Raw genomic sequence first — 70,760 nt, 5'->3', positions numbered from 1 at the left:
GAAAAGTTTATCTGATTTCAAAAAGCATACATAATCATCTTTAAAACAATCTAATATTTGGTCTTAGAACTGTATACTCGAGTGGAAGCTAGTGTCATAAATTTGCTGGAATGGAAACTGGAGTGTAATCTTTTTACCTCATGCCTTTTCTTGCTTTGACACTTCTTGTTCCTTCTGTAGTTTGCTGGTGCCGCACAGTCTTTAGGTGCTGGAGCAATTCTAGTGAACCCATGGAACATCACAGAAGTTGCCAATTCAATTGCTCAAGCATTGAATATGGACTCTGAAGAAAGAGAGAAGCGACATAAGCATAATTTTTCGCACGTGACAGCCCACACTGCACAGGAATGGGCCGAAACTTTTGTAAGGTACGCATGCTTGAGTGTCATGCGTTTAATTCTTGAAGCGCAAAACTATTTCTTTGCTATGTCTGACGATGGTAAACCAAAATAATTTAACATGGTTCCTACTGATTGGGAGTGGCATACATTGAGAGTGTTAAAATTTTTTTCCCTTTACACCCTATCAGTTTCGACCCCACTTAGTGGGAAAAGGTGATGTTGTTGTTGTACATCCTATCAGTTTAAGCATTTGAGGACAATGAAAAAACCGATAAAAATTTGGATATGTTTTTTTTACTGGAAGTTGGATACATTTCTGCATATGCAATTTCTGATACCTTGACCCTTTCGAAATGTAGTAGATGGATTGTATACTGAGACTTGACATGCATATTACTATTTTTCAGTGAATTGAACGATACTGTTGTAGCGGCGCAATTACGGACCAGACAGGTGCCACCGCCACTTCCAAACAAGGACGCAATTCAAAGTTATTTACAAGCAAATAATCGATTGATCATACTGGTATGTCATAGGAATGTCCCAGTTAAGAAGTAATGTCCATGTACCTCTATTGAATCTTTCTTTACATATCATATATCTGCATGGTATTCAAAATTTGATGGATTTTTTCATGGTATTCTTGGTCAATTATTGGAAGCTTGATGCACATAATAATTAGGCTTTGCAGAATAGTCTTCTTGGTAACCAAATCTCTATGTACACACCAAATCTCACTCCCCAAATAATAGGTTTCGGTCATTTAGTGGAAGTGTTTGACATTTATAGTAGATAATAGTACATCAAGACTCGCACCAATTTCGATACCATGAAACATGAAGTTGTCAGCTATCTCATTGAGGGTTATGGTTTTACATCTAGTTGGCATTGTAGTTAAAATGAGGTTTTATGGTTTTACATCTAGTTGGCATTTTCTTTCATCCTTCTGATCTTTTTGGTGATTGGAACTCAGGGATTCAATGCGACATTAACTGAATCAGTGGACACACCTGAGAGGCGAGGTGATCAAATAAAAGAAATGGAACTTAAACTGCATCCTGAATTGAAAGAAACCTTGTCAGCACTCTGCAATGATCCAACAACAACTATTGTGGTCCTCAGTGGGAGTGAGAGAAAAGTCTTAGATAATGTAATTCATCCATTTCCACTTCTAAGTTCTTTACTACCCTTACCTTATCCCTTTTCTAATTAGGGTGTTTTTACAGAACTTTGGGGAGCTTGACATGTGGTTGGCAGCTGAAAACGGGATGTTTTTACGCCTTACAAAGGGAGACTGGATGACAACAATGCCTGAACATGTGAATATGGAATGGGTCAACAGTGTGGAGGTGCTCTTGAGCCTTGAATTCAGTTATATTCCTTTTACTTGCATTGTCTTTCCTTCATACTTACAATGCTGATGTTATTGTTTCAGCATGTTTTTGAGTATTTCAAAGAGAGAACACCGCGATCACATTATGAACGTCGTCAAACTTCCCTCGTGTGGAATTATAAATATGCAGGTACTAGCTTTTTTTCCAATCATCTAACCAGAAAAAGAAATTGGGTTCATTGAACCCGATTTCACTTGGAGATGGTTTTTTGAAAGTATAACTTTTGGTTACTCTCATACCTACTTTTTGTTTCTGTTTCTTTTTCACCTTATCATAATTGTAGATGTTGATTTTGGAAGACTTCAAGCCAGAGATATGCTGCAGCATCTCTGGACTGGCCCAATTTCTAATGCCTCTGTTGATGTTGTTCAAGGTAGCCGGTCTGTTGAGGTTCGAGCAGTTGGTGTGACAAAGGTGAATCTAAGAACTCTTTTCTGCCTGTTGCATATATTTTTCATACAACAGATGATTTGTTTGTTATTCGTTTCTGAAAATTTTCTGTTTCGATTCAGGGTGCAGCAATTGATCGTATATTGGGAGAGATAGTTCATAGTAAATCCATGACATCCCCCATTGATTATGTGCTGTGTATTGGACATTTTCTTGGGAAGGTAACTTGTTCCGCAAGTCATGCGTTTTCTCGTCTCTCAACCCAGTTATTTGAGTCGCGTTCAACACTCGAAACCCTCTTTTTTTCATCGATTTATGACATTCTTGTGGTATTCAAGCGTCTGTTTCATTTTCATTACAGGATGAAGATGTGTACACCTTTTTCGAGCCAGATCTTCCGCCTGATCCAAGTAGTCTTTCAAGAACCAAGATACCTGATGGACTAAAGCCTAACGAGAGGCGATCTTCTTTGAAGGCTCCGGCCATCAAAAGCGGCTCAAAATCGTCTCAGAGCAAAGCGCAACGGGCGCCTTTACCAAACCATGAGAAGAAAAATGCAAATCACAACACCACGAATCCACGATGGCCATCTCCAGAAAAGGTTTCGTGGAACGTACTTGATCTAAAGAAGGAGAACTACTACTCTTGCTCTGTCGGGCGGACTCGCACAAATGCTCGGTATACACTTCAGTCCTCGGATGATGTTGTCTCGTTTCTGAAGGAATTGGCGGGTGCCTCTTCTGCAAGCGCTTCATCTTCCGGTTCAGAGATATAATGCTCTCGAATTTCTCGAAAGTGTAGCTTCACTTGGTAGCTGTTTGCACTGTAGATAGTTATAATGCTTCAGCTGAAGTATTAGATTATTGTTAGTTTACGTACTTAAACCGTCTAAACCACATTGACGATTAAAGACTTAGGGCTGTATCCCTGTTCGACAAGAGTCTGTATCCTAGTAAGCAAGCAACGCTTGCGACTTGTTGCTCTCGAGTGGGCTAAATTTAACCCTCCGACAAACTTTTTGTAGAGCCCACATGGGGCTATATCTTAGGAAAGTGATCCTCCGGATCTCTCTTCAAAGCTCAGGATCAAGTGATTCAGGTTTTTGAAATTTGATTTAACGGTAAAAAATTATTATAGCTTTTAAAAGTTTTTACTAAGTTCACTGTTTTTAGCCGTTGGATCAAATTTCAAATGTTCGGATCACTTGATGGCTTTGGAGGGAGAGATCCGGAGAGGATCTCTTCCCATATCTTAGTAAGAAAGGTTCCTATTATTCTCTGTACATCCAATAAACAATTAGAGCCATGATTAAGAAATTTTTTAGTGTGCCCAAAATACGTTCGGTACACCAAGTGTCATAATACAAGTGGTTGAAATTTTTTTTTTTTTCAAATATCCAATTACTTGTATAATGACATCTATTATACCGAGCAGTGTTTTGGGCATGCTAATAAAATCCCTCCAAGACAACGCACTAAAGATGTATTTTGGAGGGCTAAAACATAGCACACCACTCTTCAACCGTGCACGGCTGCAGACGGCTTTATGTACTTTTTACTTTGAAATCAAGGAAGAATCAACGTACAAATTAACGAGTGTATAAACTGAAGGCAGAAATCACTCCCTTGACAAAAATTGTTGAAGAGCTCGAGTGCACAACTTGCCTTGAAAAACGGCATGTAAGGGAAGTAGGCCCAACTCTACGGAGTCTATGCATAGTCGTGAAATTTTGCTCCGATACTAATTGTTAAGAACCCACGAGTGAAACTTGCCCTTTAAAACCGACTTGTATGAGGAGAGTGCCCAAGCTCTTAAACTACTCAATATATAATTTTTTTTTTCTGGTGTGACAATTGTAATCTAACGCTCTATTTGGATAAATAAATTTAAGTTTATTAAGGAATTTTTAAATGACAGAATTTTATTTTCTAAAATTTATGAATTTTTTTGTCTGGTTAATCTAAAAGAACAATTGGATTTGAATACAAAATTTGTTACTTTTAAACTCTCAATCATGGAAATTGAAATATAGCACCTATTTACATAGAGTATAAACTTGGGAATTAAAGGTCCCAAATTCCAAATTTTTTTTTCGTAACCCTAAACCCAAAATTCTAAATTTCTATGTTTATAAATCCAAATAAGGGAATTGGTGCATGTAATTTTATAAATTCTGATTTTTGTCAAAATTCCAAATTTATTTCTCACCTCCAAAATAGTGTAACAGAATAATTACCATTGTGTAACCGCGCAAATTTACACCATTTCTCTCAGGATTTCATTTCTTTTAGCTCTTGGATTCAAGCAATGAACGACTCAGTGGATATATAAGCTGGTAACAAGATAATTATAACACCTCATCTCCACATCTTCATTGAACAGAATGTCAAAAAAGCTTACAGAATTATATCCATAGGGAACCGAACCCGTCGAAAGTTTTTGTAAAATGGAACGCCAAGGAAAGTAAGATACACCGACGAAAACAGAGAAAGCACACTCGGTCCCTCTAGGCATAGAGGAAACAATGACAAGGTATGAATGAGTAATGAGTGATATTGATCAAACTAAATGGAGGTAATCTAAGCATATCGCCTACTAATGTGGATGTCGAAGGTTATACTGCGCTCTATGACTGAAATTTGCTTACACCTTCTTGTTTGGTTCAAAGACATACTTAATCAGCGACTCCTTGATTGGTAGCAACTCGGGGAACTCTTCCTTCAACTTGGACGCGTCCATTTCATTGTTGCTTCGAGCTGCAACTATAACCTTGGCTTGCTCTTCGAGCGTGAAGTTAGCCCATGTAAACTTTGGGTCAATGTACTTCTTGTACATCTCCAGGATCTCATTATGGCTCACGACGCCAGGGTTTGTGAAGTTCCATATGCCCCTCAAGTTCCGCTTCGCCATGTCAATGGAAATGGGTAGTAATTCATCCAAGATGGTCATGCTGTTAGGAATGTTTACCACTTTGTTATAACGAGAGATCTTGGTGATGAAGTTGCGAGGGTTGTTCAGGTCAGATGAGATGGGCATCCGAACTCTCAGAGTGCAGACATTGTCGAATTCTTTCAAGAGTTCCTCAACCTGATTAAAAATAAATAACAAACGTAAGACTTGAGGAAAATAAAGAATAGAGAACAAAACCAGGAAGTCTGAGTGAAATTTACCATGGCCTTGGTTTTTGAGTAGAAAGAACCGTGGAAATTGGGTGTGTCTTCTTCCTTGAACCCAATTCCCGAACCCTCTGGATGTTTAGCGTCGTATTCAAATATACACCCAGTAGCAAAGTTCATCATCAGGAGTCCATGCTGTCTGCAAACATCTGCCAAGGTCAAGGTTCCAGCAACATTGACTCGAATTGTTTCTGCTTTATGAGATTCGCACCAATCAACATTAGGTCTACCAGTGACACCAGCAGCATTGAACACATGGGTTGGCTTGACATTCTGAATATCTGCCAAGAGTGATGAGCGATCCTCCAGACGCCCTTTTCCATATTCATAAGGAATCCCTTGTTTTTCACATAGCTTCCCAAGTACACCCCCAATCCAGCCAGTCCTACCATAGATCAAGAACTTATAGGGAGGTTTAAGAGGAGTGCCACTAGCTTTGGAAGGTGGAACCAACATTCGGGGATTACTTGAGACAAAAGATTCAGATTTACCCTCTTCAGACTCTTCCGATTGTCTCTCAATCCCACCAGGCATCATCAGCATTCGAGGATGAGGTAGCAGAGCCCCAGATACATCACCCCACCAATCAGGATTCTGAGTGTACCATTCTATAGTCTTCTTCAACCCATCTTGCCACTGAGTTCGTTCTGACCACCCCAAAATCTTCAGCTTCTCATCATCTAGGAAATACCTCTGATCATTGAAAGGTCTGTTTTCAACAAACTTGATGTTTGTCTCTGGGTCAATTGAGAAAAGTCTGCATATATCTTCGGCCACATCAATAACTCTCCTTTCCCTCTTCGTTCCAATATTGTACACATGTCCAATCTCTCCTTTGTGAAGAATTAGCTCAAAAGCCTCAGCAACATCCTCGCAATATAGATAGCTTCTCACGTTAGAACCATCCCCGTGAATGGGCAGAGGCTTCCCTTGCATGGCCAACAGAATAAACTTCGGAATCAATTTTTCAGGAAATTGATTTGGTCCATAGACATTGTTTCCACGGGTCGTTATAACAGGCAATCCATAGGATCTGCCATATGCCATAACAAGCATTTCTGCTCCCGCTTTTGTTGCGGAGTATGGATTTGTTGGGAGAAGTTGAGATGCTTCATGGTTTCCCACAACAGCATCTTCATCAGTCTCACCATAGACCTCATCTGTGCTGACATGGATGAACCTCTTGATTTGTCCAGTGACTTTGCAAGCTTCTAGGAGAACATGGGTGCCATAGATGTTGTTCTTTGTGAACTCAAAGCTGTTACCAAAGGAGTTGTCGACATGGGTCTGGGCAGCAAAATGCATTATGGTATCAATCGACTCGGTGATGAGGAGATAGTTGACAAGGTCAGCACTGCCAATGTCCCCCTTAACAAACTTGAAATTGGGTGATGACTTCGAGGGAAGAAGGTTTTTCAGATTTGAACAATAGTCAAGCTTGTCAAGCACAACAATGTTGTAGTCAGGGTAACTGCGGATGAGCCGGTTGGCAACATGAGATGCAATAAAGCCAGCAGCCCCAGTTATGAGGATGTTCTTGGGGGTATATGAACCCATGTCGGCGAAACTTCTACAGATCAAACATTAGGAAACCACAATGAGAACCGAAGCTATCACGACACATACCAAAATATAACCACAATGAGAACCCATGTCGTGATAAAGCCCTAACCCTAGGTAAAACGACGCTATCACGACACTGCAAACAACAGGAAACAGATCGTTCAAATGGCGGATCCCCTTAGTTTAAAACAAAACAGAGCAACCAAAATCACATGAACTTTCTAATTTTTTTATTAAAAGCACAAAATCACCAAATCAAGTACATCCTATACAACCAATTTCTTAGAAATGACTCATCAGTATCATAAAAAGTTACCACCACCTCATTATATACTAAGCATTAACTTTTCTTTTATGTTTTTCCTTCCCCTACAAGCAAGTAAACATACCCGAATCGATATCAAACAGAAGCAAGATCACAACACATAACAAAAATATTCACTAAAGCCTATCACATCTTAACAGACCCAATACATCAACTTTGAGATCATGCATATTCAGAAACACATAATAACATCAAATCATCCAACCCATTTGGATTAAACACAAAAAGATCAGAATCTGATCCCCATTGATAAGAACCCATTTCACAGATCCCAGATCAAACCAAGTAATGCCATGTTAGTAAATCAAAGCTTAATAGCAAACCCAACACTCAAAACTCTACAAATTTATCACAGATCTAACGATGCAAAAGTACCCAAATCACAACTCCCACAACTAATGCAATGATTCAATACTTTTTTTTTATTTTTTATGATCCAATACTTTGGCCACATAAAATGTAACAAACAATTGCAGAAAACAGAGTGATATGCTTACTTACAAACTTGACTTCGATCAAGATCGACCAACCCAGATGGAGAAATTCAGAGACGAATCCTCAGGAGGCCAACGAAAAGAGAGAGAGAGAAATTCAGACAGAGAAATTAGAGGGCGAAAATGTCCACGGATTGACTTGTGAAAGAATGGAGGTGCAGAGTCTCTGTAAATCTTCGAAACAGTTAAGGGGAGCCGTAGAAGAGACCGAATGACCAAAATACCCTTTCTGGTTGAGGAAATTACAACCGGCGCACGTTTTGTGGGCCCGCCTCTTTTGTAGGGGTAGGTTGGGCGCAAATTTTGGTTTGCAAATCAAAATTGTGATCTTCTATGAGGTGAGGTCAAGATCAGTTGAAGTTGTAGCCTTGCCAGGTGAAATTCTTGATAAAGCCAATCAGATTTTGACACGTACATTATTAATAACAGTAGTTCAAATTTGTTCAACGGAAGTAAAAAAATGTTACTGACGTTAACGCGTCAATTGGTTGTGAAAAACCGAAAATGTTTCAATTATAACCTTTAACGCTAAGATCTTTTTGTTATTTGAACGCTTATTGTTGAATATTTTTTGTTTTCTTTCATTTTCAGTTATTTTAAATTTTTCAATATGCATCATTGGTTGTTTTTCTTTATTTTGTCCAAATTTTGAAACAATCTTGAATTCAAATATAGGTAAAAATGTTATCCGCAATTGCTCACGCATTAAACAGTTGTCCAAAACCGAAGGTTTTTCAATCGTTACATGATAAGTTTTATTTTTTTTTTTTTTTACCTCTTTTCCGTTTTCCATTCAATTTTGAGAGAAAAAAAATGATTGAAATTTCTGAATTATGTTTTCTCTCCTCATCGTTTTCTTTTTACCAGAAAACTTGCATGTAACATGAATATATAGCGTGAATCAAAGCACGTACCAAACAGGGATATATATGTACTTTGCTTGCAAGTCTTTTTCCAATATGCCTTTAACTGGTATGGGGTTTGCCCTAAATAGTGCAAGGAGACTTTATCATACAGAAGTTAAAGAAAAATGCTTGTTAAGTACATTAGCAATTACTCATTTTGCATCTATGTTTGAATTTTTTTTCCGTAAATTTGATAAATTTAAAGTAGAATATCTCGTGTATAAATAATAGTAAAAAACAAGGCCATTCCATTTTGTAAATCAACACATAATATAAAGCTTTGCTAACCACAATTTGTTTGCAGTTGATTTTGTGTTTTGTTCAACATTCTTACTCATCTTCCATATATATCTAAAGAACAATCTTTAAACCCTAATCATCAAAATACATTTGAAATAATTAATCAGATCATCACAAATCGCTCTCATCAAGATACAATGCAAATACTTGAAGAATGTCTTGGGTTCGATCTTGGCTCTAGTGAATCACATGATGGTGATCTGGAAGAGATTGAAATGCATTTGTGAATCTTCCTGACCTCCAAAAGAATATACTGCTGTGACGAAGCCACCAACGAGTCCTTTTTAAGGAAAAAAAAAATGCAATGCAAATCACCGAAGCACGCATTAATTATCTTAGGTTGCAACGTGCTCAAGTGAAAGGTTTGAAGGAGATGTTGAAGTGCTTTTTATACATATTATACTTGCAAAACCCTGGCATATCATTCTTTGTCCCTTACATTATTCATTGTTTTCGGCCTAAATTATGGACAATTCCAGGATCTGGCACATGTTTGCTGTCTTCTCTAAAACTATAATCTAATAGCTGGATGGAAGATGTGGAGAGGAGTGGGGAATTGTTTTTCATTCTTGATCAAGATCACCAACAAAATGAGAACAATTTGACCATATTGTTTAATATATGATGATGATCCGATCTCACCTGTCTATGTTGCAAAAGAGGGATCTTAAAATTTGGACTGGTAAATAATAATACTTAAGTAAAAGACTGACGATCTTGTGGTATTTATTTTCACTTGTAAAAAAATAAGGTTTTAAATTTAACTTTTATAAATGGTAAGTCTATACTAAATATAATTGACTCATTGTGTTGTTGAGTCCAACTTACTACAACCAATATCGTTTTATATAAAAAAATATATATATATAAAAAATAAAAATAAAAAGAGAAAATGATTTTGTAATTCACACCAATATATAATGACAAATTGTTGACATGTTGACTAAGGTAGGGCGGCTGCCTCATCCCTATAAATCAGAGCATTTTAGAATATTTTTGTCCAAAAGACAAAAGGTGTAAAACATTTATTTTAGCTTTGAAAGTGTTCTACCACAACAAGTAAGTTAGGATCTAACTTTGGGAAGTTTATGTTGTTATTGAATGGAATGATCGACTTGATCAAATGGATCTTGCAAAGCCACGTGATTGTATTCCGACAAACGGGGAAGAGAATCAGATCCATGTTGAGTTTCAAGGTTTCTACAACAATTTTGGTAGTGAATAGGTAGTACCTCATTACTTGAAATGCCGCTTTACTGAATGATTTTCAAGTGAAAAGAGCATTGTATATGCAAGCAAACCAAACTATACATACACCGTCAATAGAATCAAAATAAAATTATGGTTTTAGACCTTGGCTCTTGAAGTGGAATGCTTTGAATCCACAAGGAAAAGAACACCCTTAATGAGAGAAATTTAAATATATTGTCGATAGATAGATGAAATTCAAAAACTAAGGGTCCAAACCACTCTTGTATAGCTAGATGATACATGTATGTAGTATGTGCTACATAAATGCATAGATGATACGAAACATGAACCTAAGCCAAAACAATAATGAAATTTGCCTATAATTTTTTAGTACAACGAAATGTTTATATTAAGGAGATAGAGGACATCAATTAAGCTACAAAAAGGTACCATAATAATTTGATTTGAACTCACTTTCAACTTAAGAATGGGAAAAAACATTTAAGGATGAAAAATTCTTGTTCGTATCGTTAGTAAAGAAATCATTACAAATGGTTTAATGTGTCTCTATAAAAGTCATTTAGTTCCATAGTCTTATTATAGGAGGTTGTTAGTCCAATTCTCGTTAAAGACAAGTTCAAACGAAATGAAAATACCCAGTTTCTTATCCTACATCACACTCAAAAGTTCTAAAAAAAACATAAGTGTCAAATTGCAAAATAATTCATAAAGATTTCTATCAACAATGATAATTCCATGTGATGACAAATTCATGGAATTCCAAAACAATCAAATAAATCTGTATTGATATTAAACAAACAATTATCAGATATCCCATTTGCAAGCACTTGCATAATTTTAACTCGTGGTAATAAATATTCCAATAAGTCTTAATTAAGGAAGGAATTTGAAATCATAAGAGTATTCTAGCAGAGCTGAATCTCAAAAGAGAGACAATCTTCTGCAGGCATGCATGCATACACCAACTTTCAGAGAGTTCATTTTCTATCTTTATTGGCATTCGGTATCCACCAACTACGTACGCAAGCATGGTCTCGTTCAAATGGCTCAAGTGTCACCCTTTGTTTAGGCTTCAACTTGTTCTGCCCTCATTCTTTCCATTTCAAGTTCATAAACTTTCTCAGCAGGAAAAGTGGAGTCTATGCAATTTGCCTGGAAAACGCCGGAACAAAATATAAACCCAACTCTTTTACACTGACCATTTGGAAACAAATATATTAGATTTTCTTTCTGAACTAGTACCCCAATGCCAATTTGCTCCCTAAACTTTTATTTGGACCCCATTAAACTACTAGGAAATGCCTATTTCACCCAACCATCATATTTCCCCACATTGCATCTAATTTTCTATCTACTACGTGCATGCCAATAATTTATTAGTTTATTAAAATGTGAAGCTTGCCAATAATTTAGTAGTTTATTAAAATGTGACAATTTTAACAAAATTATTATACGACATTTGGTTAAAGTGACCATGTATAAAAGTTTTGGTCTAAAGTTTAGTTGAAACAATATATTAGCAGTTTTCAGAACAAAAATAAGGGCAACACAAACCTTGATTGAGATCAAACAACAACCTCCTACTTCGAGGAAATAATTTGCATTCAAACCTAAAATCCTTGCCTGCACAGAAAGGGTTTAATAGCAAAGCGGATTTTCGGGGGAATAAAAAACCAAAATGGACTGAAAAAACAAAGTGATTCATATCCTCACGCCATCTCTGTGAGCTTTAACAGATCAGGGGAAAAAAAATTAAGCATTATATATGGTCATCACTACCAAATTTAAGTTGACATCTCTACCTCTCATTTTGGAAGCATGCATGCACATGCAAGGCTAGAAATACACACGCGCAGGCTCACACGCACACACATCAAGTAGATCTTGAATGTATCCAGATCTTAAATTTTTCATGAAATTGTTGAAAATCAATGCATAAAATGAGGTAAAAATAATTCATAACCAAGATTAGCATCAACAACTCAATGTTGGAATCACCCTTAATTGATTGCTTAAATGGTGTCCCTGAGTACATCACATGCTTAATTGGTATATATTAAACAACTCAAACCCTATAATCAATCAACAAGTTAGTCATGTCACGTGACGTATGTGACATAACTGTCATCAGCAAAAGCAAAATAGGCAACATCCACAAATAGATATTGCTGAAAGCATGACAAAAAGTCAAAACGTGACGAGAAGTCAAAAAGTTGTCACACTCTAGATGAAATAAAAGAAAAAAGAAAAAAGAAAATTGATACGTTAAACTTAATCAATTTGTTCTTAAAGAAAATTTGATTTTCAATATGAAAAAAGAGAAACAAATACATGATCAACTCAAAGTAGCATCAGATACTCAGTATTGAATTCCTTTATTTTTGGATAAGGGAATTCCTGAGTACATCATATGCTAGATTCGAGAATAATTCAAGCTTTGAAAATCAACGTTTCGTGCCACAATCCACATGTAAACTTTGAAAAATGTTTCAAATTATTTGAAAGAGCATTAAAAAAATTAACTACTACTACTAAAATATTAGTAGAAACAATATATCTAGAAAAAAATTGATCTTGTAAAGGCTGTTTCATATCAATTTTTTGTTTTCATGTCTCTAAAAACTAAAAAATAATATTAAAAAAAAGTAGTTTTTCATTTTTTTTGTTTTTCAATTGAACATGGTTACCAGAAAAGCTTTTAGTTTTAAAAGAAAAGACAATAAAAGTAAACAAAATGATTTTCAAATGGTCCCTAAATAATTTTGAATGGTGATTTAACATGTTTATATATAATAAATGCAACATATATGGCTAATGCAAAACTCTTGTGCGAACTATGGCATATCAAGATTGTTACCATGAGAAAGCATTAAGTATGAAAATTAAAACAGTAATTCTGTATATAAATAAAATCTAACCCTGAATTGGTGATTCAGTGTATAGAAAAACCTGATCAGGCTGAGCAACATCTGCAAATATGACATCTACAAGGCTGACGAGCATCCAATATCTGGCTGGGTGTCTTGCGTCTACGATGATTGGAATGACATTAGTTCTCTTCTTTGCCATGTTTACCAAGTCCCTACCACTTCTTGGGGAAACTTCAACCGCATACACCACTTCTAAGACTATTAAGTATAATAAAATCTGCTCCACATGTCTATGTTCTTTTACATACTGCAGCATATATAAACTAAAAGGGCTCAGTTAGGCCATCAAACTTAATTAATTAAAATGTTCTGTATTCATCCTTTTAAATAAATAAAAAGAAGAAACTTGCATGGAAAGGCACACTGCACAGTTCCACAGATTAAGGGGGAGTTCCATACATTACTAAACAGGTAATCAAGAAGAAACTTGCATGTATAAAGGCTTACTCCACTGTTCACAGAGCGGGGTAACATAGCACTATATCGTATTGTCCATACAGTGAACATGTATTGACCACATAGTGATTGCTTATAGGTCAGCACTATTTTTTCCTCTTTTTTGGCTCTAGAGTATACATGGTACCACACAGGGAATGTGAGAGTACTATACATCAATCCTACTTCGTGCACAACCGAGTTGGGATGTGTAAGAAGGGGCTCATATACATATAATATTTGGAAGAATATTGAATATGCATATATAGTACAGACTTTTTTTTCGGTTACAAAACTGCATAAACTTCTCATGAAATTAAAAGATCTGAATCCTCAATTCTGCACATAATAAAAAAATAAACCAACTAACCTGAACGGAGATGCGTTTCTCATTGTAAACAGATTCAACAGGGACCATGTTTTTAGTGACGAGAGCATCGCCCTTAACAGACGTGTGTTTGAAAACCCCTTCATGCACACCATATGGGTGATAATTCACCAGGAGCTGGTCCTTTGCAGACACCACGAGGGCCAGCGGGACCTCTACGGACACCAGGAGCTTGGCCTCGGCGGACACCAGAAGTGCCTGCAGGGCCTCTGTGGACACCATGATTACCAGAACCACAGCGGGCAACACGAGCAGCACCAGTATTACCACTGTTATATTCAATCGAAAATCCATAAAACATATGGATAATCATTAATCTAGATTCATATAGATAGTTTTGCTAATACAATTAGACATTCATTCAATGTCAAGGAAGAAAAGTCGACCACATTAATTTTGAACATGAAATATTGTTGGATTTGACATTAAATCAACATGCCTAAACTAAAAAAGATTAGGATATCTTGGACGCAAGATATTTGGATTTGTGTTTCCTAGTTGGTTTGAGATTTGGTTTTAGTATAGGATTTGGTTTCACATATTCTAGGGACTTTGTCTAAAACTGTGACATCTATTAGTATAAATAGATGGATGTGGGATAGAGTTTTGTGTGTGAAAGTTGTGAGAGGCATAAGTTTGTATACTTGAGAACACTTTGTGTTTGTGAGTTCTCTTGTATTTGTTGGTAATCAATAAAGCTTCCATTGTTAGATAGGTACTCCTATATTAGAGGAACTCTAAGATCGTTGTGTTTTGTTTATTGCTTGATTGTTTTTTGGTTTAGTCTACAACAAGTGGTATCAAAAGCTTAAGTTCTTACATGGGTTGTGACTATCAAGCAATGACGAAGACTGGTGATTCTACCAGTGGTGATGATGTTGAAGAAAAGTGTGGCATTATGGAATCAAGATGATGGTTCAGAGTGCGAGGTTTGAAATTGAGAAATTTGATGGAACGAACAACTTTGCTATGTGGCAATGTGAGGTTCGAGATGTCTTGATACAATAAGGTTTGGTTGTTGTGTTAGGAGACATGCCGTTTGCGGTGAAAAAAGAAGAATGGGAAAGATTGAATGCTCATGCATGTTCTACAATTCGACTATGCTTGGGAAAGCAACAGAAGTATGGTGTGATGAACATAACTTCTGCGAAGATATTGTGGGCTACATTGGAGACAAAATATATGAAGAAAAGTGCAGAGAATCGATTGCATCTCAAGAGTTCCAGTACAAAGAGGGCACAAAGATAATTGACCATCTAGAAGAGTTTAACAAGCTTCTAGCTGAACTGGCATATCTTGAGGAGATAATCAAAGATGAAGATAAGGCCTTGATCATGATGAAATCATTGCCTGAATCTTATGAGCCTTTTGTGACTACTTGGATTTATGGCAGGAGACAATTAAGTATGATGAAATCTCAAGTTCTCTTATGAATCATGAGGTGAGACATCTTGACATGCAAGAAAGGAATAACTCTGAAGCTTTGATGGTGAGAGGCAGATTGAAAGAAAAGAAAGGTTCCTACAGGAAATATAGTAGGTCTTGTACTAGAAGAGTCTCAAAGAAAGAATAGGAAGTTCTTGGACAAAGATGAGTGTGCTTTTTGTCATGAAAAATGACATTGGAAGAAGAACTACCCTCAAATCAAAGAAAAGACTAAAAAGAAAAAGGATGACTCAGAAGCAAATATGGTTAAAGTCGAGGATAAGGATTTTGTATATGCCTTTACTGCTTCGAGCACTATGGGTTATATGAAACAGTGGATTATATGAAACATGACTTCTCAAAGGCATTGGTTTTCAAACTTCAAAGTTATGAATGAAACTGTGTATATGGAAGAGGATAACCCATGTACAACTCAAGGAATTGGAAACATCAGGATCAAGCATGATGATGGTGTGATTCGAGAATTGCATGGTGTAAGGTACGTCCTAAATCTGAAGAAAATTTTGATCCCATTAGGCACTATTGAGTCACAAGGCTACAAGTTTTACTCTGATAACAACGTGCTCAAAGTTGCTAAAGGAGCACTTGTTATAATGAAAGGGCCTCGGAATGGCTTACTTTATATGCTACAAGGAAAAACTTTGGAAAATGGAGTGGCTCTGGTAGCTGATGAAGTGATCAAAGTGACTTGTGTGCATTATGGCACATGAGGTTGGGACATGTAAAAGAAAAAGCATTGCAAGGATTGATCAACAAGGGTGTTTAAAATGAGCAAAAACTGGAAAGATAGATTTATGCGAGCACTATGTTCTTGGCAAACAAACAAAGATGAAATTTGGCTCAACTTTTAATCAAACGAAAGGGATTTTGGACTATGTTCACTCTGACATTTGGGGGCTTGCAAAGAATGCTTCTTTAGATGGAAAAAGATGGTTCGTATATTTTATTGATGACTACTCTCGGAGATCATGGATATATATGATGAAACAAAATGACGAGGTTTTTGACATTTTCTGGAATGGAAGAACATGGTGGAGAACAAGACTAGGAAGAAGATTAAGATAATGAGAAGTGATAATGGAAGGGAATATACATCTGATCCTTTCTTCAAAATGTGTACTAAGGAAGGGATTACTCGGCATTTCAGAGTCAGCATACTCCACAGCATAATGGGATTGCAGAGAAACTAAGTAGGACCTTACTTAAGAAAGTTCGCTGCATGCTATCTCAAGCTAAGTTGCTAAAGAGTTTTTGGGCAGAAGCTTTGAGCTGTGCATGTTATGTGTTTAATCGACTACCATCAACAACACTGGTGGGTAGAACACCCATTGAAGTGTGGTCTGGAAAACCAACTCAGGACTATGATAAGTTACGAGTGTTTGGATGCAATGCCTACTTTCATGCGAAGGAAAACAAACTAGATCCACAAGCCAAGAAAACTGTCTTTATGAGATTTAATAATGGTGTGAAAGGCTTCAAACTTTGGTGTCCTAAGTTGAATAAGATTATAGTAAGTAAAGATGTGACATTCGATGAAAGTCACATGAAATTGAAAGAAGATGTTCAGATAGTGGAGCTTGGGGAACAAGTAGTTATTGTTGGAAATGTGCCCTAAAACCAATCATATGATGATACTTTACGGACATTTCAAACTAATGTAGTTTAAAGGGCAAACATTATTGTTTGAACCGTCTCATATAAATGTTATATGCTTAAACGATAAGTCCAAGGAATATGTGATTGGAAGAATGCGATCTAAAGAAGTTAGATTCATGAGACCATTCTTTCGTTGACACATCCTAAACGTTCCTGATCATAGGATTGTCAATTGGGCATTGACAGTCCGTTAAGATCAGTACGTGCTATGTCTTCTCTCAGGGAGAGTGACTAGTCTCGAGTCATTGGTGTGTGTGACATCAAGACAAGTACGTAGGTGCTCAATAGAGAATGAGTTCACTGAACACGATCAACGAAGAGTTCTCATATTCATGTCACATGAGAACTCATGGTTGGGATAATGCAAATTAGTCTTTTGACCTGAGGCATCACAGTTGTCTTGTGGTTAGGTCCTTAATCTTTGATTATGTCAAAGTCACTCTATCAGGGTGTCCACGGCATCGTCGGGGTTAAGCCACTTAGCCATGGAGGCAAGTGAATGCGCAACAAGGGATCTCTAACCTTCAAACTGTTTGAGGGAGAATACTCTATGATATGATTTGGAATCTCTGGCCAGAGTATGAATGAGATGTTGGAATGCGTTCCAGATCACATTCAAGGTAATCATATAAGTACAAAGATTCACATTGGATAGTAGACATGAATAAACTATCAAACCAAACAATGTGGTCAAGAGTATTGTATTAGAGAAAGACCGTATTGCATTTGTAATCCTAAACTGAATAGGTTCTCCACCTCTTCTGATTAGCTTGGGTAACCATGATATGCTGCTAGGTGTCACTCATGGTTTGTGGAAGCCCTAAAAGTGTATTATCACTAACGGGAGAATTGAAAGTAAGTTTCAATTCACAATCGATTTGAAAGAGTTTGAATCGCCCACTGCCTCGCTAAAAGGAACCTAATGGATCGTACACCGTGTAAGGTAGAGTTTGAAGATTCAAAGGAGATGAGTAAGAATAATTAAATGGTTTAATTATTTATCTAAGGCTAGGATTAATTAATATGTTAATTAATCAAACGAATAAGTTCGTTAAAGACCTCGGGTTAGTTTTGGGCCGCAAGGCCCAATGGGATTTGAATGTCAAGCCCATTAACTCAAGTTGTATGACAACTTGAATAAAACAAAGGGCTTGAAAGCCCAATAAACCTATAGGCTAGCCATGTGTAAAAGAATAGGGCTTTTGGTCCATTAGGTCACTTATTTGAAGGGACTATATAAAGGACTTTATAGCCTAAAATTTACTAAGGGTTATTTTTGGGGGAAAGGATGAGAACACAAGCTCTCCTTTCTCTCTAAAATTTTGGCCAATCTAGAGGGGAAAATCTAGCAATCTTACTTCCTCTAGGTCACTCATTTCTTCTTCAATATACCTTGGTGTGGAGACTTAGAGGTTCTCAATTTTGGGAACTTGGAGAAACCTTTTCATCCATCCAAATCCATGGATCCAAGATGCAAGGAATGAAGGCCCTCTCTTTGGGTGATTAGCCTTTGCTTATGCAAAGAGGAATCTACAAAGGTATTGATTTCTCAACTCACTTTGTTTTGAGTTGAGTCTTGATTCACCTATCTACTAGGCTTTGAATTTCATGGGTAAATGTTTTGTTTTAAGTGCATACAAGCATGATTCCGCCTTTAATTGTTAATTGCATGCTATTGATGTTGCTTAAATGAACATGTTTTTCACAAATTTTCCTTCAAGTGGTATCAGAGCCTAAGTCTAGTAGTTGGTGAATCCTTTTGGGTTTTGTAGTTCATAGTTTGTGATTTGAATGTTGTAATTGTTACAAGCTTTATTCTTGCTTCTTTGAATGTAAATTTTGTTAGAAAATTTGCCATCTCAAATGTTGTAGATGTAGTTCATATGAGCATGAATAATGGAACTAAAAGTTGGTGCCAAGTGTTTTGGGAAATTCGGCCAAATCCAAAGGGTGATTTTTTGGGTTCATGTTAGGCTTGTTAAAATGGTTTTAAAGTGCTTTTTGGAACCCCTAAGTACCCTAGGATATTAACCCTCTTTTGAGTTGTGAAAATTTGAGTTTTTGATGAAAGAAAACATCCATGGAGCTATTATGAGTTTTCATGTATGTTCTTCATATTTCTTGAAGTTCTTATCAAGAACAAAAAGTTTTGAAGTTTTGATTCAAAAGTTTTATGTTTTACATATAATTTTGAATATTAGTTGATGGATGATGTTTGTTGGTAAGAAATAATTAAATGTTTTTAATTATATCAAAGGTATATTTTCTTTTCAAACCATCCCCACCATCTTTAATCTCACCCACCAAAATCCACTTACAAAATTCTTTTTATCAAAAAAAACTCTATGTTACTATCCTATGGCCGGCCACCCCTATAGTGGGGGTGCTTTTGTGCAATTAAATAAAGTTTTGATACTTTTGTGTATTTGTATTTTGACCCAAAAGTTTGTGTTTTTTGCAAAATGGCCCAAATAGAATGAGAACAAAAATTGTTTTGTCTCTTTAATGAGAATTGGATTTTCATTATATTTAGTTCCATTTAAATCAATTCTATGGATACAAAAACCAAATGAAAATGTTGCATTCAAGTTTAATTAGTTAAAGCGTTGATTAATTAAAGAAAGGGTGATTATGAACCTTAGCCTACGATAATTGAGCTATGTGAAAGGCCGTTTCAAATTTGTTTGAACCATGGGAATGTGTAGATTAAATTTTGGTTGTAATTTGATTTGATCAATTGTTGTAAAAGAGCATAAGCTCTTATTTACTTTGAAGTACTCCTTTCTTGTTTTATTCGATATGCATGAAATTGGAGTAGTTGGGTCCAACGCCCAATAAGACAACACGCCTTAATGTGATTAAACGCGTAACTAAAATCAATCACCATCCCTAGACCGAGATTCAACACTAGGCTCGTGTTTGAATCGAATCAAAGGTTCATAGTCATCCTAAGGCCCTAAGGCAACTATATAGTCCATCAATGAATGCAAACCTTATGTTAGTAGTATCATATACTCTTGCTTTAAAAACCGTTTTAAAAGCTTAGTGGGAGTATTATATACAACTAAATCAATCAAATGGACCAATAGTTGTAATAGGATCAAAATGTTTTAATTAGATTAAAATGTATGTTTATATGTGATGAGACCTAAAACCCTCAACAAATCAATATTAAGTTGATAAGCGAGAGATGCTTTGAATATCTCTTCGTGGCCTTCCACCGTGGTAGGCTTCAATCGTTTGTGACTTGTACACCGGCTTCACCCTATCATGGGGGAGTACAAAGTGCATGCTTACATTCAGGAGGAGTCTATACGCATATGATGAGGTGAGTGTAGGCAACGAGGATGGCCAACATCATATCATTGTGAGGCTATTCTTGAACCCCTTCATGAACTAAGCATGGTGGGAATAACTTAACTAAGTGCAATGGCGCCAACATCATATCATTGTGAGGCAACATTCTCTAGAGGCCAAATAAGATGGGTACTTGCATGAGATGCAAATGAGTAAGCGTACTCTCTCATTATTATTAATGCTAGCCGACATCGTATCATCGTGAGGTGGGCTTGGTAATGGTGAGCCTCCCATACCCTACTAAGAGTTTCCTCCAAAACTCTCGAATTCCGATGAGGGATATGGAATTTGCCAAAAATAGTGGGTGGTGCTATTTGATTTAAAGACCCAAATCAAATGGCTTAAAATCAATCAATTTATATTCGTTATGTATTTGTTTACCAATATATTTGCAAACGCTATCCAAAACTTGACAAAGAAAAACCAAACGCTTTAATTTCCGGACTTAGTTCTACAATCCCATAGATTGTCTTTAATGGCTTGTAGATGTAACTAAGTAGTCTCATCCTCACAATCTTCCTATTGATAATGTATCATTGGAAGAATATGTTAGATAAGTCTAACATGAGAAGGAGAACACTTTTAATGTCATAATTCTTCAAATACAAATTGTTGTATGAAGAAATAAGAGTTGCTTTGAACAAACCTTAATCAACACAAACTTTAGTGCTTGTCTCTTTGTTACACGAACAAGGAACTTGAGAAGTAAGCACAAGGGCATGGACACTTTATGTGCCATGATTCTTCACTTACAAATTGTTGTATGAAGAAATGAGAGTTGCCTTGAACAACTCTTGAGAGTTTGTTATTATGTTTAGAACATAATGGTTGGTTGACAAAAATAGTCCATTTATATGGACTTATGATGATTTTGAATCATTGAGTGTTGAAGTGTTAAACCACTTAACGAGACGGAAACTAGGCAAGGACTTCACCTTTGTGTCCCTATCCTAATGGTTCACTAAATTTATTGTAAACTATATAGTGAACAATAACCGCACGCTCTCCAAATCGTTTGATGTGTATAACACATTTGAAATGAGTTTCAAGAGAGATAGTGGGAGTTTAGGGACCATGACTATTGTAGTCAAAAGGGAAGTCAAATGAAGAAGGCAAAATAACTCCAAGGGAACAAACTTTCTTTATGAAATGATGGACATTGGAAGGGGTATTTGCAAGAAATATCTTGCAAGTGTCAAGAACACACCTTTCGAAGGTGTTGTAATATGTTCTTGAAATAGTTCAAAACAGTTGGTTCTTCTACTTGAATGCTTGATTCCGTATTAGTAACTATGTTTTACAATTGTTGTAAAAGTGTGCTAATAAGAAGTAGAAGATTAAATGAGAGAAGAGAAAGTACTTCACATTCGAAAAGTGAATAAAATATAGATCTCTGCAAAAGCGGATTGTACTTACTTCCTCATATGAACTACCAAAGAAATTGGAAAATACTAAAGATTGTCTTTACATTCCAATTTTAAGGAACTTAAATCCGTCACTATAGTAGAGATGGATGAATGTTTTGTTTGACAAAACATTGTTCTTTATTAATCAATAATTAGATTATTGTAATTTAATTGGTTATCTCTATAGTAGAGATGATGTGGTAGTTTAACTGTTTAGAATACGATGATGCTTAAAACCCAAAAGGTTGCAAGGTAGTGACTAATCCCAACTGAGTTGTGATACCTCTAAAACATAAGTTACGAGTTGGTCATAGATGGATGCTTTGGATCGTTAGATCCGGATCCAATACCTTCTTGTTAAAATTGTATAGAGGCGAAATGTTCGAATCTTTATTCTTTTGGAAAGAAGAAAGAATCACAAAGTTGTTGAGGTTAATTCACTTAGATGTTAGTGGCACTTGTCCACAACATAATACTACTCATGTTGTATGACATTCACCGAAGATCACTCTCGGTTGGACTATAGTTTATTTTGAATAAACACAAGTCCGAATACTTTGCAAAAGGTTTCAAAGAATTCAAGAAATGTAAGTAGATGAGTAAGACGTCTAAAGTATTTACCTCCTTAGATTTGATCCAAGGAAAAAGTAACACTTTAGATTAATTTCCTTGAAAAATATCAAGGAAAGTAGCATCGTAAGATAATGTATTTCTCCATTAGAAGAAGAATGAACATAAATAAGATTTAGTTCGTTGGACATTATCAATTACCCATATATATATATGATATATACTTCTAAGACATGTTAGTTGTAGAGATCCATCCATCATGGATCTTAGCAAGCTAGTGGGAGCCATAAGCGTCTTATGAGAAAAGATCAATTGTTTGATTTCTCATAAAGATGTAAATGAATCTTTTGTTTACTAGGTTTACAAAAGATTAGTGGGAGTTAATCATATTCCTAAATTTGAATATATATACATGATATATATTAATTTTGAAAATGAAAGGAATTCTTCATCGTTAAAGTTATGACTTTAAACATTCTATAATGATAGAATGTATATGGGAGACATAGTCTATATACATGGGATGGAAATCTATAATGATAGATTTCAAGATATAATTGGATTATATCAATCCCTAAAATAGACAATGAGAAGCTAGGAAGTTTCTCATATGATGATAAACTTCAATTAGAATGACAATTCTAGTGAGACTAGGAAGTTGTTCTTCTCAAAGGGAATGTACCCTTTGACTCCCAAAGAAATAATGCGTAAATAGAATCCTTTATGCATACGCAGAAAGGTGATTTATGTATTTCATATTGTATGAAAACATTGATATAAGTCGTACCTAGAACGGTACAAGATGATATCAATGCAAGCCCAGGATCAGAACCATGGCAACTGTCAAGTGAATCCTTAGGTATTTAAGAAATACTAAGGATGGATTCCTCAAGAATGAGGAAGAATTAGAGTAACGTAATGGAAGCGTAAATGTATTAGATTATGAATCTAATCCATCATAGAATATCCCTTCATTATGAATGAAATGATAAAAAGATATCTCTTTATTACGACTAAAGAGATATTTGGGTGGAAACGTTAAAAGTAAATGACTTTAATATGTTCCATCATGTATGCAAAATATATTGCCATATAGAAGCTTACAACATTGTTGTTTGGATGGGAAAGTTCATTCATGAACTCTTCATTCGGTTCCAACCAGAAAGTGTATGACACTAATGGGGCGATAGCTCAAGCCAGGGAATTAAGGTCTCATCAAGGTCCGAACTCAAATGAGAGACTGAACCACATGATTGAGAATCATGTATAATGGTGACGTCGTTATTCTCAAGGTTGCTTCTATGGATAACATATAGATATCCATTGTTTAGGCCTACTACTCAGCCATTTATGAAATGAATTACAGAAGAGGTATCATCAATGATGACTAAGCTGATTGGCTCTAGTGCAAGTGGGAGATTGTTGGAAATGTGCCCTAAAACCAATCATATGATGATACTTTACGGACATTTCAAACTAATGTAGTTTAAAGGGCAAACATTATTGTTTGAACCGTCTCATATAAATGTTATATGCTTAAACGATAAGTCCAAGGAATATGTGATTGGAAGAATGCGATCTAAAGAAGTTAGATTCATGAGACCATTCTTTCGTTGACACATCCTAAACGTTCCTGATCATAGGATTGTCAATTGGGCATTGACAGTCCGTTAAGATCAGTACGTGCTATGTCTTCTCTCAGGGAGAGTGACTAGTCTCGAGTCATTGGTGTGTGTGACATCAAGACAAGTACGTAGGTGCTCAATAGAGAATGAGTTCACTGAACACGATCAACGAAGAGTTCTCATATTCATGTCACATGAGAACTCATGGTTGGGATAATGCAAATTAGTCTTTTGACCTGAGGCATCACAGTTGTCTTGTGGTTAGGTCCTTAATCTTTGATTATGTCAAAGTCACTCTATCAGGGTGTCCACGGCATCGTCGGGGTTAAGCCACTTAGCCATGGAGGCAAGTGAATGCGCAACAAGGGATCTCTAACCTTCAAACTGTTTGAGGGAGAATACTCTATGATATGATTTGGAATCTCTGGCCAGAGTATGAATGAGATGTTGGAATGCGTTCCAGATCACATTCAAGGTAATCATATAAGTACAAAGATTCACATTGGATAGTAGACATGAATAAACTATCAAACCAAACAATGTGGTCAAGAGTATTGTATTAGAGAAAGACCGTATTGCATTTGTAATCCTAAACTGAATAGGTTCTCCACCTCTTCTGATTAGCTTGGGTAACCATGATATGCTGCTAGGTGTCACTCATGGTTTGTGGAAGCCCTAAAAGTGTATTATCACTAACGGGAGAATTGAAAGTAAGTTTCAATTCACAATCGATTTGAAAGAGTTTGAATCGCCCACTGCCTCGCTAAAAGGAACCTAATGGATCGTACACCGTGTAAGGTAGAGTTTGAAGATTCAAAGGAGATGAGTAAGAATAATTAAATGGTTTAATTATTTATCTAAGGCTAGGATTAATTAATATGTTAATTAATCAAACGAATAAGTTCGTTAAAGACCTCGGGTTAGTTTTGGGCCGCAAGGCCCAATGGGATTTGAATGTCAAGCCCATTAACTCAAGTTGTATGACAACTTGAATAAAACAAAGGGCTTGAAAGCCCAATAAACCTATAGGCTAGCCATGTGTAAAAGAATAGGGCTTTTGGTCCATTAGGTCACTTATTTGAAGGGACTATATAAAGGACTTTATAGCCTAAAATTTACTAAGGGTTATTTTTGGGGGAAAGGATGAGAACACAAGCTCTCCTTTCTCTCTAAAATTTTGGCCAATCTAGAGGGGAAAATCTAGCAATCTTACTTCCTCTAGGTCACTCATTTCTTCTTCAATATACCTTGGTGTGGAGACTTAGAGGTTCTCAATTTTGGGAACTTGGAGAAACCTTTTCATCCATCCAAATCCATGGATCCAAGATGCAAGGAATGAAGGCCCTCTCTTTGGGTGATTAGCCTTTGCTTATGCAAAGAGGAATCTACAAAGGTATTGATTTCTCAACTCACTTTGTTTTGAGTTGAGTCTTGATTCACCTATCTACTAGGCTTTGAATTTCATGGGTAAATGTTTTGTTTTAAGTGCATACAAGCATGATTCCGCCTTTAATTGTTAATTGCATGCTATTGATGTTGCTTAAATGAACATGTTTTTCACAAATTTTCCTTCAGTTATGAATTCATAAAGAAACACCATCAGAAGAACTAAAGATACAAGATGATAGCATAGCCAAAATGAAGGGAAAAAAAGACATATCCCTACCTGCAAGATATAAAGATTGCATGGTATATGCATTACCAGTAATTAAGGCTGAAATTCCCACTAATTTTGAAGAAGCAGTAAATAATGAAGAGGAGAGTAAATGGCATGATGCAATGGACGATGAAATGTTCTCCCTTCACAAGAATAAGACTTGGGAATTGGTGGAGCTGCTTAGAGGAAGGAAAGCAATTGGCTACAAATGGGTTTATGAAAAGAATGATGGAGTGGATGACAAAAGCTTGGTAAGATTTAAAGCCAAGCTAGTGGCTAAAGGATATGCTCAAAATGAGGGAATATATTACAATGAGATTTTTTTTCTCCTATAGTTAAGCACTCATCCATTTGAATATTGCTTTCTCTAGTTGCACAATTCAACCTTGAATTGGTACAACTAGACGTGAAGACTATATTCCTTCATGGTAATTTGGATGAAGAGATTTATATGAGATAACCTGAGGGGTATCAAGTGAAGGGCAAAGAAAGACTGGTTTGTAAGCTTAGAAAATCTCTTTATGGTTTGAAGGCAGTGGTATTTAAGATTTAACAAGTTTATGAAGGGTAAGACTATACAAGAAGTCATTAAGATCACTGTGTTTATCACAAGAAGTTGAAAGATGGTTCGTTCATGTACTTGTTAATCTATGTGGACGACATGCTCATAGCCTCAAGCAATATTTCAAAGATAGAAAAGTTGAAGGAGCAAATGAGAAGGGAGTTCAAGATGAAGGATCTCGATGAAGCCAAGAAAATATTGGGAATGGAGATCACAAGGGATAAACAAAAAGGTTTGGTGTGTTTGTCTCAAAAACGATATCTTGAGAAGTTGTTATAAAAGTTTGGAGTAACAAAATACACTAAGCTTGTAGAAACTCCATTAGGTGCTCACTTCAAGTTGAGCAGTCAACAATGTCCCAAAACTGATGAAGAAAATATGAAGATGGATGGTATTCCATATGCTAATTTGGTTGGAGGATTAATGTATGCTATGGTGTGTACTTGTCTTGATATAGCACGCAACTGGAATTGTTAGTAGATTCATGCATAATCTTGGAAGAGAGCATTGGAATGCTGCAAAGTGGATACCAAGGTATTTACATGGAACGAGGGACAAAGGTATTTGTTTTGAAAGATGTGATGAAGGAATTGATTGCATATGTGGACTCATACTTTGCTGGAGACTTAGACAAGAGAATATCGATGACTAGGTATGTATTTACTATGGCAAATGGTTCTATATGCTAGAGATCAATATTACAACCAACAGTGGCACTATCAACCACAAAAACAGAATACATGGCAATCGCTGAAGCTATCAAATAAGCAATGTGGACTCTGGGGTTGCTAGGAGATTTAAGTGTAGAACAACACAAGTTGGATGTATATTGTGACGGCCAAAGTGCCATTTATTTGGCCAGATATCAGGTACATCAGGCTAGGACTAAGCACATTGATGGACGATATCATTTTGTGAGAAAAATGGTAGTTGAAAGTGAGATTCGTCTAAAAAAGGTTGTTAAAGAAGATAATCCAGCTGATATGTTGACAAAAGTGGTTAATGCAACTAAGTTTGAGCAGTGTTTGGATTTGGTGCAGTTGAAACAAGTTTGATCTTGCGATATGGTGGAGCAACGGGAGTTGTTTGATGTCTCGTTATGGATTTCATGCTAAGGTGGAGATTGTTGGAATTGGCATTAAATCAAGATGCCTAAACTAAAAAGGATTAGGATATCTTAGACGCAAGATATTTGGATTTGTGTTTCGTAGTTGGTTTGGAATTTGGTTTTAGTATAGGATTTGGTTTCCTATATTCTAGGGACTTTGTCTAAACCTATGACATCTATTAGTATAAATAGATGGATGTGGGATAGAGTTTTATTTGTGAAAATTGTGAGAGGCATAAGTTTGTATACTTGAGAACACTTTGTGTTTGTGAGTTCTCTTATATTTATTGGTAATCAATAAAGCTTCCGTTTGTATATTTGTGTTTGTGAGTTCTCTTATATTTATTGGTAATCAATAAAGCTTCCGTTTTTAGAGAGCTACTCCTATATTAAAGGAACTCTGAAATAGATGTGTTTTGTTTATTGCTTGATTGGTTTTTGGTTTAGTTTACAATAAATATACATACCTACATAGCATTATAGTAACAATTAAACATACACAAGCACGAGCGCACACGTATATCTAAAAATCTTTATACAAATGAGGGTTTAGTCAGCTTTGGAGGTTTAAGTTTAAATCATCCTTGACCAAACAAAATGGTACAGATTTCATAATATACACAAACAATACTAACAGAAGTTTGCCAAAAAAGGGCAAAAAAAAAAAAAAAAAAAAAAAAGAAACAATACGAACAGCAAAACACGGGTGTGAGTACGCGCGACCGAATTCATGCAATAGACAAACTGAAACACGAATTTATATGTAGGTATATTTAAAGAGAGGCGATGAATATAACTACTTATATTATAATACCTCTTGGAGTTGTCATTGTTAAGCCAAACTAGGGTTAGGAAGAAAGCAAGGAGAATGCGATCAAATCGAGAGTGGAGGAGGATGTTGACACAGAGCCGCTGGGTTTAGGGTATCTCGGAAAGGGGTCTCGTCTTATATAGTTTCATGCTAATGGAAGTCCTGCTGGTCTAGATCCTCTCCGGAGCTTCTCTATGCGGATCCTGGGAACCACATAACTCTGGCTGTTGATGCAAATCATGCGGTCATGGATCAAAGTTTTTATTTATTTATTTTCAAATCAAAGTAATTTTTTTATCTTCTTTCTTCGTGTATTTCTTCTTCCCAGCTCTTCTCATTTCATTCTTTTTCTCTCTCTCTCTTGCTAACCTTCTCTCTCCCAAATGGAATGCTCCTCGATCCGGAGCTTCAGCACCGTGTTCGAGCCGCCCAAGTGGTCCATAAGCCCCAAACCCCCCTGAACTCGTTGTTGAACGCGGACTACCACATCGGCTCCGACAACTAGCGGCGCGAAGCCACTGACCCACGCTTTCTAGAAAGATAGCAGAAAGACCAAGGGGAATTGAGTGAAATTGTTACTAGCCGAGGATATGCTTCTAAAGGCCACGGCCAAATTTGTCCGGAGACTCCGCAGTTACAGTTCCTTAGAAGATCTGAGTCCCTGCTACGTGAGTCGAAGGAATTTCCTTGTTACGGACAACTTGGGGTTTAAGTATGAATTCATAAAAAATTAAAATTAAAAAGGCCTAAAAAATCAAAAGCGGACAAAAATCACACAAACAATTATCGTACATCACCAAAATTATGATCTCATCAAGTCAAATAATCAGGATAACTGAATCCCTAATTAACTCATAAACTACGTTGGGATGAGGAACATCCAGATCCAAAGGATCAATTGAGTCTAAGTTAGTTAGGAACAAACCATATAAAAATATGTAGTTTTGAGTGTGTAGAACGTACTGCATGAGCAACAAAGACATGTAAAGCAAATTTGCAAATTCCTACTTGAAAGGTGTCATTTGCAAACCCCTCTCACATGTTTTTATAGTGCTCATAGAAAGGGCATTATCTAGTCGTCCGACATAAAGCAAAGCGTGTATTACTAATTATAATGATATTTAAGTCGGTAATGTATTGCTTAGTTAGCTAGGTTACAATGTGGTGAAGTGAATGGTGTAGCAATATTAGAAAATATGAAAATAACACAAGAATTTAAATAATTAACAATCATAAAGAAATTCAAAACATCAATTATATATGATATTAGTATTAACAACTAGAGAGAAAATAAGAAATACCGACAAACTTGGAGATTGAGGCTTGCATAAATGCAATGTCCTAAAGACAGAATTTTGCCCCTACTCTTGTGTTTGTAGTTCAGTAGACGTCCGTCTCCCAGGATTTAACAATTTATAATCCGAAGTCAAAACACTTCAATCTTCGGACTCTAACGAACTTTATATATTTCGTACTCTTAAGACACAACTCGAAGTTTGACAAACAAAGAACAAGAGAAACAAAGTGGGGAAACCCTCTTTCTCAAGAATAAGAATTAACTTTAATTTTTCTATCCTTGATGATAATGGTTTCATGAGTTTATATAGAACCCAAGTACTTCTTATTAAAGAGATGTAACTTTTCATTTATAAGTATATATCATTTGATAAGGAAATGCACTTACATAACATAACATTTTCTAAGAAATTAACACTATTTTTCATTCAATTATTAAAATTATATATTACAATATTTTATACTATAATATATAATTTACAACAGTGAAAGGTGAAAATGATCGTGACTCTCCACGCAATCTTGACAACTGCATGGATTACATATGCATGGTTCTCTGTCGGTGTACAAATTATACAAGAAAAAGTTAAGTACATGTCAAACAAAAGAAAATTTCCCTAAATTATGGGGAACTCTATATACCACATGATTGCCCTAAATTATGGAGAATTCTATATACATGCTTCTCCCTTTTTTCTTTCAATCAATTTAATAGCTGCATGGAAGGCGTGCAACTTTCTTTATGTCCAAAACAGTTAAGTTAGGGGTGTTTTATTTTCTCACCAACACCTTCAAGTGGTAATGTTAACCATTTTATTTATTATCGTTGGATAAGTTAAATTTTGATATTATATCTATCTACAAATTCTGATATTGTGTCTATCTACTGCACACATCTCAAAATTTAAATTGATCATCTAACGATTTGAAAGTGGTGAATATATTCACTTTAAGTGAGTTATATACGATACCTAAATAAACAACATGTGGGCAGCCTATATGATTTCCTATTATCCGATTAATCTTATTTTTAGAGAAGTTAACATAATTAATAACAATTTGCTAATTTAACACATACTGATTATAGTTAATATTGTATTTAGTTTAGTAATATTTCTTATGTAATGGTTTCTCTTTGTAAGTTTAGGCGATGTAAGCCGTAAAGAAACTTTTTTTTTTTTTTTTGTAATATTTTTATTCTTGAAAAAATAATTAGGCTATATACTGTGCCAAGTTGGAGTACTTATTGGTTTTGTTTGGTGGCATATAATTAGATTAAAACATTGACCAAAAAAAAGAAAAAAAAAAGATTACAACAAGCTCTTGAAAAAGTAATCATGTGAGTCTACAAAACTATTTTGCCTTATGACTTTCGTCTCAAGCTTGTTGATCACCTCCTCTAATTTTTTTTTAATAGAGATGATATAAGCAAAAGCCAAAATAAATAAATTACCATAATTTATAATGAACAAAATAAATTTTTCATTTTGTTTTCTCAAGTTTTTTTAACTTTTTTTTACTCTCACCACCAGCGCCAGGGCATAGAATCTCGAGCCGAAAATGACTTACGCTGACAATAACTACCAACTACCATTGGTATAAATTCACATAGAAACTTATAGATTGTGCACTAAGTAGGATGACACATAAAAAAGATACCTAACCAAGTGAGCCGATCCTCGTAGACAAAATATTTACACTTTTTTCACTCAAGATGGATAGTTGCATCTCCTTAAAATAACCTAGTAGGGAACTTTTTAAATAACAAGAAATATCTACATCATTATATACACCCCCGACTCGAGATATAATATTACTTAACGCATTTTTACAGAGAAAATCCTCTAGAGTTCCTACTTGGATGTTCTTTTGGTAAACTACATTTTTCGTGTTTTGTCCAACATCACTCTTAGTTTCTATTATTAATTTTTAAGTTCATAATGTTTGAAGCGTTAGCAATTTAAGGACGATTATGAATATCTTTTCTTCAATTGACTTAAAATCGCAACCAAAAAATTAATTGAACTCATAAATACCACTCAAGAATACTTGAAAATCCAATGCGTCCGGGTAAAATAGATATTTGACAATCATATCTATAACCTTGATAATTAAAAATCTAAAGTCGGATCTGTGACATCAATTTTTTTTACACATATTTTAATGAGGTCTACTCCGTAATATATTTTAACAAACTAAACAATTTATCTTTTAGAACATCTCATAGATCATCCATGCAGAAAATTAAACAAATTCAAAACTATTAAGTTATTTATTTATAGTAAAGAAAATGAGTGAATTCCACAAAAAAACCATAAATCATTATTCCAACGGTCATATAGTTTCAGATTTTGATATTTTTTAGATACACAATCTTTGAGAGATGATATAAAATATAAACGATTTGAATCGTTAAAATATATTAAGAAGTGAGCCCCATAGAAACACGTGTCAAAAGTTATGTAAAAAACAATATCACGAATTTGTCCTCAAAACTTAAAATTCTCTAAGATTGAATACATTTTTAAACACCTTTTTAAATAACCCATAATGTGGTTTTTTTTTTTTTTTTTGTCAAACGATAGATTAGATATTAGATTAACCAACGACGATATTTGAATCCATACCATCATGCAAATACTCAACTTTTTCCCCACTGGTAAAATGCCACTTGCCATTAATGTCGTCTCTCAACCCCTCAAAGATTTATATTTGGAATCCAGATTTAATCTAAATATTAACCGCGGGTCCACGATTCGATCCATGTTTATAACGTGTCATGATGGAACTGTCAAATGAGGGGAGTTGTAGGACCTGTCGTACCTAATGTGCATAATGACATCAAGCTTGTGATTGTAGTGGTCCACTCATAACTTCGTTCATATCAGCCAGCTCAGCATTCCTTGCTCGAATTAACACCATCCATCCATTAATTATTACACGTGGGTTAATTACACAAAAGTATGAGAGATTTTTCGGACATGGCTTCCTGCCTTTATATTTCCTATATATTCTTATCCCCTCTTATTTGTACGATCACGGTTAAGTTATGTCAATATTTTATATTATTATTATTTTTTATCTTATTATCTTTATAAAAAAATAAATATAAAATATTTACGTGATTTAATCGTGACCGCACAAATAGTAAGAGATAGGAGTGTATGAAAAGGTGAGAGGGTAGAGAAGTCGGATCCAGATTTTTCTCCCATCCCAAACCTAATTCATCAAGCGTTGTAATAAAACTAGAAATAAGAAATTTGAGCCAAGCTACAGAATAAGCCTTCTATATTTATATTCGGTATGAGGATTTAATAGAGATGTGTTATCCACACATCATTTTTTTAACTTTTTATACATTTTTTGTTAATCTATATTATTTGATCTTCTTCAATTCATCCGATCTGACGGTCGAAAATTAAAAAATATGTGAGAAATAAAAATGAGTAATAAAATAAATTAAGTTAAGCTACACGATAAATTAATATAATAATTTGTTATTGAGCTTATCGTTTAATTTAAAACTTATTACTTATAGGCGTAGGATAATGGACCTGGCTTCTCTGTCCTCTCAGTTTTCATATACTCTTATCTTCTTCTATTTGTGCGATCACGGTTAAACTACGTCAATATTTTATATCACTATTATTTTTTGTCTTATTATCTTTATAAAAAATAATATAAAAAGTTAAGGTGATTTAACCATAATCGCACAAAATAGAAGAAGATGAGAATGTATGAGAACTAAGAGGGCAGAGAAGTAGAGAAGCCGGGTCCTACGATAATATCGAGGAACTGTAGGACTCAGCAGCAAGAAATGTCTAAGCCTTTGGTCTATCCCTTGAATATTCCCAAGTTGGAGTCTTGAAAGCCTTGGGGGAGTGTTCTACATTTGCAAATTGTCTAAATATAAAATATAATGAGAAGCAGATAACAATTATAAGGACATCTGCTTATTAAAGCAACAGCTCGTCTCTCCTTTTTCTGAGACCTGGGCGGCTCTGCCAAATTTCCAATATTTGAGAGAGAGAGAGAGAGAGAGAGAGAGAGAGAGAGAGGAGGGTTTACCTATAAGTCTCTTGGGGTTTTTTTTGAAAGGTGATTTGGGTTTGCTTTCTGGTTGTTTAGTGTCAAGTTGGAGTTGGAGTTGAAGGGACTGATGGTTTTTTCACCTTCAAATTCCGTGTTCTTAATCTGCAAAGATGCAGCTGGAATTGCAGGTATTATTGTTCTCTTGAATCTTTTTTGTTTTTGCGATCATTGTCTGAATTGTTACTGTTTTTTGCTTTTAATTTTTCTAATTAAGAACTGAAATTAGTGTTGCATTTATTGCAAAAGGAAAGGAAAACTTTTTTGGTGGAGGTATGATATTCCAGTAGGTTAATTTTGGTGGGAAACTGTTGGCTCTGTTGATTTCTAGGCAACTGGGCAAAAGTCTTGAAGTTAGTTCAGCAGCCCACATTGTTGTTTGATATCAGGATTGTTAGTTCACAATCGTTATCGACGAGAGTTTTTAAATTGGAAAACATATTGATGTTATTTTGCAGTGATGAGAGAAAATTTTAGAGCCTGTTAGTATTCTATTTGAAAATTTTTATCATTTCTAAAACATTTTTTAAGAAAATTTCTTGAAAATAATTTTTTTTAAACTAAAAAACTTGATTGGTTTGCGATTTAAAATTATTAATTCTTACGACTTAAACTAGACAAAGATATCAAAAAAGAGGGGGTCGCAGGAGATGGAGAAAGAGTATAGAGCTAAAAGAAAGTAAGAGACGATTGAAGGAAAAAGAAAGAAGAGAGAGGATCAGAGGAGATAGAGAGAAAGAGGAGTGAGAGAAAGAATCGAGAGAATGAAGACAGCGGATTGGAGGATAGACGAAAAAAGTAAAAAAAAGAAAAAAAGGAGAGAACAAGAAAAGAGAGATAGATTTGGAGCGAGAGGGGAGGAGGGAGAAAAGAAATGAATGAATTGTAAGTTTAAAAACTCACTTTTTATGTTTTTAGAGAATAGACTATATTTTTGAGTTAGTCTCAAGATATAGTTTTTTAAAATAGTCATACCATACAATGCATCAACTCTTCATTTACATGGTAGTTTGGCTGAAAGCTTTTGTGCGCTGCGTACTCTAAACTAAGCTGTTCAACTAATAAATGTGAGATTTGTCCATCTAAGTAGTTTCTGAGGCTACTACAAATTGTCACATGCATGTATATATGGTATATTACAACTGTAGTGTTTGTGAACGCTACTACAGATTGTTTAAATTGACCATATGGTCAATGTGATCAACAACCTGTGATGATCTCTGATTCTCGCAATTGAATCCAGGATTTTATTGATATATGTATATACGCATATTGGGGTTCCACTTATTTTTATTATCTGTTGCAGGGAACATCTTTGCTTTTGGGCTGTTTGTTTCACCAATGTAAGTTTTGATCAGTTTGGTAATAATTAAATGTGAGAAAACATGAGAACGAGAACGATTTGTATTCATTTCCTCACCGGTTTGTTTTTTAATTGGCTTTATTTTCTTACTTTCAGACACACATTTAGAAGAATAATGAGAAACCGTGCCACTGAAGAGTTCTCAGGGCTCCCATACATATATGCCCTTTTGAACTGCTTGATCAGCATGTGGTATGGATCGCCTATTATATCTCCTGATAACATAATGGTTATGACGGTCAATTCAGTTGGTGCGGTGTTTCAATTAGTGTACATAGCCCTCTTCATAATATACGCTGAGAAAACAAAAAAGGTTACCTATATTACTCACACCTGTTACCTTGGTGAAGTTTGTGAAAGCCTTACTATGTTCTAAGTGTCGTTAGTTCCCTCTATCTTTGCAGATGAAGATGCTGGGATTGCTGGCAGCAGTTTGTGGTCTAATTGCAATCATAGTATATGGGAGCTTGCAAATTGCTGATGCTGCTATACGTCAGATAGTTGTTGGAGTGCTTAGTTGTGCATCTCTAATATCAATGTTTGCTTCTCCTTTGTTTATAATTGTAAGTTAATCCAAGGCCTTTGCCGTACTTTCTTTATTTTGGTTTATGTTGGCATCAACTATGTATTTTGTTGTGTTACCTTATTTACTTTGTTGTGTTTTTGCAGAACTTGGTGATCCGGACAAAGAGCGTCGAATTTATGCCATTCTATCTCTCCCTTTCCACCTTCCTCATGAGCACCTCTTTCTTGCTTTATGGAATTTTTAATTGTGATCTCTTTGTTTATGTAAGATTCCCTTGCAGCACATTTTCTCTGTTTTTTAAGAAAAGATATATGGAGCCGTCAATTCAGATTAAAGTTCTTTGTTTCTCAGGTCTTACAGTATCATTCTTGATGCATTTCAGGTCCCAAATGGAGTAGGAACCATTTTGGGGATTGTACAATTAGCGTTGTACTTTCATTATAAGGATTCGTCTAAAGGAAACTCCAGAGAACCGTTGATAGTTTCATATGCATAAATCAGTTCCGGAAACAAGAGAGTGCATGTGTTTTGTCTTTGATGTAAGTGTTATCTTTTATCTGTTTTATTTATCGCAACGGGAAACCATAATCTTCTCATTTCTAGCATGTACAAGTCTGATCCTTCTGAGTGTCAAATTTATCACAAATAAATGCTATATATGCTCCATTTTCCCCACACAAAAGAAATTTGTGGCCTGGGTTTCCCTTCCCTGAATACATGTCTACATGTAAAATTAATGTCATGCTAATCTTATGAATTCATCCTTGACTGTTAATAGGTGAGAACAAATCTTATCAAGTAGGCAAAATGATTGAAGAGAAGAATGGTGCGGCTTACCTACTTGAAAACAAAATGTATGTCCTTTCGGCCTTTCAATCTCCTCTATGGCTTGGGTCATCCCCCTCCCCCGCCCTCTCTCCCTCTGTCTTTCTATGTGTGAAAGTGCATCTATGTGTATCATAGATATTTGGAAGAGTTTGTCACACTAGTAATCCCATTTTTTAATCGGTAGCATTCATGAATTGGTATGAGTTCTACGATGTAATTGTTTCAGATCATTGGATCAACTTCTTCTCATCTTTCCTGCATCAAGTTGAAACCTGTAAAGCCGTTTTTATATGGCTTTAGCAGCTTCACTATTGGTATATGTCAAGGAAAAGAACGGAAGAGGTCAATGTCCAGATGTGAAACACATCCTGCCTTATTTGTACAATCAATACAGTGTCACGGTTTCAATTCCACTTTCCTTTCTCAGCTTCTTTTTTGCTTATGTGATTTGTGATTGTACCTTCTGCTTCAGAATCAATCATGAAATACTTTTTGATTTGCTTGTGTTTCTATTTCGCATTCGTATTCTTTTTGGGAATTTAGGTAAATTCAATTCTCTTTCTGAATTCTTTACTTTCTTGTGTGATAGCATAAAATTGTCTAACATGTTAAATTGTTGACTCGTACCCGAAGCTTTAGAAGAAACATTCTAGCAAACCATCTGAACATATCAGAAATACCAACTGCCTTCATTAGAAACCTCTATTCCGAAGAAACACGGGAGGACTTAAAAGAAACGTGAGTTGCAAGCTTAGGTACTTGAGGCATTAGTTGGCTGTGATTGGAAAGTTTTAATTAGACTGAAAGGGACATTAAGATCTGCATAGATTAGCTGATAGCAATAATTCTGCATAAACAAGTTCTTCGATATCTTTACTGCCAAGCTTTCTAAGATATTTGTTGGTTAACTAATGGAGTTTATAGATTTTCTTGCACATGCATTGGGAAAGGGAGATTAATTTTGAACATGGGAATTTCTATGGATCATCAAATTAGCACTCGAAAGTAGTTATTCTGCACTCCTTCCTTCCTCGTCTTTTCTTTAGGGATGAGTTCAGAATGAGTATTTTGGAGTGCCAATAACATTTCTTGATTCAAATATGGCAGATGAAGCGAGAAGAGATCGTGCATTCCTTTATTTGCACATTGACTGTTTCTCTGTCATTGTATACAAAAACTTCATGATGCACATCACTGGTAGCTACCACTTTGTTTTGGTAAATCCCTTTAAAAGCATTTCTGTTAGAAAAACTACAGCAAGTCCCTCAAAGTTGTTCTGCCAACACCAGCAGTCTTATCCTGTACATCAAACCAAAAAAAATATGTTGATTGAGAAAGATGCAACATACGATAACAAGAAAGCATCTCTTGGGTCTAAATTTATACAAAGCTTTAGATAAATCTCCGTGTTTTGGCTGGATTTGCGTAATTTATAGGTCTTGGTTGTTATAGAGGATTAGATTGGGATGGATAACCTTGAAGTCAAGGCAACTTGAAGGTGGAGGAGAATGATTATTCATTTTTAGGCGATTAAAAGGGGATTAGATATGAAGGAAATTCTTTCTCTCCTAAACCTACAATTTTGGGGCCAATTGGAATTAAGTATTTTTTGTTAAGAAATCCATCTCCAACCTCTAAGTTGGTTATATTTTCTTCGTTTCTTCCTTTAACATACCTTCAAAATAGTTCCTTTCTATTCCAATCAAATCCTCTATACCAAATGGGCCATAGAATTGTGTTTTGTGCATATGCTATGTTATGGGTATCCCAAATTTGAGAGAGAATTTTTCCTATAAGCGCTTAAAAGATCTTCAGCCTCTACACTCATTGGCAATTGGTTTTGGGTTGTACAGTTATGCTCTAAATCTTGTATACAAGGCAAGATCCTTCCCACCAAAATTTTGATTATCCAAAAATGGTTTCATAAAGGATTAGAAATTTCATCTGTTTTCGTCTAGGCCATTTAGGTCGCATTAGTGCTTAAGATTGGATAACTCATTAGATTCAGCATATGTTAAAAGGAAGAAATAGATGCGAACTTGTGATGACTAATCCGTAAATTTAGACAAATTTTTGAAAATTAACATTTATTTCTATCTTAAACGTACTTTGAATCTAGTGAATTGTTAAGTTCAATCCGGTTACAAAAACCAAATGATGCCTAAACATGGTCTTCACCATGCCAATGATGTTTAAATTATCTTGTGGTTACCAATGTGCATAAAACAACTTATCGTAGTCTTTGACATGCAAAAGATTGTGAAATTCTTATCAACTATCAAATCTATGTTCCCAGCAAAAATAAGGGAAAAAAAAATTCCTTTCGGTCACTGTTTATACCTAAAGTCGATTTTGGTCACTGTGTTTTTAAGTGACCAAAATAAATTTTAGGTATAAACAGAGTGACAAAAAGGTTTGTAACCCCAAAAATTAAATTCAAAGGAAAATTACTAGATTGATGAATTATACCTGGTTTCTGGTTTCTTTGTGGGAGTCACACAGAGGCCGACCTCTTTCATCATAGAGAATAAGCCCACTGAACCTCGGAAGCTCACATTTCTCCCCCATAAGTATAGGCCTCTGCCACACAGGAGAATCCGAGTTATGGCTCCGCCACCCCACTTCAACCTCAACCCTTTTGTCCAGCAGCGGCCGTGGCGTCTCTCTCCAGCTCCCGCCCCTCCTCTCCTCCCACTTGCTCCTTCTGCTCCACCGCACCGAGCTCACCAACGCCCTCTTTATCGACCCCCATCCACAACTCGGCTCAGACCATTTCGGTTGACCTACTACCGCCTCTCGCTGGCTGCTCATCACAAGCTTCTGCTCCTCCGGCTTCTTCTGAGCCTTCTTTAGCAAAACCGTTGCCACCATGCAAAGACCGACGATGGCGAACGCAGCGGAAACTAATAGCAGAAATGCTTGTTGGGTAGAGAGCTTCCACTTGTCTTCTAAATTCCACAAAGCTTCCATGGGATTTTGTTACTTCCTTATATGGTGTATAGCGACTAACAAAGTTTAGATTTTGATGATTTTGTATGGGGAATATTTAGAAAGTTAGAAAAAGAGAGATGATTTCTTATACGTAGAAAGATGCATGCAATAATTCTGCACTGATAGTGTACGGCCTACACGTGATGGTCCACCGCCTGGCTGCAGGGCGTAGGCTGCTCTTTTTGGTTGAGTTTTTACGACCGTTGGGGAATAAAGGCAGTCATGGGGTATTCATGGTTGTTCTAAACCCTAATTAACCATCTCTCTCTACTATTACAACTACTAATGGGAGTACAGAATGACAAACTAAGAGTATGAATAGTATCTAACGAGAGTGTGGGATGACAAACGGGGAGTACGAATGGTATTGCCATGAGATAATGGAGGGCAAAAGTGATTACCTCTCAAGTTTTCGTCGTGTATGTGTTTGATCCGGTTGGATTGGTTGATATTTGTTGTTAAGAATTTGAGAGCTGCATGGCTAATTTCCTAAATAAACATAGCTTACATTATATGGAACTTTAAAATTCCTCGTCCAAACGCACCGTTGCATAAGAGTTGCACGACTAAATTGCCGTTTTCATTTCCTTGTGTCATAAACTGAGATTTGACATTTCTTGGTTGGATGCGACATGACGATCACGATCAATGTTATGTTGAGGACAACTGAGGATAAATATGAAGCAAAGCAAGAGCTCACGAGAGAGAGAGAGAGAGAGAGAGAGAGAGTCGAACCTCTATAGTTTGTTGCATGAGTTTACCCAACAAATTAATATGGTGGTTCCACTTCCATCAACCCTTGCCCATGCATACATTTAGATAGAAAGAGTGTTTTGTATTGTGTGAGGAATTTGGATCCTCTCTGGATCTTAATTTTGGAGTCTAAGGATTAGAAAATTCAAGTTCTTGGCTTGTGTGAAAGAGAAATCGAAACTCTTGGTTTGTGTGAAATATTGATCATTGGGCTCCGGACAGTGAGATCTAAAGTAGATCTCTATCTATGTGTGTTTTAACAAACATATAGCAGGGGTAGATTTATTTTATTTTATTTTGTCAATTAGTGATTTATTCATTCAGAAGAATTCAAGAGCACAGCCTAGAGATCCTGCAAAACTAGGCAAGCACAAGTCAAAAATTTATATTAATATACAGACAAGATGTCACTCATATAACCATAACATATGATATCAAAAATGTGTTAAAGAGATTTAAGGTACGTATTAACTTAACTAGGCTAGCTTGGCGGTAGATTCACGAAACACAATGCAGTTCTAACGATTATTGTTAAAGCCATGTTTGTGTCATAGTTCACACGCGATTAAGTTGAACACTTAAGCTCAATTTTGAATTTGATCGAGTTAGTTATGTCGTACTTGAACAACCATGTATCGTTTTTATTTTGTTCCCAATCATGACTTCTCCCATTCATTTTCTTCTATTACCCATCCATATGGATTCATATTTCAAGTTCAGAAGTTATTGAGTACTTCAGTTCAATGCTATTTCGCTTGTAAATGAAAAGTTCTTAAATTTGATTTACGTGAATGACAAATTTGACATGAAAATTGTGGCTGTTGGCCAAACAAATAGACATTATATTATAGCTGACTCATTGTGTTCGGTTGCATGTTTTATGCGGCTCCAAACTGAACACGACAGCAAATGATGTTGGGCTTCGGCCCAATAGCCAATAACTCGCACTGTTCTCTCCGGCCCTGCTTCTCTTCATTCAAAGTCCATTCTAATGAAAGAAGAATGGAAAAAAAACAGAGAAAAAGAAGGGGAAATTCTTTTGGTTTCCCTTCACCTTCCCCTCCTTCACAATCCCAGCGAGGAAAATCCTGCTGTGCTAGGGTTTCTGGACCACCCCGAGCTCGTACCGCGACAGGACTCCATGCCCAGAAGCTCCTCCTTGTGAGTTGTGACCCTCGCAGGCAACTCTACCTTCCAAAGGTTAATAATTTCTACATTTCATGCTTTTTTCTTACTGTTTCAATTACATTCGTCGAGTATCACTTACTTTTCTGTAGAAATATAACTCTATTTTTCTGCTTGGATGACGAGAAAATCGAAAATATAGTTCGAATTCTTTTAATGTAGTAATACCAGTTGGTTTTTAGTTCTGCTGGGTTGTAATAATTTTGGGAATTCTGATTTTATTTTATTTTATTTTCTTGCGTTTTCTTGGCAACCAAACATATATTTAGGTAGATGGATGTGGATTAAGTTGATGGATTATAATTTTTATTTATTTTTTATATAGTTGAGTGAGTTAGAAGTTAGAGACTTGGTTAGAAGTCAGAGACTCGGTGAGAATTATGCCTTCAAATGTTTAAGAATAGAGGTTTCTAGATGGGTTTTTTATTATTCTGCTAAATTTTTATGCTTGACAGTGGCCGATATAAGTTCGTCGTTGGTAGATAATTGAGATTAGAGTTGATGTCATTCAGGTTTAACTTCTCGAACGCGCTTGGTTGATCTTTCGAGAAGGAAATATTTTTGTGGTTGAGTCTTTGAGTAAAAGAAAATCATGTCCGGAAGAAATCGTGGACCACCTCATGCTGGATTGCCCCCTCCGGTTCACGAATCCCCATATGGAAGAGGTACTTGGTCCGATGCCCCATCCTGCATTGCTTGAGGAAATGAGAGAATCCCAGCTTGGCATGGGTCCCAGACAACTTCCTCCCCACCCTGCAATAATTGAGGAGCATCTTGCGGCTCAGCATCAAGATATACAAGGACTTCTAGGTAATAACCAAAGGCTGGCTGCAACCCATGTTGCTCTTAAGCAGGAATTGGAGGCTGCTCAATTTGAGTTGCAGCGAATGGCTTACCATGTTGATTCACTGCGGGCAGACAAGGATGTCAAAATGAGAGATTTGTATGACAAGTCTGTTTGTTTGGAAGTGGACCTTCGTGGAGTGGAGGCCATGCGGAATGAGCTGCTTCAGGTTCGTGCTGATATCAAGGAGCTCACTGCTGCGAGGCAGGAGCTCTCGGCTCAGGCACAAGCGATGACACAAGATCTGGCTAGAATGACTGCTGATTTGCAACAAGCACCAGCTTTGAGAGCAGAAATTGAAGCAATGAAACAGGAATTGCAACGTGCCAGGTAGATTTTGCATGATTTATTATTGTCCTTGAATTTACAGTTTATGTTTTGATTATTGTCTTTGGATTTTTTTTAACTTTATGAGTTATTTGTTTGCATTAAGAGCTGCCATTGAGTATGAAAAGAAAGGATATGCAGAGAATTATGAGCATGGTCAAATCATGGAGAAGAATTTGACATCAATGGCTAGGGAGCTGGAGAAACTTCGTGCAGAAATTGCTAACACTGAGAAGAGAGCAAGAGCTGCAGCTGCTATTGGAAATCCAGGTATACAATCTGTTTTTAGTTTATATTGTTAGTTAGTTGAATTAAGATTTCACTCTTGAAACTTTTGTTTAAATAAGGAACTGAAATCTCACAGAAAACAACATACCAATGGGTCGTGGAGGAGGAGAAAAGATTAATTCAAATAATACTAATATTAAAAAAGGTGGAAAAAAATATACAGCTTATGGGAGAAACACAATAACAAACTATCAAGGTGTACCACGTACTGAAAATTCCACTTTCCTTCAGCTTGCATCACACTGTACCAGTGGAACTATAACGTTTTATCATTATCTAAGTTTCACAAGTTTTTCTTTAATTCAAATATATACTTATGTTGTGAGTTTTAGCCTCAAAGAATGCTCTAATCTGGATATGTAATGGTTCTGATTGATTTTGTTGAGGCTCAACCATGCCCACACATGATGTAAAGTATAAAAAGCTAGTCATGGACAAGTTGCTGAGTCAACTAACTTGATCCCTATAAGCTTAAGTTGGACCTGACTGTTAGTCTTTTGTATACCCACATCATATGAGGGTTCAACTTCATCCGATTCATTTCTATGAATTAATTCATGGTTTAGGGCCTTTAGGCCTGTCTGATTATTCCATACCTTTTTAAATTGGTTGTCACAATCACATTGAAGCAGCACAGTTTGATGATAATTATATTTTATATGTTCTTTTATTTGGAGATTCATTTGGAATTACTGTTGATTTTGTCTTTTAATTGTCTCTAAAGCTGTAGGTTATAATGCCAATTATGGGAATCCTGAAGCAGGATATGCAGGAAACCCCTATCCTGCCACTTATGGCATGAATCCTGTAAGTTTTGTTCTCTTTCATGAATTCATAATAGGCGTGTTTGTGTGGATACCTGATTAAAGCATTGATGTTTTTGTTTTGTATGTGCCCACACTGATAATGCATATCTGTATAAACTGCTGTGGCTATTATGAATGCATTAGTTCCTCCCTCATTTTTCAGGTACAGAGTGGTGCACCTATGCCAGGTTCATGGGGTGCATATGACATGCAGCGAGCTCAGGGACACAGATAAGCTAGTTCATCCATGGTGCTGAGCCCTGTCCTGACTGGTATCTTCGCTGCGGTGTATTAGATGCTTAGGTCTGTGATTGAAGTGTTATCTGATAGTAACATTTTGAAATTTAATTGTTTATTTGGTGTTTAGTAACTGTACCTAAACACCTCAAAAACTATATTACCTTGATGGTGCAGTAAACTATTGATAATTTGGTGTTCTTTGATGCATATATTTGCATTATGTTCTCTAAAATGCATTTCATTATAATATCAATGCTTCATTTCCTTAATTATGTATACATTGCCAACTGTCGTATTTAGACAGTTGATAGTATTTTCTGAATTTTGTTTCTACCTTTTTTGTGCTCTTCATATATAAGATGCTTGGTTTGTTAGGTCAGTTTGTTGAATTCTCGGTTTTGAAGTAAGAACATTGCTAGTGCTTTACAAAACTCTTTAAGTTTATTGGTGGATTCTGTCCCTTGATTGTGAATTCTTGTCATTTACTTGTGAGCTCCCTTATGTTAGCAAATACGGTCTATTAATACTCTCCCATTTGTTGGTTAAGGTTAGTTTCTTTTTCTATCTTGTTTGCCAATATATTTTAAGGCTCAATTAGGTTTCTGCCCTAGAAGCTTTTGTGCTCTGCTCGTGCAATTGGATTACTGCGTAGTGTTAGGGTAGCACTCCTGCTAGAAGCACTTTCATTAGAAGCACAACTATTTCTTCTCAAAATCTAAGTGCTTTTAGAGTCCTAAAGGACTATTAAGTTTTCTGTCAAACGTTGTCAAAAGCGCTTTTGGTTATTTGGAAGCGTTCTTCACAAAGCAGTTGCAAACAGGCATAGAATGTTGATAAGTTGATCTTTGACAATTGATAATTCACATGAGGACTCAAATCCTTTATCATTGTAGCTTGTCATTTCTTCTTTCATTATTAAATGTAAGCACTTGGTGAATTTATTTTGTGCTAGCCTACCACCAATATATTATTTCTTTTCTATGCTTAGGGTTTCGTGTGCCCCTTTGTATTTTTTTTTTCCTATCGATTTCTTACATCTTGTAAGTAATTTCCATTCTATGATATAACTGTTGCTCCGTTTTCTCATCATAATGGTTGTGCTAGCTTAGCTAGCTTAAAACTCAGGAAAGTTACTTTTCTTGGAATCCTATAAAGGAAGAAAGTATCACACACAACCTCACACTTGAGAAGATAAACATTCTAAAACTACCTGCATTACTATGTATAGCTCACATATAAATCAACTGTTCATGTTTATTTGGTGACTTGGTTATTTTGATGTTCTGGAGATTCCTGGATTGATACAAGTTGTGGAGTTTTTGTTGTATTTGGCGAGACTGAGACTCTAATTACAAACATTTAGTCAGACATTTTGTTCATTTTAATGCATGCCAGATTATTTAAAAGAGGAAGTTGTGGGATTAGTATAATCTTTTTCGTCCCAAAAGAAGGAATAATGAAGTATTCGTATTGAATCTGTAAAAGGTATGGCAACCTCAATTAATATTAGAACTGCATGTAAAAACTTCTTGGGATAATGGACTGAATACTCAAGGACAGGCCATTAACTTATTGTATATCATATATCTAATAGAAAATTCCCGTATAAGATTTTATTCACCAATGTTTTACTGTTAGTGCTAATAACCAAATTTTTGCAGTAGTACTTAATGTTCTTTGTTTAAACTTGTTAGCCATGTGCTTTATTTTGGTTTTGTTATTTTAGATATTGTTGGGTGCTTATGAGTGGAAGTGCCCCTCAAATTTGGGGGTCTCGAGTGAGTATGTTGGTTTCCATTGAGTTGTGTTGCTCATGAGTGGAAGCGCTCCTCAAAATCACTTAAAATCTACCGGTGCAGGCTGGCTGCAGAGTCTGAATGAACTGTTACCCCTTGCTTGATTTGTTATGTCCAGGAAACCTTTGCACCCAGGAAACTTGGATCTGTTTGAAGTCAGCTTTTTAGAATTTGAGTTAGATTCCATGTGTCTGTTTTCTATTTAGGGGAAAAATCTTAGTATAGTGTTCCCTCTCTCTCTCCTCTCTCCCCCCAGTTCTCTTCTCTCATTGTGCATGGCATGGGTAAAGAGAGGTCTTCATTCTTCCCCTTCACTTTTTGACTGCGGTTTTTCAGTTTATGGATTATAGGTTCTATAGGTCATTCATTTCATTTCCTAGGACTATGTTGAGACAGATTTATGGGACAATGGGAGTCAACTGTTAAGGACATGGATTTTTTAATAGCAAGAAAGTGCTCGATTTTCATGAGTTTTTCATTGAGTTTGGTTCAAGAGATACTCTTTAAGGAAACTTTATTTCCGTATCTTGTTTCTTTAGAAGAACAACAGCACAAATGTAAGGGAAGTGTATTCATAGCATGAGGTATGCTGTTCATTGCGAAGACATTCAACAATGGAGCTGCAGAATAAGTTTCTGGTCAAGTAAGTGATTTGAATTTCTGACTTTTCCCAGTCTTTGTTTTGTTCTTCTGTACTTTTTTTTCTAAAATATTCTTCCCCTCTTAGTTGTTACTGCAAAATCAGGTTTCTTTAGAACCAGACTCGTTAGTTTTGTGTCCAAACCCCTTGTCAGTGGCGTTTTCTAGGAAATTCCTTGTGATCTGTGATTGAGGTAGTTTGGTACTTCACATCCTTGATCCTCTTTTTTACGTCTGTTGGGTCTTAGACGTCAAATCAATGGAATAATGTTTTAGACTTCTATGGTTGCACCTTGGTATCAAGTACGATTTTATTCTCCGAATATTTTGTTTTGCTTTGTTACTGTGATGACCAAGCTCTGACTGATTGGTATTTCATGTTTGCTATGTGTATACTGTGTAGTAATTTAAAGTCAATTAGAGCTTGCTTTCCTTCTTGATTGCAATATTTTATAGCAAAAATTAATAGAAGCAAGTAAAGCTGGATATGAAATTGGATGGTATTTCGGTAGAACAAAAGCCATTTTGGTAATTTTGGATATCAAGTTTAGAATGAAATGGCTTTACATCGAAGCATGAGGTACTCTTGTTACAAGATGGTTTAGGTATGCAAGGGTTGTAGTGAAGCATCTGAGTAACTGATATAACTGACTGTATGAAAATTTACAAAGTATTCATAATAGAGTTAATCTTGGAGGAGCTGATGTTTGAAGTCAACATCATTCTTTCTTTTCTAGGCAACATGAAATACATTGCCTGGGTTTGGACCATGAAATGGCGCTTGGTAGATTTACCACCAACTCTCACCACTGAAACTTCAGTGGGCAACATTTAGTTTGTTTAGTGCGTTTCATTATGGAATATGGATCACAACTTTATGATCTTAGAACTGTACATGATTTTTCTTTTGGCTTTTACTAGAGCATGGTACTGTTTGGAAGATTATATATGATTCAACTGCTTATTTGAGTGTTATTTTATACATAGGTCTAAGATAAATGCATAACTAACTTTCAAATGTAGACCTTTTTATTTAAGTTTTATTACTTATCTTATCTGATGGTTTAAGCCGTAAAACAGTGCTGCTTAGTTTTCCTCTCTTCCTGATACACTATTTCATGTAGGTTATCTTCATCATTTGAACAGAAGTTCATCAATTTGATTATACTGTTTTTTGGGAGGGGGACAGAGGCAGTGTTTAGCTAGTTTATGGGTATAATGATATTATACTCATTTTAGGGAAGCTGTAGGTTGGAACAGGGTTTAGCTGCAATTAGTACCCCATTGCATGATTTCTCTCGAGTGGAATGGAAATTGAATCTGGAACTAATGTTGTTTCCTACTGAGTTTGTGTTTAATCAAGTCTGTCTGTATGTCCTATTTTCTCTTGAGTTCTGTTCATGATCACTTGCATTTTTAGAATTAAAGCAATGAATACATGTTTATATCTTATCTGGTCTCTTATATTCTTCGTGTATGTCTTCATCCAGGTTCACAACCTTTTGACCATGCAAATCTGCTGCCTTCCATGTATGTCCAATGTTTCTCAAGTTCAGTTCATGATTTCTGCAAATCTGCTCATGAGGTATGTCTAGCCATTCAACTTTACACCTTTTGTTTTTTGTTTTATCATTTCGATAATGCTGCTGCTTTTGGTTTGTAATTAAACAAAGAATACCATTATAATTGAGGTTTAGTATTATCTTAGAAATTTTGCATAAGAAGACGGATACATGATGTAATAAACAAATTGGGAGGTTGCATTATAAGCTAAAGTTGAAAAGATTGAATGGGCTCATACGTGGTGATGCAAGATCGATGCTTTTACTAAAGTGACTTGGAAAGTTAGAGCCATGATTCTAGAAATAGTTGTCACATAGGTTAATGTAATGAATTTTCCAAAATAAGCTTAGAAGAAGAGCGGTAAATTGTAATGAAACTTTGATGAGAGAACAAGGGATTTAGGGTTTTAAAATCTGGATAAAGGTTTCCTAAAGGATGAAAGAGAATTTTTAATTATATGCCATGGCTAAAGGTGACGAGTGACAATTAAACCTTATGGATACCTGTGGTTCAGATTAGACATAGACGGATTTGTTTGGAGATTTAAATGTTGTTAAAACAGGTCAAGAAAGAATCAGCTTGACTCTGGTGGTGCAAGTGCTTCTTGAGAATTAGCAACAAAGTTACTTTTGGTGCAGGTTTAATGAGAGAACTCAGATTAAGGTTTTGTGGGTTAGTTAAAGTGTACATTTTCAGAAGGAATTAGAAAATATAACCCAGAGGATACTTCAATTCTTACGCACTTAGGATTTGAGTTTCGTCATACGGTTCTCAAAGAAAGCTCCTGCCAACTTCGTTAAAAGTAGGGCTCCTGCCAACTTCGTTTAATTTTGTCTAAAAATAGTGGGCCCGCAATCAAACAGAAGTTCTTGCAATGATCAATTAGTCTTCACACACACACACACACACACACAAAACAATGTTGAATTACTCATACAAGTCTCCATTGAAAAAATAAAGAGGAGACATTTCTGACAGTATACGTGTTCTAGGAGATATTTAACTGCCTAAAAGTTTAAGCTGATTCATTTTATTTTCCTTATTAAGTACTTAATATGTGGTCCAAACCGGTTGGCAATCTTTCCTCTCCTTCATCAAAGAACCATTGACAACTGAACCCTTACTATCCGGATTGGTCAGCTTACAATTTGTGGCAGAGGCTAAAAGCCTTCCTTTTAGAGTGCGTCAACCTAGTTCCTCTTATGGAAATGCCTTGTGAAAGCTTTACTGTGGATTTGATTGCTTTGTTTGTACTAACCTACTGAAATCCTTCTAGTGGTGTTTCAACCTAGTCTAGAAGTCCTGTAGATGTAGTTGATGGAGGTTAGTGTATGATTGCTTCGTAGTAACACATTGAAAATCAAATAAATGTCTGTTTATGGGTTAAAAAAAAAAAAAAAAAAACAGGATTCATAAGTGCTAACCAAGTTTGGCCTGACATTATTTGCATATATTCTAAGAGCTGTGTTGTATGCAATTTATTTGATACGTTGAATTATTTTCTCAGGTGGTGATTTCCCTGTTGCCGCACAAGCTAAAGCCAGACTGGTTTGATTCCTGTTATCTGAATGCAACAAACAAACAACCAGGTGGTTCGATCTTATGATCCCTAATTTGGCGGTCGTAGCAATGTTGGGTGACTATAAATTGCCTCCTCCTGCGTGCTACTATAATCAGAAGGCACCAGGTAAGGTGTGGGAGCTGGCACAATTGCAAACAAAAACTATTTTTGTTCAACCGTTTCTCCATATTTTGCAAAAGAGAGATGTTTGTGTTTTTTTCCAAGGGACTGTTTGATAACCATTTAGGTTTTAGTCTCTAGTTTCTAGTTTTTGGTTTTCACTTCTTGAAATTTGAAATCTTATTTGGTAACTACTTTCAGATGAAAACTGAAAACTTAAGGCAAAATTTTGAAAACTCAAGCGTATAGTTTTCAAGTTTTGGTTTTTAGTTTTCATATTTTTGAAAACTAAAACAGTTACCAAATAAGATTTCAGTTTTCAAAAAAGTGAAAACAAAAAGTAAAATGAAATGGTTATCAAAATGCCGATGTTGTGTTTGGATGAGGGATTGTAATGGTACGAAGGGATTTAGGAACGGGTGCACTGCAAAACATTAGATTGATTCATTTGAAATGACTGCAATGCACCAAGTAATTTGTAAATGACTGCTTGAAAGGAGCCATTTGAAAATCCGTCATTTAGTGGCCTTGTAATGCTCATGTAGGTGTACTTTGTAATCTATCAAAACTTTTTGTAGTGCACCTCTAAATAATTTTAACTAAATCTCGTCGTACTTGGAAATTTCTCATCCAAACAGATCATATTGGTTTTTAGTTTTATGATGGAGAACCCTTTTCCCCTAGTTGTGGAAATTCATGTTTTTTACATATTGGACGACGGATTTGCCTCATGGTTTAATTCACACAAGGAAGCGAATAATTAAAATGATTTCAATTCTTATCTCCGTAAGTGAAACTAATTTCTAATTTTTCAGGTATTCGATTATGAACTTGAATATGGAACTCGCATTTCTTTTCGGTGTATGTTAGTAAACAGAGAAAAAAATAATTAGAATATCCATATTTAAATGAATGTAGAAATTTTGAGAATTGAAATAATTCTAGTATCTTTCATTACAAACATGCTCTAAACTTGTGCACAAACTAAAATAAAAAATGTTTACCAAAAAAAAAAAAAATTGATTATAAACAAAACTAAAATAAGTAAATAAATATGGCTGAATAGGACTATTCATTATATTGTTGGACAAGTAGTTCTTTTGACAATGAAAAGTTTGATAAAGAGGATTGGCCTGGATAGGATTATTCACTATATTGAAAGTATTTTGAAGGAAGAAATAGACGACAACTTTCTTATTTATCTATGTTGAAGATTACTAATGAAGAAAATATATTTCACTAATCCTCACAAAAATGGTAGAATTAAAAGGGATAATTTTTCCTCATGAGTAACCTTCAACTTGGACAAAATAAGGAAGTTGTCATCCATTTCTTCCTCTAAATTCCTTAAATATAATAATTAGTTTTATTCAAGCTAATTCTCTATATCAAACGAGACTTTTAGGTATTGGATTACAGACTTAAATAAAACCTACATTCTTTATGTGTTAGTAAACACATGGATAGTTAGGAATTGAAATAATTCAAATATCCATATATTAGTAAATGCATAAATCCATGAACCAAAATAATTCTACTACCCCTTTCTTAGTTAACAAGCTTTAGACTTCTTCACAAACTTATTGTAGAGCGTCATTTCAAAATTAATAAATTCTTATTGATTGTTTAATGCCTTAGGGTGCGTTTGTTGCATCGGACTGTCCTGGACTGGGCTAGCTTCAGGGACTAAGCTGGATTGGTTTAGATTAGACTAAGCTGGACTAGCTTAGTGAAGAGTTTGGTGCAGTGTCGGACTAAGAAGCAGGATAATTAAAATAGTACTGTTACCAGTTTGATGTTTGCTTAGATTAGAACTACATTATTGTTCTATTTTAATTGCTTTTTATATTAAAGATATTATTAAAATTAATAATATTGGATTAGAGTGAGACTCAATAAAAATATAAAAACCAAATTTTCTTACCAATGAAAGAAACATACATGATTCAGGATACGTTTGTTGTACTGGACTATCTCGGATTGAACTAACTTTTGGGATTAAGTTAGACTGACTTAAATTAGATTAAGCTGGATAAGAATAGTGGAGTGTTTAGAGTTCAAATACTTCTTCTGGCATTCATTAATTCATTTTACTATTATTAATATACCTTTTTATCTTAAAAAAAAAAAAAACAAAATACAACCATTTTTATTTGACTCTCCCTCTCTCTCTCTCTCCCCCCCCCCCCGGGTCTCTCTCCCCTATCTCTTTTCTTCATTCATTTGCTTTGGTTCTTCACGCCCAGGTTCGTTCCCAGTAAAACTCAAATCAGAAAAAATAAAATCCACATTTTTTCTTCTTTGCGTTTGCTTTCTCTTGAATTCAAACCTATATTTTTCTTCTTTTAATTTACTTACTTTCTCTTCAAATCAAACCCAGAAAAATCCCCAATTTTTTTTTCAATTTGCAAAGGCTTCGTCGGATCGTCGGATCTACAAATTCATTTCAATCAACCTCTCCAAATCAACGTCAATCGATCTTGCAGAAGAAAGAGACAAACTTGCTGGCGCATCTTCCTGGCAAAGCTCTTGGCAAACTCGAGTAGGGCGCGACAGTTGGTGCAGGATCTGGAAGAAGAAGCAATTAGAATATCAATATGATTATACCCATCCTTAGTAGTTCGACGCTTTTGGGGTCTCTCCCTAAGACCCCATAGTGAGCTCTTTAGTCCATGCGAGTCCCACTTAATCTCATTAAAGTTAGTCCCTTCTGTTAACAAACACTGGACTACACTAACACTTAGTCTAGTCCAGTCCAATGAAACTTAGTGAGGGCAAACAAACACACCTTTAGGGGGCGTTTGTTGCGCTGGACTATCTCGGACTGGATTAGCTTCAAGGACAAAGTTGGACTGGCTCAGACTAGACTAAACTGGACTAACTTAGTGAAGCGTTTGGTGCAGTATTGGACTAAGAAGCTGGATAATAACAAATTCTAATATTATATTATTTAATATATAAATTATTAATATTTTATTATGATCTTATCTTTTTCTTCATCTTTTCCTACCATTTCCGTCCCGCTCTTTTCCTCTTCTCTCATCGTCCCACCCTCTCCCTCTTTTTTTCCTCTTAGACCTCTCAATTCATGTCTCTTTCTCATTCCTGGTCAAACTCCTTATTGATTCCAGTGTCTATTTCTCTGTCCTCCCTCCCTCTCTAGCTATGTGTTGTTCGAATGGAACCTCACGGCTCCAATTTCCGACGAGTTGTAGGTTTCCCGATGTGTTTTCCGGCCAACCCTCGTTAAATTGGATGAAGTTAGCACCGCCAAAAAATTCATCACCATCCCTAGACCGAGATTTTAGCTTTGAATGCTCGAATCGGTCATGGATTTGAAGAAGCCCAAACAGGCCGAGACTTCTAGGCCATTTTCCGGCCACATTCGACCACATTGTGGCCTCTATTCAGGTAAAATCGTAATCTTGTCACTCCCAGCTTCAATTTGGTATATTTTTATGAAAGTTGGTTGTGAAATGGATTTGAAAGGGAGTCGGAAAGTTAATGATTGATCTAGGTGACCGGAGATGACGAGGAGTCTGTCGGGAGTGGTCGTTGAGCATGACGAGGACGAGAAAGAGAGGATAGTCTTAGCTAGTTCCATGATTATTGGGGGGTCTCACTAAGACCTCTTAGTGAGCTCTTTAGTCCATGCGAGTCCCACCTAATCTCATTAAAGTTAGTCCTTTCTGTTAACAAACACTGGACTACACTAACTCTTAGTCTAGTCTAGTCTAATGAAACTTAGTGAAGGCAAACAAACATAGCCTTAGAGAATTAAAACTGTTTACCCATAGTTGGACCAACAAAACACTTAAGCAAAAGTTGGCCCAACAAAATTACCATAGTCCACTTTCAATAGGGTTGGTTGACTAACTAAAGATGCATGACAATTGACAAGGCATAAAAAGCCCTCTGGTTACAAGAGAAGCGAAGGTAGGGTTTTTTTGCCCTGGGAAGCTAGGGTTTTTTTTGCTCACCCCTTATTGATTGCAATGCCAAAAAAGAGAAAGAAAAGAGAGGATCGGCGGAGATAAAGAGGAAAAGGAATGAGAGAGAAGCGAGAGAATGAAAAGAGAGAGATAGATTGGAGTGAGAGAGGAGGAGGGAGAGAAAAAAAAAGAGTGAGTTTAAGTTTAAAAACTCTAAAAACTCACTTTTTGTTTTTTTAGAGAATAGACTATATTTTTGAATTAATTTTGAGTTCAGTTTTTGAAAATCGTCATTCCAAACAAGTTTTTAAGACTTAAAACTTAATTTTTTTTTTTTTAATTTAAAAAGTTAAATTCAACTAAATATCAAATAGTCCCCAAGTTAGAAACGCCTCCACACTACACAACACTGTCAACGCCTGGAAGTAAAAGCAAGTAACCAGACAGCTACAGATACAGATCGAGAGAAAATGCAGCCGTCACTCTCATATCACCATGGAATTACAGGCTTCAGATTCCAACCAAACCCCATTTCACTTCTATTCTCTCACCACACCAGCACATCTCCTTCCTCCTCTCCTTCTAGTCAACGCGCTCTAAGATCCCATTGCAACTCGCTACCGCAATTTCCCAGCAAACCCACATGGCATCTACCCTCGAATCCCTTTCCACCCATACCAACTGCCAAGAACGAACGTTTATCACTAGCTCCGCTCCACTGTGGCATTTCGTCGAACAGCTCCAATGCAAATGCTACCAGGAGTTTCAGGGATTGGGTTGAACTGGTTGGCGAGTATGTGTCGACTGCATTTCCGATATGGGTTGCTTTGGGGTGCCTGCTGGGGCTCGTCAAACCGAGTTCCTTCAATTGGGTCACACCCAACTGTACCATCTTAGGTATAACGCTGACCATGCTCGGCATGGGCATGACCCTCACTTTCGACGACCTTCGTGGCGCGTTGTCTATGCCCAAGGAGTTGCTTGCTGGCTTCCTTCTTCAGTACTCGGTTTGTAGCTCCACGTTTCATATGTATACTAATGCTTGTATTGAATTAGCACATAATTGAATCAAGTACTGAATGCCATTCCCTACATTTTGTTTGATGCATATGGATCATTGTGTTCATGTCACAAAAACTATTTGACCTATGTGCTAATTTCCCAGTTCAAGGAATTTCAGCTTTTTCGTGACTTTTCGAACATTTCTAACTCTGTTCTTTTGTACTGGGGTTAAAAATTATGTGTCCTTCAATCTGTTTAGGCACAAATATTTAACATTTATGATTTAACGGTGAGTACTTGTAGGTGATGCCGTTATCAGGATATTTTGTGAGCAAGCTTTTGAATTTGCCATCGTATTATGCAGCTGGTTTAATATTGGTTGGTTGCTGCCCTGGTGGTATGTATCTATGCCAGTCTTTTCATAATTATTCTTCTTTACTTAGCTTTTTCTGAATACACTTCTTCCCCGGTTAACTCTTGCAGGAACAGCGAGTAACATTGTAACTTATATTGCACGGTAAATGAATTACCCTATCATAGAATAATACCCTTTTTCCTATCTGTGTCCAAATCTTTTTTTTTTTATCCCGTCTAATTTGCTGAAAGTTCCATTTCAGTGCTTGAAGTTTAAAAGTTTCAACTGTGAGAGCAACATGTAGTAATTATCGTACACTTTTATGTTGCCAACCCCACACAGATTTTGGGTGAGTTGGATGGGTTTAATCATATTGAAAAATTGTAACATTGACATGTCTACATTCCACTTGCACCTTGCATACCACCTTGCTGCTCAGATGAATAGGACCAAACGGGATGAAACTAAAACTTACAAAAACTAGGGTGACGGAAATCTACTTCGTCTTTTTCCCCTCTTCCTGGCCAGAGGATCTGATGACCTTGTTGTTTTTGCAGTGGAAACGTGGCACTTTCAGTTTTAATGACAGCAGCAAGCACTTTATCAGCTGTGGTTGGTAAACTGATGTAAATTTCTTTTGATATGTTTTTCGTCTTGAAGTGGATGGTACTTGTATGGTGCAAGGTTTAGCACATATATTGAAAATGGTTGGAAAGATAGGTTTGAATCCCATTTTCTGCTAAAACTCCAGAAAATTTATATTTTGGTTAACATTCTGTTATATCTATTTCGTTTGCCTGTTAAAAGTTATGGGGTGCATTAAACTATCTCCTTTTGGAAAAGATTCGCTAAATACTAAGTATGAGTAAAGTTGTCCTCTGTTCGATTCTCAACTTAAAGTGATCTGCTGAAAGCTCAGACCTTAAAGTACTGGGCGCAGCCATACATATTACACTGATTAGCTTACAACGATGAGGAGAGTGTTAGATTTGTCTCATAATTAGGGAGATATTCTTTGAAGTAGTTACTACTTACTACTTACTAATGAGTTAAACTATAAGCTTATTTCAAGGAACCTTACGTCTTTTACTCTTTCATATTGTAGATCATGACCCCCTTTCTCACAGCTAAACTTGCCGGTCAATATGTTGCAGTGGATGCTGCTGGGCTTCTATTCTCAACACTGCAGGTAAGCTTTCAATTGTTTTGTGGACTTCTTAGTTATAACTGTTGCTGTTTTAAATTATATTAATGTACCATATGCGTTGAACACAGGTTGTGCTTCTCCCTGTTTTGGCCGGTGCATTTCTGAATCAGTATTTCCAAGGCCTGGTTAAATTTGTATCCCCTTTGATGCCACCCATTGCTGTGGCAACTGTAGCTGTTCTTTGTGGGAATGCAATTGCCCAGAGTTCTTCTGCAATCCTTACGTCTGGTAAACAAGTGGTGCTAGCTGCCGCTCTTCTTCATGCAAGTGGATTTTTCTTCGGTTACATCCTTTCAAGGATGCTTGGGATTGATGTCGCATCATCAAGGACTATCTCCATCGAGGTTGGCATGCAGGTAAGCATCATTGGGTTTTTCCCCCTGATATTTTAAAGAGAGTTGCTTCTCATTTTCATCCAGTGAGTGTTCACGTCTTTTCCATTGCCAATTACTTCGAGTGAAAAGATATTGTGGTATATTCAAGCGAAAATACATTACTGTCATTTGTTAATTTCATTCTACAGCCAATAAGCCAAAGACATATGATTGCTTACGATGTGTGTATGTATAATAGAAAGAATGCCTGTCAATTTGTCTCATGCATTATCAGTTGTCTGTGAGTGTTGTTATCGGCTCCTTTATGTTTCAGAATTCGGTGCTTGGAGTTGTTCTAGCCAGTCAGCACTTCGGAAACCCTCTAACTGCGGTACCATGTGCTGTTTCCAGCGTTTGTCATTCAATCTTGGGTAGTGTCTTGGCAGGATTCTGGAGACAGACTGTGCCAACCCAAAAACAAGATTGAAATGTCATGTAGAAGGTTTAGACAAGCAGCACAAACATAAATCCTTCTGTTATCATATCAGCTGCTAGTTGTCGGAATTTCTTTGCGTATTAGCTAATGGAACGGTTGGATTTGCAATTTCTGCTATGTTGTATTTACTTTGCCTTTCAATGTGAATCCTTTTGATTTTCTACTTGTGGATTTTAACTTCATGTTTCACATGTTTGTTCATGTATGAATGTCGTCCGGTTTCTATGTTTTCAATGATAACAGCAAGCCTAAATTCCAAAAATATCTTCACCTATTCTTGGAAACAATGAAGTGCAAGATTTTGTGATAATTTAAACCCTGTTTGAGAACCATTTTGTTTTTAGTTTTTATTATGAATAATGAATGCAGAGGGGAATACAAAGGGTAAAGGAAGGACGAGCGAAGGTGGAGGAATGGCGGCGGGAAGGAAGTTACGGAAGAGTATGCAAGATGAAAATTGAAAACTAAAATCAATTTGTAATAGAGTTTCGTTTCTTGTCTTGCGTTCACCATCTTCGTTCTTTAATTTTGCAAATACAACCCCTCTATCTCAACCAAGAAAAACTAAAAATAGTCCAATCCAAAAGGGGGATCAAACTCGGAGGCAACAGAGTACGCATATTATGTTAGTCAACTAATCTAACTCATATCTACAAAGTTTCGTGTTCGAATTCCTCTTCGTGTAATTTAAATAAATTTAATGTAGATTATCTCTTGTTTGTTAAAAAATATAAATGCTCCAAGACATTTTTAGTTTCACTCAAATTGTAGCCCAAGTCCAACAACAAAACCGGACATCACACCGAACTAGTTTTGGTGTCAAAATTCCCTTCGGGCGCTGATTTTTTCAAAGCAAAATTGAACCGAACCAAATGTTTCGAAACCCCGCCAAATTCAAATCTGGGTCGCGAAAAACTCAAAACGAAAAAAAATGAAAGCTCCTCAATTTCAAAGTTCCCACCACAAATCCAATTTTTTCATTTCTTAATTCACTTCAAATCCCAAATCCCAAATCCCAAATCAAAACCTCAAAAAGTCTCTCAAACTCTCTCAATGAATCCCCCCACCAAATCAATTTTCTCTGCCCAAAAACCAGACCCACAAATGGATCAGAGATTTCATGGCCTGCCTCCTCTCAAGAGATTCAGACTCATGCAGCAACAGCAGCAGAAGGATGCCCTTTTGTCCCCGTCGTGCCTTCCGGCAAAGAAGCGAAAGGCACCGAGAGACCAACTCGTTCTCCCTGACCCCACCGCCTCTGCTGCTGCCGGCTCCACCTATTCCCTGCCTGCCAAGAAAAGGGTTTGGGCGCTTCAGCCCGATTTGTTCACTGAAGAGCCACGTTTGACATTGGACCTTAATGTCGAGTACAAGCCGCCTTTGGGTCGGAGCTAGAAGAAGAGCCGAAATCGGAGGAAGAGAAGGGTAAAGCTGAAAATGGTTGCAATGAAGATATTGAAAATACCCAAGAGAAGAAAAGCCAAGAAATCGCAGGGGATGGAGAGTGCAGCGAAGAAGAAGAAGAAGATGATGATGATGATGGGATTGTTTGTGCTGTTTGTCAGAGCACAGATGGAGATCCATCAGATCCAATTGTCTTCTGTGATGGGTGTAATCTGACCGTTCATGCCTCCTGCTATGGCAATCCACTTGCAAAGGGTATTCCGGAAGGAGATTGGTTCTGCGCCCAATGCGCGTTTTCTGCTGTGCATTCCCAATCCAATGAGTCCTGTTCTTGCTGCTTATGTCCTGTCAAAGGAGGGGCAATGAAGCCCACCGGAGACGGCAGGTGGGCACACATTGTGTGTGCGCTTTATGTCCCAGAGGTGTTCTTCAAGGACCCTGAAGGCCGGGAGGGGATTGATTGCTCCAAGGTTCCGAAAAGGCGGTGGAAGGAGAGATGCTATGTTTGTGAGAGTTCAAGGGGGTGTGCTATTCAGTGCTCCGAGCTTAAGTGCCCTCTGGCATTTCATGTGAGTTGTGGCTTGAATGAGGATCTCTGTATTGAGTACAAGGAAGGAAGGAATAAGGGAGCTATTGTGGCTGGGTTTTGTAAAAAGCACTCAGATCTGTGGATAAAGGTAGGGCTTTTTGGCAAGTCACTTCTCCTTTGAGTTTTGACTCATTGAGTTTGATTATCGTATTTTGATGGGGATTTTGCTAATTGGGTTTCTTTCTATTTGCAGCAAGAACAAACTGGGAAGTACAAGATTGTCGCTAGAGAAGACTGAATAGTACAAGTAATTAAATTTTGATGGATTAGTGTTTGATTGCGTTGGTCAGTGTTTGATAATTGGCTTTTTCTTTGTGTCTGGAATTTACATGTTGCTGTCATTTTTTTAGATGTCTGTAGGTTTCTAGTGTCAGCTTATTTGATTCTTGCTGTGACTGATGATGCATTTTACTTAGACTCTAACATATTGTCGTTGCGTTCGAGCCTGAATTCAAGTAATGTTGAGCATCTGCTAGCCAAGGAAACCCAGGTTTAGGTTTGAACTAAATGATTTAGACGAAGAAATCCATTCTAACGACGTTTCAGCTTATGTGACAAAAGTTGATTTCAAGTTGTATTTACAGTGTTGTGAGTTTTAACAACTCATGGCAATTGATGTAGGACTGGGGTTTCATCTGAATAATAATATCGTTTACTTATGTGAGAGATGTCTGATTTATGAATCTTTCGTTCGAATCGCCAGGCCTTGCAGAGGAAATGCTCATGTCTGTCTTTTAAGGATGTCTTCCAAATATTTAGATACGTGGTCTGCACCTTGAGTCCTACTATACATCATTGCATTTTTAAGTGGCTTAGATATCTCACTTGCTAGATATTTGTGGATTTTTTAGCACACATTTAACCGTTAAATTTAATAATGTATGTCATTATTTGGCCCAATAGCTTGTGCAATTAAGGCCGTTGAGTAAGCATAGCTTTTAACTGTTAAATGAAAAAGTGAAGATAATTTGTTATTGTTAAAGGATAATATTATGGTTTTTATCATAATAATTATCTTTTAATTTGAATTATTTTGGTATCTTTTTAAACGGGATAGATTGGATGCGGATTATATTTCCAAGTAAGCGGTACAGTTCAAATTGATTTGGAATGTCTGGCGTGTGGTGGTGGTGACAGATAGACAAGTAGTTAGAAATGAATTTAAAATGAATTTGAAATTCATTAAATGGGGATCAGGAGGCCACGGGTTCATTGTCTCCAAAATAAAGGACCCAGCTTCTTTGCCCTTCCAGTTTCTATACACTTTCATCTTCTCTTATTTTGTGTGGTTACGGTTAAGATATGTTAACATTTTATATTCAATTATTTTATAAAGATAATAAGATAAAAAACAATAATGATATAAAATATTGACATGACTTAATTATGACTGCAAAAATAGAGGAGATGAGAACCTTAATCGTACAAATAGAAGAGTATAGGACTACATGGGAACTGGAAGGTAGAGAAGCCAGGTCCCAAAATAAATGTCTCCTTGGTGTTTCTTCAGTAATTTTGCGACACCTGTCCAACACTTAACAGAGAATTAACATTGTTAAGTCCCTTAACACACCTCCACCCCTGTTATTTCTTCGTTTGCAACCACCACTTTTTTAGTTTTCATTGTTGCCGTCTCTTTCAGAAATTGATATATATTGGAAACTCAAATTCTACAATTTCGGATTCAAATAGAATGTTTTCCAATCTTTCCAGTTGACCCAACCCATCCTGAGTTGCTTAACTTATTGCATTATGTTGTGTTGTGTTACTTGAAGAGATTAACAATAACTGAAAAATTGATTGATGGAGAGATAAAACGAGTTTGAAATTGAAATATTGAAAGATACAATGACTTGTTTTGACAAATTTGTTGAGATTAGCAGAGTGGACGTTCCTGGTGGCGTGTGCTCGCAGCTGGTGGCCAGGCCATCTGAATCAAAATCGTCGCTTTGAATTGTGGGCTCTCGTTGGCGGCGGTGAGGTGTGGAGGAGTCAGGAGTAGATGGGGTCACATTGGTATATAAACACAACACTGTTTTGTTGATGACATGAAGAACAAGGCGGCTGGAAGATATGGAGGATGAGTACATCGGAACGGTTCTGGTACCAATGGGTGTCTTCATAAGAGAGGACATAAACGTCCGAACCCCGAACCAAAAAAAAAAGATTTAACAGTGGTAATTACGTGTTGGACAAGTGTCGTAATATTAAATAAGAGACATGAAGGAGACATATTTTGGGGGAAGAGGATCCTTTCCTGAGCATAGAATGGGGATCCTCTTGATTACAAAATCCGGACCATTCAATTTTAATCCAATTTAGGGAACCCCTTGTTTAGAGCCGTTGGATTAAAATTAAACGATCTGGATTTCGTGGTCAGGAGGATTCTCATCCTAAGCTCAGGAGAGGATCCTCTTTAAATAGGAACATCAGACTTATGGCCGGATCAGGATGCATGGATGTGATGGAATTATGATGAGATAATAAAGCCTAGGTAGGCTAGGCTATTGGTCATGATGGGATAAGCCTGGATAGGCTCTTATTATCTTTGAAAAGTCAATCATCTCAAGATAGCCTTTAACTTATGTCACAGATCAGCCATTCTACGAGTTTAAGTTTTAGTCCGTTTCTACGAAATTATTAGGCCGTGCCAAGCAAAAGTATGGATGCTATAAATACAGAGTCGCATGTGACATTTGAAGCCCCTCCAATTCAACATACAAATTACCCTGAGTAAAGTTTCTCAACAACCTTTGAGATTTTATTAGACCTTGGCATTCGTGTTGTGTTTTCTGTGTTCATGTCGTTTTCGTGTCATACCCGATATCTTAAAGGGCCGTGTCGTGTAACACCCGTTAAAATGAACTGGTAAAATGACTCGATCTGAAATCGATCCGATAATATTAATAGGTAATATGACCCAACCCGTTACTAGTTAAGAAAAATATATTTTAAACCAATAAATAATCAAATGAAAAACATAATACTAAATAAGTATATACATACCATATTGTCACATCTAAAACATAAAAACACATTTTTCTTTTAAGTATATTTTTGCTTACCTAAATTGATCAAATGGTAAAATTGGAAAATATTGGAATAGAGAAGGGGTTTTTTCGTCCAAAAAAGTTCTAATAATATAAGTGAAATAGAATCCAACGATACAGATTTACTCTCATTTATCTTATTGCTGTTATTTAAGTAAAGTCTTTAATAGTTTTTTAATTAATATAGAAGTGTAAAAAAATATATAAACGCTTGTAATGACAAGCTTTACAACTTTCATGAAGAGCTTAACTTTGAAATTTGCCACTATAATCATATAAATCATAGATCAAAATTTAACCGTTGATTGTTATTTACATTTACACTTTCTTGTTCTCATCAAATTTTGTTTTTTCAGATTTTCTTTTTTGAAAACATGATCTATTAGATGATGCAGGAAGATGAATTGTTTGGATCATTGATATTATATTCAGAGCTTTACGGCTAGTGAAATTATTGCTTGATGTTTATGAAGTTTCTACAAACTATATGACATCAACTCATATGTCAGTTAACTATAAATATCGAAACGTGATATCAATGATTTGAATCGTTCATCTTCTTATATCCGCAGATGATCATGTTTTCAACAAAGAAAATTAAAAAAATGAAATTCAGTAAGAAGAATAAAGCGTAAATGACAATTGACAGTTAAATATAAATTTAAGATTTTGAGTCCTATTATACATCATTGCTTTTTTAAGTGGCTTAGATATCCCACTTGCTAGATATTCGTGGATTCTTAAGCACACATTCAACCGTTAAATTTAATAATGTATGTCATTATTTGAACCCAAAATTGCATCATCGACCCATACAATCAAAGCTGTTGAGTGAGCATAGCTCCCAACCTGTTGGATGAAAAAGTGAAAATAATTTCGTTATTGTTAAAGGATAATATTATGGTTTTTATCATAATAATTATCTTTTAGTATGAATTATCTTGGCATATTCTTAAACGGGATAGATAGGATGCAGATTATATCCACAAGCAAACGGTATAGTTCAAATTGATTTGGAATGTCTGGCGTGTGGTGGTGGTGATAGATTGATAAGTAGTCAGAAATGAATTTAAAATGTATTTGAAATTCATTAAATGGGGATCATGATGCATGGATGGGTGATGGAATTATGGTGAGATAAGAAAGCCCAGGTAGGCCAGACTTTTGGTCATGATGGGATAAGCCTAGATAGGCTTTTATTATCTTTGAAAAGTCAGCCATCTGAAGATAGGCTTTAGCCTATGCCACGGATCAGTCATTCTATGAGTTTGAGTTTCATTCGGTTGCTACGAAATTATCAGGCCGTGCCAAGCAAAAGTATGGATGCTATAAATAGAGAGTCACTGGCAACATTTGAAGCCCCCTCCAATTTAATACACAAATTGTCCTCCGTAAAGTTTTTCAACAACCTTTGAGATTTTATCCTTCTCCTCTTTCTTGTGCCGACACATCTTCAGTTTGGAAATTTGAGATTGAATTTGAACTTCGTCCAATTTCCATTTTTTTAATCAGATTATTCGAAATTGAAATTATCTCAGAATTTTCGAAATTAGAATCTTTTTGAAAATGTTCAGATTTGAAGCGGAATTCTAATGGCATAATTTGAAATTTCAATCCAACTTGCACCCTACACGTGAATGAGAGAGACACGCAAAGAAATATATACAAGCATTTAGAAGGCAACTTGTTCTTTAAGGAAAATTTTCTCGAGGCAAATCCTAAAATGACTTTGTTTACATGCTCTTGCGGGCGGAATTACACTTACAATGTCAATTTATTTTTTTTCTTGAAAAGTAAGAATCACAAGTTGGAAGGGTTTGGTTAGGGTAATTAATGTGATAAACCAGAGCTTTAATTATGAGAGATTTTTTTGTGTGTCAGAAATTCAGTTCAGTGCACCAAATGTTCTAATATAAGTGATATGATACTTGAAAAAAAAATTAACTACTTGTATTAGTTGACATTTGGTGTACCAGACCGTGTTAACACTTGGTGTACCAAACCGTGTTTTCCGTACATTGAAAATTATCTTTAATTATAATGATTTTTGTTTGATCTACATGACTAATAGCTGATGAAACTAACCAATAGGTCTGAACTAGAACCCTCATTATATTAGAAAGAATATTCAAATAAAGTGGCGTACCGCCCATGTGTGTTTGTACACACACACACACACACACTTCATAGCTAATATTCATCAAATTCCAAATGATAAAGTCTGCATGCAGACCTCAAGCCTTTGACACTTCCTTCTTGTTCATTAATTCAACGTCTCTATCCGATTTAGGGTTGTAAAGTCCATGACCAAATCGTTTACGTACCCTACAAGTAATGTTCTCTAATGTATAACACCAATACTATCACCTCACCACATCTCTATAAATACCTTGCATGGCATGGCCTAAAAGAAAACACAAACACTTTCTATAATATTACCAGATACTTGTTTGTATATTGTGAGATATTTTGAAAGGGATCGAAAGTACTCGAAACTATGTATACCATGTCTATGAAGTTGATTGGGAGCCTCTGCAGCTGCATATGGCTTGTCATGGCCGTATCAACCCTAGCCCAAACATCCGATGACTCGAATGCTGTGCTTGACACTGCCGGGCAGGCTCTTCAATCCGGTGTGGACTACTACATCAATCCCGCTATTACCGACAGTGGCGGGCGTTTCACTTTGATCAACAGAACTGGATGTCCACTAAATGTTGGTCAAGAAAATGTCTCAGGTCCTGAGGGCTTGCCTGTGACATTTTCTCCTTTTGTTGAGGGGGAAACTGTGGTCAGGGAAGGAAGGGACCAAAAGATCATATTCTCAGCATCCACAATCTGTGTGCAATCAACTGCATGGAAGGTGGGTGAGACTGATCAAGACACCCAAAGGAGATTAATTATCACGGGAGAAGACGAAAACCAAGGCCTTCCTGGCCCTGCCAGAAACTACTTCCGGATTACAAAGCAGGCAACACCAGATGGTGTGTACAATCTGGAATGGTGCCCTACTGAAGTGTGTCCAACTTGTAGGTTCATTTGTGGATCTGTTGGTGCTATTGTTGAGAATGACAAGAGGCTGCTGGCCTTGGATGGTTCAGCGCTTCCTGTTGTGTTTGAGAGGGCTTAAATTTATATATGTCCACATATTATATGGGAAACTAATTAAGCGGACCTTAATTATAGTGAGTTATTTCTGTAATAATGGTAGTGATCATGTCCTAGCTGACTATGATCATGATCTCTTCTCTCTTTGACTGTATCTGAATTATAAATAAACCGATGCAAACTAATGTTATATTGAAGTTAATTATTTCTTAATTATATATTGTCATCGTATGTTAATTAATCATGATAAAACAGGTGCTAATATATACAGTTCATCTTTTTTTTACTACCCTTATCTTGACTATAGCTTTCTATACGTTGATACGTGTCATCGTTAATGATATCGTTCTCATACATAAAAATAGACTACCGTACACGCCCTTTGCCGGCTAGCTACCCTGCCTACCTCATCTATAGGCATTTCTATCCACCCACGTGTCTTGTGACTGTGATGGTTGGGCTTGTTTTGTTTGTGAAGTCAAATATAACGAAATAATTAATGGATAGTTATGACTTAAGGGTGCATTTGTTTGATGTTATTAAGTGCGACTGGCTTAAGTGGGACTACAGTCCCATGTTTGGCGCGGGTTGGGATTAAGGTAAATGAGACTAGCCGAGACTCGCTCAGACTACGGCCCCCACTGATGCATCACTACGAATCCCGTGCTCCACCATGGGATTGCTAAGACCCCCTATAATCCTGTCTTCTACATCATTAGCTACTGCGCGCCCCGTCGCCCAAATCAACCTCGTCGCCAACTCCAAGACCTCGCCAACGCCTCGTGCTGGAAATTTTTTTGCCCGCCGATTTTCAATATGTTGAGGAAAAACCCAGAAACCCTAGACCTCCAAATCGAAATCTAAAATATGAACAAACAGAAATCGTAGTCAAACACGTCAAGGAGATGTTCATCTTGAAGAGATTAGGGCGTTTGCAATTGAATTGATCACTTCAAAATGATGTTTAGCTCTGCTCTGTCAACATCTATTCCTTGTCTTCTTTATATCCTTATTTGAACCTTGTCTCGAAATTGACCATAGTTATCCTGCAGAACATCTACAAACAAATTACTAACACATCTTGAAGAGATTGGGGCTTTTGCAACTGAATCGCACTAGATGATTGGATTCCATTGAAGAGATTGGAGGTGGTGGTTGGGATTTTTGGAAGCAAAGAAAAGAAGAGGTTAATATCAATGAAGAAGATTTGTGAATGCAATGAGATAAAAAAAATGAAATAAAAAATTATACAAGTGAAATAAAAAATTATAAAAGTAAATAAAAAATAGCAAAATATTTAATCTATCAATTTAGTCCGACACTGCACCAAACACTTCACTATTCTTACCCTACTTAATCCAAGCCAAGTCAGTCCAACTTAGTCCCTAAAGCTCAGTTCGAGATAGTCCATTGTAACAAACGCAATGTGTTCATAGGATAATGCTTACTTTCTCTTGGGAGACGAATAAGTCCATTTCACCACACTTAATAACACATCTTTTTCGTTGAAAATTCATAATCAGAATTGTCAATTTTTTAATCTTTGTTAGAAGATTTTTTTTATATAAAAAATCATTTAAATTAGAATTTATTTAGTTATTCGAATGTATGATATAACATTATTCTATATCATTATATTATACAAAAATTAGAAGGGATAGGTTGACTCATGATTAATGCATGTTTCCCACCTTTAGGTTGGAAAAAAATAAGAAGTATGAACATGTATACATTATAGATCTACTGAATTATCAATCCAATACTAATTAAGCACCAAGCATGGCCTAAAAGACTAACCATGATTAATATATTAACACACGTGCCGGGCCACATGTAGAATGGAATGAGTGGTTGGGAATCTGTGATTCTGCTACACCATGATTTCACTATCTATAATTATATTCCTCTTGATCATCCCTTTAATTAGGGAAAAGGATCCGGCGAAATTAGGGAGAAGGATCCTCGTCGGATCCTTTTCTTGGGAATCATGTGATCGTGATCGTTCATCGTATATCTTAGACCATCTCCAACAGAAGGGTCCAAAGGGCCAAAAAACGTCCGAAAATCATCTCCAACCGATGGCTAGGCCAAAGGGCTCGTGGGCTCCACTGGACAAAAAAGGGCCAACCGGCTGGGCCAGAATTTTAAGTATTCCTGTCGAATATAAGCAACAATGTTGTGCATTATTCCTGTCGGTTAGATCCAACAGGAATGGTAGGTCAAAAATTTAAATACAACGGCTAGCTAGCCGTTATTTTGAAATTTTTTTTTTACAGTTATTTTTTTTTTTTTTTTTTTTTTTTACAAATTTTTTTTCCTATAACTTCTAGTTTAAATTCTATTTTTTTTTTCTATAACTTCCCATAACTTCTATTTTACAAAATTTGTTTCATATTTTTTTTAAATTCTATTTTTTTCCTATAACTTCCTAAGCCATTATACAACATTAAATTAAATTAAGTAACATGAAACAACATTAAACAATACAAACAATACATTAAATAATATTAACCACCAGAAAATTATACAACATAAAAAAAAAACATTTAACAACATCAAACTTAAACAATATTTTTAAAAACATTTAACAACATAAAACTTAAACGCCTACTCCATGCTTCTTTTGGCCCAAAGATGTGCAACAAGATCCTGTTGTAGGTACTTTTTTGTGGCACTGGAACGTATCCTAATACAAGTGATATGATACTTATAAAAAAAAATTAACTACTTGTATTAGTTGATACTTGGTGTGCCAGACCGTGTTTCTAGTACATTGAAAATTATCTTTAATTATAATGATTTTTGTTTGATCTACATAACTAATAGCTGATGAAACTAACCAATAGGTCTGAACTAGAACCCTTATTATATTAGAAAGAATATTCAAATAAAGTGGCGTACCGCCCACGTGCGTTTGTATATACGTACCCTTCATAGCTACTATTCATCAAATTCCAAATGATAAAGTCTGCATGCAGACCTCAAGCCTTTGACACTTTCCTTCTTGTTCAGTAATTCAACGTCTCTATCCGATTAAGGGTTGTAAAGTCCATGACCAAATCGTTTACGTACCCTGCAAGTAATATTCTCTAATGGGTAACACCAATACTATCACCTCACCACCTCTCTATAAATACCTTGCATGGCATGGCCTAAAAGAAAACACACACACTTTCTATAATATTACCAGATACTTGCTTGTATATTGTGAGATATTTTGAAAGCGATCGAAAGTACTCGAAACTATGTATACCATGTCTATGAAGTTGATTGGGAGCCTCTGCAGCTGCATATGGCTTGTCATGGCCGTATCAACCCTAGCCCAAACATCCGATGACTCGAATGCTGTGCTTGACACTGCCGGGCAGGCTCTTCAATCCGGTGTGGACTACTACATCAATCCCGCTATTACCGACAGTGGCGGGCGTTTCACTTTGATCAACAGAACTGGATGTCCACTAAATGTTGGTCAAGAAAATGTCTCAGGTCCTGAGGGCTTGCCTGTGACGTTTTCTCCTTTTGTTGAGGGGGAAACTGTGGTCAGGGAAGGAAGGGACCAAAAGATCACATTCTCAGCATCCACAATCTGTGTGCAATCAACTGCATGGAAGGTGGGTGAGACTGATCAAGACACCCAAAGGAGATTAATTATCACGGGAGAAGACGAAAACCAAGGCCTTCCTGGCCCTGCCGGAAACTACTTCCGGATTACAAAGCAGGCAACACTAGATGGTGTGTACAATCTGGAATGGTGCCCTACTGAAGTGTGTCCAACTTGTAGGTTCATTTGTGGATCTGTTGGTGCTATTGTTGAGAATGACAAGAGGCTGCTGGCCTTGGATGGTTCAGCGCTTCCTGTTGTGTTTGAGAGGGCTTAAATTTAAATATGTCCACATATTATGGGAGACTAATTAAGCGGACCTTAATTATAGTGAGTTCTTTATGTAATAATGGTAGTGGTCATGTCCTAGCTGACTATGATCATGATCTCTTCTCTCTTTTATTATATCTAAATTATAAATTTAAATATGTCCACATATTATATGGGAAACTAATTAAGCGGACCTTAATTATAGTGAGTTATTTCTGTAATAATGGTAGTGATCATGTCCTAGCTGACTATGATCATGATCTCTTCTCTCTTTTACTGTATCTGAATTATAAATAAACCGATGCAAACTAATGTTATATTGAAGTTAATTATTTCTTAATTATATATTGTCATCGTATGTTAATTAATCATGATAAAACAGGTGCTATATCGTTCTCATGCATAAAAATAGACTACCGTACACGCCCTTTGCCGGCTAGCTACCCTGCCTAACTCATCTATAGGCATTTCTATCCACCCACGTGTCTTGTGACTGTGATGGTTGGGGTTGTTTTGTTTGTGAAGTCAAGTATAACGAGATAATTAATGGATAGTTATGACTTAAATGTGTTCATAGGATAATGCTTACTTTCCTCTTTGGGAGAGGAATAAGTCCATTTCACCACTCTTAATAACACATCTTTTTCGTTGAAAATATCAGAATCCTCAATTTTTTAATCTTCGTTAGAAGATTTTTTTTTTATTTTTTTATAAAAAATCATTTAAATTAGAATTTATTTAGTTATTCAAATGTATCATATAACATTATTCTATATCATTATATTATCTGAAAATATGACCTTAGTTCCTGAAACTTAATTTTCTTCACATAAAACCCGACATAAGTTTTTAACTGGAATAAAACCCATTGACTGGATTCCACATTAGCAAATTCCTTAATTATATTTGTCTTTACACATTGAAAAATTTCGATGCCCAAAACACCGCTATTTGAATGTTTGATTTACATAATTAATTCCATACAAATTGTAAGGGAGAATTAATGATTTTACAAAAATAAAAAATAATAATAAATTCATTGCATAATATATAATAACAATAAAACATGCCTAATAAATGTAGTAATACATGCTTAGTTAAGTCAATAAAATTATATTTTATGTATATATAAATGTAGGTAAAATATTTTACACACACATACATATATAACAACAAAAAAAAGCATGCTTGACATACATAAAATTCATGCAAAATAATTCACCTACATAATAAAGCAAACCCAAATATATGCAAAATAATATACCTACATAAAAAAAATGTTATTATTTTATTCAATACTAGTTTACCTATTATTTGTACATGTGCCCAATATATATGATGATACATACAAAATAAAATACCTACATAATGAAGAAATGTTATTTGATTCAAAATTAATTTACTTACAAAATAAAGCAATTATTTTTTATTCAAGATTAATTTACCTATTGTAACATCCCACATCGCCCAGGGATGAGGATCTTGTAAGCCTTATATGTATATTCCCATCTCTACCTAGCACGAGGCCTTTTGGGAGCTCACTGGCTTCGGGTTCCATCGGAACTCCGAAGTTAAGCAAGTAGCGCTTGAGAGCAATCCCATGATGGGTGACCCATTGGGAAGTTCTCGTGTAAGTTCCCAAAAACAAAACTGTGAGGGCATGGTTGGGGCCCAAAGCGGACAATATTGTGCTACGGTGGAGTCGAGCCCTGGATGTGGTGGGGGCCCGGGCTGGGATGTGACACCTATTATTGGTACATATATCTTATAATAATAAAATGTGCCAAATATATGTAATAATACATGGAAAATAAATTACCTACGAAATAAAAGAATGCTATTTGATTCAATATTAATTTACCTACAAAATATATGTTACTTGCTCATCATAAATTTAAATATAGGTAGATTAATTAGTTTATTATGTTTGATCATATATGTAGTACTATGCATGTATATGTGTGTGTGTGTGTGTGTGTGAACATATAGTAATATTATATATATATATATATATATATATATATATATATAGTACTTGTTACAACCCGTCCCAAATTTTATTATGTTATAAATTTTAAAATGTGAATTTACGAGAATGCCCTAGAGGCGAAGGTTTTGACTTTGATTGATCCACGTGTTGTGAGACGTACTCAATATTCTTTACTG

General features: G+C 36.0%; 9 protein-coding genes and 1 pseudogene across 12 annotated transcripts in view; 7 read left to right on the top strand and 3 right to left on the bottom strand.

The window, feature by feature from the left end:
- Positions 1-3,122, top strand: part of LOC125477926 (alpha,alpha-trehalose-phosphate synthase [UDP-forming] 1-like) — a 12,911-nt gene extending 9,789 nt beyond the window's left edge. For 2 of the 3 annotated variants that reach the window (XM_048585443.1, XM_048585444.1), the window contains exons 11-18: positions 181-368; positions 749-866; positions 1,315-1,491; positions 1,568-1,690; positions 1,777-1,864; positions 2,019-2,149; positions 2,248-2,346; positions 2,487-3,122. In XM_048585443.1, coding sequence (XP_048441400.1) covers positions 181-368; positions 749-866; positions 1,315-1,491; positions 1,568-1,690; positions 1,777-1,864; positions 2,019-2,149; positions 2,248-2,346; positions 2,487-2,900 — 1,338 coding nt within the window. In that variant the 3' untranslated portion in view covers positions 2,901-3,122. The remainder of the gene's footprint in view (positions 1-180; positions 369-748; positions 867-1,314; positions 1,492-1,567; positions 1,691-1,776; positions 1,865-2,018; positions 2,150-2,247; positions 2,347-2,486) is intronic. The other variant, XM_048585445.1, reaches the window with a different exon arrangement.
- A 1,347-nt stretch (positions 3,123-4,469) lies between these two features.
- LOC103965391 (trifunctional UDP-glucose 4,6-dehydratase/UDP-4-keto-6-deoxy-D-glucose 3,5-epimerase/UDP-4-keto-L-rhamnose-reductase RHM1) lies at positions 4,470-7,849 on the bottom strand. 2 transcript variants are annotated; one of them, XM_048585679.1, is made up of 3 exons: positions 7,691-7,849; positions 5,296-6,871; positions 4,470-5,212 (listed from the first exon to the last, which is right to left on the bottom strand). In XM_048585679.1, exons 2-3 carry the CDS (start codon positions 6,856-6,858, stop codon positions 4,769-4,771), a joined length of 2,007 nt encoding a protein of 668 aa, XP_048441636.1. In that variant the 5' UTR covers positions 6,859-6,871; positions 7,691-7,849; the 3' UTR covers positions 4,470-4,768. The 2 variants fall into 2 exon arrangements, with proteins under 2 accessions (XP_048441636.1, XP_048441637.1); XM_048585680.1 differs by having other exon boundaries at positions 7,687-7,846.
- A 3,143-nt stretch (positions 7,850-10,992) lies between these two features.
- LOC125478123 lies at positions 10,993-14,075 on the bottom strand (annotated as a pseudogene).
- Positions 14,076-33,208: 19,133 nt separating this feature from the next.
- On the top strand, positions 33,209-36,649 carry LOC103936492 (bidirectional sugar transporter SWEET2). Its single transcript, XM_009346330.3, has 7 exons — positions 33,209-33,567; positions 34,743-34,779; positions 34,896-35,112; positions 35,204-35,362; positions 35,469-35,588; positions 35,708-35,864; positions 36,104-36,649. The coding sequence occupies exons 1-6, from the start codon at positions 33,507-33,509 to the stop codon at positions 35,819-35,821; spliced, it is 708 nt and encodes a 235-aa protein (XP_009344605.1). The 5' UTR covers positions 33,209-33,506; the 3' UTR covers positions 35,822-35,864; positions 36,104-36,649.
- A 144-nt stretch (positions 36,650-36,793) lies between these two features.
- LOC103936493 lies at positions 36,794-39,754 on the bottom strand. Its single transcript, XM_009346331.3, has one exon. It carries the CDS (start codon positions 39,121-39,123, stop codon positions 38,617-38,619), a length of 507 nt encoding a protein of 168 aa, XP_009344606.2. The 5' UTR covers positions 39,124-39,754; the 3' UTR covers positions 36,794-38,616.
- Positions 39,755-41,541: 1,787 nt separating this feature from the next.
- Positions 41,542-43,794, top strand: LOC103936494 (protein FLX-like 1). Its single transcript, XM_048585720.1, is given in 5 exon segments — positions 41,542-41,749; positions 41,751-42,256; positions 42,360-42,523; positions 43,254-43,348; positions 43,511-43,794. Coding segments are annotated over 5 exon segments (912 nt in total). The 5' UTR covers positions 41,542-41,674; the 3' UTR covers positions 43,583-43,794.
- A 9,767-nt stretch (positions 43,795-53,561) lies between these two features.
- Positions 53,562-56,754, top strand: LOC103936495 (probable sodium/metabolite cotransporter BASS1, chloroplastic). The gene is made up of 7 exons (XM_009346336.3): positions 53,562-54,205; positions 54,504-54,597; positions 54,684-54,717; positions 55,113-55,167; positions 55,661-55,744; positions 55,831-56,118; positions 56,411-56,754. Exons 1-7 carry the CDS (start codon positions 53,669-53,671, stop codon positions 56,561-56,563), a joined length of 1,245 nt encoding a protein of 414 aa, XP_009344611.2. The 5' UTR covers positions 53,562-53,668; the 3' UTR covers positions 56,564-56,754.
- A 667-nt stretch (positions 56,755-57,421) lies between these two features.
- LOC103936496 (protein Jade-1) lies at positions 57,422-59,224 on the top strand. Its single transcript, XM_009346337.3, is given in 3 exon segments — positions 57,422-57,955; positions 57,958-58,653; positions 58,759-59,224. Coding segments are annotated over 3 exon segments (1,071 nt in total). The 5' UTR covers positions 57,422-57,625; the 3' UTR covers positions 58,804-59,224.
- Positions 59,225-64,017: 4,793 nt separating this feature from the next.
- LOC103936497 (kunitz type trypsin inhibitor 111-like) lies at positions 64,018-64,936 on the top strand. The gene has a single exon (XM_009346338.3). It carries the CDS (start codon positions 64,113-64,115, stop codon positions 64,743-64,745), a length of 633 nt encoding a protein of 210 aa, XP_009344613.2. The 5' UTR covers positions 64,018-64,112; the 3' UTR covers positions 64,746-64,936.
- Positions 64,937-67,877: 2,941 nt separating this feature from the next.
- On the top strand, positions 67,878-68,923 carry LOC103936498 (kunitz type trypsin inhibitor 111-like). The gene is made up of 2 exons (XM_048585546.1): positions 67,878-68,617; positions 68,760-68,923. The coding sequence occupies exon 1, from the start codon at positions 67,969-67,971 to the stop codon at positions 68,599-68,601; it is 633 nt and encodes a 210-aa protein (XP_048441503.1). The 5' UTR covers positions 67,878-67,968; the 3' UTR covers positions 68,602-68,617; positions 68,760-68,923.
- Positions 68,924-70,760: the final 1,837 nt, after the last annotated feature.

The sequence above is a fragment of a genome, unplaced genomic scaffold (assembly GCF_019419815.1).
Source record: "Pyrus x bretschneideri cultivar Hongxiangsu unplaced genomic scaffold, Pyrus_bretschneideri_v1 Contig23, whole genome shotgun sequence".
Classification (NCBI taxonomy): Eukaryota; Viridiplantae; Streptophyta; class Magnoliopsida; order Rosales; family Rosaceae; genus Pyrus; species Pyrus x bretschneideri.
Note: the sequence above shows the minus strand (reverse complement) of the source record. Positions and strands in the feature narration are given on the sequence as shown.

Bases quoted from the DNA above. Each gene is read 5' to 3' on its own strand.
- LOC103965391 (XM_048585679.1), bottom strand. From the start codon at position 6,858: ATGGGTTCATATACCCCCAAGAACATCCTCATAACTGGGGCTGCTGGC. The intron at 5,213-5,295 runs GTAAATTTCACT...ATTTTTAATCAG, and splicing joins ACTCAAAAACCAAGGCCATG to GTTGAGGAACTCTTGAAAGA.
- LOC103936492 (XM_009346330.3), top strand. From the start codon at position 33,507: ATGGTTTTTTCACCTTCAAATTCCGTGTTCTTAATCTGCAAAGATGCA. The intron at 34,780-34,895 runs GTAAGTTTTGAT...TCTTACTTTCAG, and splicing joins GGGCTGTTTGTTTCACCAAT to ACACACATTTAGAAGAATAA. The intron at 35,363-35,468 runs GTAAGTTAATCC...GTGTTTTTGCAG, and splicing joins CTTCTCCTTTGTTTATAATT to AACTTGGTGATCCGGACAAA.
- LOC103936493 (XM_009346331.3), bottom strand. From the start codon at position 39,123: ATGGAAGCTTTGTGGAATTTAGAAGACAAGTGGAAGCTCTCTACCCAA.
- LOC103936495 (XM_009346336.3), top strand. From the start codon at position 53,669: ATGCAGCCGTCACTCTCATATCACCATGGAATTACAGGCTTCAGATTC. The intron at 54,206-54,503 runs GTTTGTAGCTCC...GAGTACTTGTAG, and splicing joins GCTTCCTTCTTCAGTACTCG to GTGATGCCGTTATCAGGATA. The intron at 56,119-56,410 runs GTAAGCATCATT...TTTATGTTTCAG, and splicing joins CCATCGAGGTTGGCATGCAG to AATTCGGTGCTTGGAGTTGT.
- LOC103936497 (XM_009346338.3), top strand. From the start codon at position 64,113: ATGTATACCATGTCTATGAAGTTGATTGGGAGCCTCTGCAGCTGCATA.
- LOC103936498 (XM_048585546.1), top strand. From the start codon at position 67,969: ATGTATACCATGTCTATGAAGTTGATTGGGAGCCTCTGCAGCTGCATA.